General features: G+C 36.4%; 1 protein-coding gene across 1 annotated transcript; it reads right to left on the bottom strand.

The window, feature by feature from the left end:
* Window positions 1-345: 345 nt before the first annotated feature.
* Window positions 346-53,876, bottom strand: LOC121734476. The gene is made up of 2 exons (XM_042125088.1): window positions 53,629-53,876; window positions 346-487 (listed from the first exon to the last, which is right to left on the bottom strand). The coding sequence occupies exons 1-2, from the start codon at window positions 53,874-53,876 to the stop codon at window positions 346-348; spliced, it is 390 nt and encodes a 129-aa protein (XP_041981022.1).
* Between the last annotated feature and the right edge of the window lie 18,213 nt (window positions 53,877-72,089).

The following is a 72,089-nucleotide window of genomic DNA, read 5'->3' on the forward strand; positions in this document are numbered from 1 at the left end:
CGGTCCTGCGCCTGATCTCTCGCCGGTCGTGTCGGTATTCCGTCCCGCTGGGTTATGAGAGTAAAGGAGTACTGCGTACACACTTGGGCACTATAAAAATTACTCCTGCGTGGCTGGCCTGGTTTCAATGAAACCGGCCACCGTCACCGAAACTGGTGTGGGAGCGATTATTATTATAAATAAAGATCAGTTTTTAATGAGTAATTCAGAAATACATCAAGTTACTTTTCGATCCAACCAGCGAAAGAAGCCATATTTTTAATTTGATAGGAAACGGACTGGATTAAACAAAGAACGAAACTCCTCCGCTTTGTGCTGGGCCGCTGGACCCGTCTGAGACGAAAACTACAGCGGCCCAGTCAGCGGCGTCTGCTTCCAGCGTAGCTTCTCCGCGCGACATTCTGCTGTCACTCCGGGAGAGCTGCCCAAGGCACTGGGCGCTCTGTAACCGGATAGACTCGTGCAATGGGCGGCGAACGCGTGTGACCTGAAACGAGACGCACAACTCATACTGGCGCAGGTCGTAGCGTCGTGTCACGTTTTTCGCCAAGGCATACTCATCCCTATTTAATTTTCCTATATACTGGCGCAGGTCGTAGAGTCGCGTCGCGTCACGTTTTTCGCCAAGGCATATTCATCCCTATTTAATTTTCCTATTTTAAGCTATCGCATAGCTTTTATTGCGGGCTTGGAGCGCGCCGTGACGAAAAACACCTAACATTCATCTAACGGCGTTTCAGTTCGGCAGACTTCGGCTCGGCGTGGCTCGGGGTGCGGTGCTCGCCTGCTATACAACAGCTTCCACGCGGTAGTCCCCGAGTGCCACGCGTATTTTTTAAGTATCTACTAAGAAAATATACGTGGGAGAGCCATGCTTCGGCACGAATGGGCCGGCTCGACCGGAGAAACACCACGTTCTCACAGAAAACCGGCGTGAAACAGCCAGTTTCGCCGAGTGAGTGAGTTTACCGGAGGCCCAATCCCTTACCCTATTCCCTTCCCTTCCCATCCCTACCTTCCCCTATTACCCTATTCCCTCTTAAAAGGCCGGCAACACACCTGCAGCTGTTCCGATGCTGCGAGTGTCCATGAGTGACGGAAGTTGCTTTCCATCAGGTGACACGTTTGCTCGTTTGCTTATTTCATAAAAAAATATGGAAGCGTGCCCCATTGTGAGTTGAGTCTAAATAAATTTTCACTTGAAAATGTTTTTCCTAGGAGCATTTGAGTGGTATTATTCAATTATAGTTACACCATTCTTGAAAGAGAAACGCAAGTTCCGGGTACAAAGTTAAAGAGTGCGAAGAATTCTCACTGTAAATCTGACATTTCAATGTAAATTATTTAAAAACAATACAAGAATAAAGCAAGGCAGCTCAACATAATTGAAGTGGTCTCTCTGCAAAAACTTCAGAACAACTATAAAAACTTTAATGGTTTTAGTTTAATGAAATTAGTCTTGAAATAAAAGTTTTATAATTAATTCACGATAACATTGAAACTGATTTTCCCTAGAGTTTGCTTGACTCACAATAATATCCATACTTCCTTACTAATAAATGCAAAAGTCTGTCTGTCTTGTACCTCTTAACGCCTAACGGCATCACACAGCATTGTAATAATATTTATAGATCTTATATATACTGTTTGCGACTAGATCATAATAACTGTACCACTGAATACTGTTTAATTATTATGATGTTTCGTGTGATGCTGGAAATAAAAGTATTCTTATTCTTATTCTTAAACCGCTGAAGCGATTTTGCTGAAATTTATTATGGTGATACTTTGAGTCCCGGGAAAGGAGTAAACGATACTTTTTATTCCGTAGAAATGTACGGTTCCGCCGCGTTTGGCGCAACGGAGTTACGGGCATCATCTAGTTATTATGTATTTCAGTAACCACTGTACGAGTACCACAAGAGTTGGTTATAAATAAATAGATACGTTCTTATGTGGAATGCTAGACGCAATTATAGTAATATAGATTCTAGTTCTTCCCCGTGAAATATTAATAATATCTATGGACGCTTCACACCACGTCAGTCTGGCCCCGTGCTAAGTACCTGAAGGACTTGTGTTACAGGTACCAGACAACGGATATATATTTAATACTTTTTATACTATACATATATTTAAGATTTTTATTATATGATACACATATTTAATACACATCCATGACCCAGGAACTTTGAAAAACTTTTTGTTCCGTCGGCGGGATTCGAACCCGCGACCCCCGGCTTGAGCTACCAACGCGCTCACCACTGAGCCACAGAGGTCGTCGAGATATTATGTAGTAACTAATTAGTTAAAAGATTATTGTATAAGCAATAAGCATATTCTGTGTTACCAAGGACATAATTATAATGTTTTCGCGCGTGGTGAACTTTGTAAGATGTACCAAACAAACCTTGCAGGTTTAAGGTATATTCTCAAATAGATATAAGTTGGAATTGTATGTTACTTAAATAAAATCCATACTAATATTATAAATGTGAAAGTGTGTCTGTCTGTCTCTTACCTCTTCACGCCCAAACCGCTAAACTGATTTTGCTAAAATTTGGCATGGAGATTCTTCGAGTCGCGAGAAAGGACATAGGATACATTTTGTTTTGAAAAGATGTACGGTCCCCGCGCAATAAACGACTTTTGGCGCAACGGAGTTGCGGGCATCATCTAGTAAAAAATAAAATAAATATTTATCTATCTAATAAATGCAAATCGTAATGAGCATCTCTATAAATGTTTAAATAAAAAACAAAACTATTATGCTATAACTTATAAGATATTTTAGCAAAGGGATAAAACTTAGAAAAAATCGTTTTCTCTTAGCCTAGATCTAGAAGCTTTCACCCACGAAATGATATTGAAACTGTTGTCACGTTAAATTTTTCACAATAAAGTTTCGTGGAAACACGATTTCGCTATTAACTTTTTTGTCTACGCTTTATAAATATACCGAATACTAAAAAATACAGACTTGCTTAAGAATAAAATAAAAGTTGCTACAAATTGAATTATACAAATTGTTTTGGCAGAACTGCCAGAATTTTATGAGATTTTGGAATAAAAAATATTACAATTGTATTCAGATATTTCACGCAAAAACTACTTACGAAATTTGAAAAAGTTTTGCATGGTTGTAGTCCCTGCCTCATTAGAATACTTTATATCCCAAAAAATAGAGAGGTCTAATGGGATAATGCAAAAACATGACGATAAACGCTGGTTTATGGACTCCATATTAGTGGTGTTCCTAACGGCTATATTTTCATAACACGCTTGGAATATGCTACATTTTTCAAGCGCGCTAGTTTTGACGCTACGTTATAACGAATGAAATTTCAAGCGCGCTAGTTCATTCGTTATAACGCAGCGTCAGAACTCGCGCGCTCGAAATCTCGATTCTTTCGAGCTCGCTAGTTTTGACGCTGCGTTATAACGAATGAAATTTCAAGCGCGCTAGTTCATTCGTTATAACGCAGCGTCAGAACTCGCGCGCTCAGGCCGGGACAGGCCTGGCAACACTGAAAAAATATAATTCACCCGACTCACAACGAAACGACACGACGACGACTCGTGCGGAGGGTGTTTCATAGAAATACAAAGAAACCAGTAGTGTCGCGATGACACGTCGTCTGCAGTTGTCGCGTGTCGCTCGGTTTCAACTTGTACCTTTAAGATGCCACCATAATCTGGTCCACAGGTATCGAGGTATTGCCACCAGACCATGAAATGTACGTTTCAGCGGTTAACACACTTGCAATTACATATCGATTGTGTTGTTGATTACCGAATTGATTCGCTTTAATTAATTGCGGACAGACCGGTAATTTATATCGGTGAGTAATTATTGTGCTATAGCTGATGTTATGTAGTCTAGATTTGCAAGGAATCTGTGATAGAAGGCTTAATGTGTTATGGTACGGAGAAGTTTAAACAAAACATTTTATTACTTTTTTTTTAAGTTCCTTACTTTTTGGGATGGCACTGCGATAAAACATATTTTATGCTGTTAAAATAAGAAATTTAAGCAATTTTTGTTATTTCTTACCTAAGTATAGCTAGTGTTTTATTTCTTTCTTTTATGTTTTTTTTTTAATTTTTCTTTATTGTGGTTGTGTTATGTTTAAAAATTGGAATAAACATTTTCATTCATACTTTTTTAAATTCAAAAATGTGAACGTCTATGAGTAGGCATATATGTATATTATCAGTTAGCATGTCTATCTATTTCTAAAAGTACCACCTGTCGTTTCCTGGGAGTTGGGACTCAAATTTTGTTGCAGCATCAGCGCTTTGAACGCGAATACTTAACTGATATAGAAAGATCATAACTAGCTCAGCAGCTTTACAATTTATATTATTTAATATTTTATTCTATCGGCCCACAAAATTTCACGCTTTATAAGAACTAGATAACGCCCGCAAATCCGTTGCGCCCGTATTCGTTTATGGCGCGGGAACCATCCACTTTCCCGTAATAAAAGTATCCTATGTCCATACCCGAGACTCAAAGTATATTAATCATACCAAATTTGAGCATAATCAGTTCAGCGGCTTGGGAGTGAAGAGGTAACAGACAGACAGACTGATAGACAGACATACTTACTTTCGCCTTTATAATTTTATAAGTTTGGATTTGTCTGGATGGATGAAAGCACTTAAAGAATAGTGTCATAGAATTCGTGGCCTGATTTTTAATGTGGCCTTCCCGGCCATCTTGAAAACTCGCTTACTATTACAGGTGTAATGTGAGACGAAAACAAAGATCTCAAATGTGGGACGGCTTTTCATTTCTCGCCCATCCACTGTTCTAAAAACATTCTCCAAGAATACGTCGCTAACCATTGTGGTTTTGTTCTTAAAGTGATAGACATGTTTAATGTGTGGAAACTTTATATATTTCATTCGTGAGACCAAAAAAGGTTTATAAAAAAAGTATTTTTAGAACACCGATTACGTATAATTTTATTTTTAGGAAGACTCTAAAAATACAGTTTATTTCCATCTTCCTTAAAATAACGTTGACCTTTGCATCTAGATCAGATACTATTTAAGGTCAAAGTAACCTTTATGTCAATAAAATGTTAATGAGTCATAGCACTGAAACTTAGTCAATTGTGTGCTAACTTACACTTATTGCCAACTTACTGTAATAACTTCCTCTAATTGCCTCAGAATTCAATTAAGTACTCGAAATAACTTGATTCTATACCTGAATTTAGACAGCCGAATTGTGAGATAGCTTAACTCACACAATATTGAGATTATTTGAATAATTTTGCATAATAGTAAAGTTGCTCTGCTATGGATTAGTTTCCAATCATTACCAAAGTGCGCTCCGCAGAGGTCTAGTGTGGTCTCTGAATTGTTTATAAAAAAATATCATCAGACACGTCCAGCATGGAGGCAAATCATTCAAATACTACTTTTTATTTTTATTCCCTTCCCTACCCTTCCCGATTCCCTTCCTTACTCTCCCCTACCCTATTACCCTATTCCCTCTTAAAAGGTCGGCAACGCACCTGCAGCTCTTCTGATGTTGCGTGTGTCCATGGGAGACGGAAGTAGCTAGTGTGGTCTCTGAATTGTTTATAAAAAAATATCATCAGACACGTTCAGCATGGAGGCAAATCATTCAAATACTAAACCTTTGCAGTTTGGTGGCCTGCTAGATTAAAACGTGGGAGAGCCATCGGCATGAATGGGCCGGCTCGACCCGAGCACGGGCTCACTGAAAACCGGAATCAGCGCTTGCGCTGTGTTTGGCCGAGTGAGTTAGTTTACCGGAGGTCCAATCCCCTACCCTTTTTTTATTTTTATTCCCTTCCCTACCCTTCCCGCTTCCCTTCCTTACTCTCCCCTACCCTATTACCCTATTCCCTCTTAAAAGGCCGGCAACGCACCTGCAGCTCTTCTGATGTTACGTGCGTCCATGGGAGACGGAAGTTGCTTTCCATCAGGTGACCCTTTTGCTCGTTTGTCCCTTTATTTCATAATAAAAAATATGCAAGCTATTGTGTTCTGTTTTTTACATCACATTTTTAGGCTAAACTGATTTCGATAATAATTGGTAAGTATAGCGATATATACTTCTTGTATTTATCATGGAAAAACGTGACGTTCCTACGTGTATATATGAACAACAAGTTGAAGTTGCGGGCAACTTCTTCTAATATATAAAATTCTCGTGTCACAGTGTTTGTGCGCGAACTTCTCCAAAACGGCTCAATCGAATTTAATGAAATTTTATATGTACCATCGAGGAAATTGATTCCTAGGCAGTTGACAGACCAACCTCATTTGGTCGGATCATGCACAATAGACATGATCATGTCAATTCAATGTTAATTATTGTGATCTGTCGACTGGGTTTGACGTAACGCGACCAAACTACGTAGGCCCCCCATCTGCCTAGGAATCAACTTCTCTGGTAGTACATTCGTTAGGCCTGAGAATATGTTTTATCTACTTATAATATTGATACTAGAAATAATGTATAATGTATAAAGCCATTTTAATATTAAACCATAAACAACAACAATGCACACTTAATAGCTTTTCCAACAAATTAATACAAAATATTTCGGCTGATCGAAAATTAATCCCACTAAAAGGCTTTCCGGAATGTATTGTGATCCGAACTGTGCAGATGTGAGCGTTGCAACTATTCCGTAACTTTCCAAGTTGCTTAAAGTTCCGCCCCAGAAATGGACGCTCTAGCACTTAGATATTTACTCAAAATCGGACGAAACAAAACTTGTGTGTCGTTAAAACTTCAGTTTTGAGGTTATGCTGGAACCGTGATTATTGTTCATTATCATCAAGCTGCTGTTGGGTAAATCTATATCTAAGGCTCGTAACAAAACTAAGTGACAATACTTCAGGGTGTGTTTAGGAAGACCCTTATAGTATAGGGTTCACTGTGAAGGGCACAGTGTTTAGTAAGCTGATCCGGCAACGTCGTTTTACCATATATGGTAAGAGGATATGCTAAAAAAAAGTTATCATACTAACTTCGGATTATGCTCTTTTTGGTCTATTGTAACGTTTTTAGAGTATAAAATACTATCGAATATGATGTCCACAACCTAGTGTAAAATGATATAAAAAGGCAGCGAAAGTTTTTTGGCCGGAATCCCTAAAAGTTTGTAATGAACCCGTTTGATGTTATTACAACTTTTCAAAGGCCGCGGATTTCAAATTAATCTTTAGAAAAGCTGGCGCCTGACCTAAGGACCACAACGTTTTCTTGGAGAAAAATTAGAAAAGTTCCTAGTCATTATTCAAGCCAACATTTGACTTTCATACCCGGACTGATGTGACGGTATTTCTATCATATTATTTTGCCGTTTTATAGGTATACAGCTGTTGACCGCAAATGTTTTTTTGTCAGTTCAATAACAATGGTACGTAATCATTGTAATTAAATTAGTGGTTGCACAAGATGTTGATATTTGTAGACTTGGTAATGCAGACTTTTTTTTTATTATTATTGCTCTGACAAGAAACTTGTAAAAAATTACCGCAAGAGTTCAATGCACATAATTTTATTTGAGCACTATTAAATTAACTACATAGCATGGTTTCATTGAAACCAGTTTCTTTATCCGAAACCTGAAAGGGAGATATGATTATTATAGTAATAAGAAGGTACTTAATATTACATGTTTTGTCTCTCTCTTTCTCTTTTATGAACTTATTGTTTAGCCATCCAATTGTGTTTGAGATAAAAGCTATTGTTTGTAATGTTATTGCTTTATTTGCTCCGCGACACTCGCCCCTAATGGCTTCCACGTACAAATGAATCGAACAAATTACAAAAGCACGCCTTTGTTGGTAAAACAAAATGTATTTCAAGGACCTAAAAGGATTCTGGATCGTAACCTTCAAATGTAGTTGCCTGACTTACGCAGAAATTAGTTTATAACATGGGAACCGTAAGTCCATAAGTTGAGGATACTATGTCTTAATAGCTGTTCTCCGAGATTTCAAAATAAAATGAAGTGTGAGAGATCGCGTTCAACTTTTTGCTGCATTTTCAGGCAGTAAAGTGTATTCTTCCCTGTAGTCTATTCTACATCTGTGCCAAGTTATCAAGATGTTCAATACTTTTTCGGCACTTGAACTATTTAACCTTCAAGCGGGCGTGCGCTAATTTGTAACGGCAGTCGTCGCGCGTAACCTAAAAGACGTCGTAGGTGAATTTGGGAAACAGAACACTTTTCATTCAACATTATTTATTATTTCACAAATTTAATTATTATTCTTTTTAAAAGTAATCAGTTCATCCAGAAAATTAAATGTATTTTTAGTAAAAATTTAGTTATAAAATCCGGTGACCCAAAGTAGCTTGTCATGTGTTTGGAATTTTCTTATCCTAGTTCCAATTTCTTATTCATCTAGCAATAACACTCGGTGTTATCGGTCAACGATGACTTAGTTTTATAAATAAACATAGAATTTGCCTCAAATGAAAACTAAATATAGAATTATAAGAGAGGCGCGCGGAGTCTTTTCGACGCCGGCGCCGAGACCAAAATAATTGAGGTCCTTGCTGCAAAGGGGGCGCGGAGAGTAAGTGTAAGCTATTTATTTTGTAGATAGATAAATTATGAAAAGCTACTAAGACAATGATATAGATTCAACGAGAAATATCGATAATATCAACGAAAATGTATTGAGGGGAGTCGATTCGACGCCGCGCAACCGCTTGAAGGTTAATAGGTAGATTACGGACCTGCGTAAGGGCCAGGCTACAACACTGCGTTGCGGCGTCGTATCGCAAAAAACTAAATTGCTTTTCAAATGTTGTTTTTACGGTATGCAGTGTTGTGGCCTGGCCCTAAATATTTGGTTGTGTTATGTCAAACTTATCCGACAGATCGTGACTAATGTTGAATTGACATAAACCAACCAAATGACGTAGGTCCATCAACTGCCTACTTGTGTTTTACAAGAATCAATAGAATCGTTGCGCTGAATGTTGTCAGGCCCAATTCCCTACCCTTTTCCCTTCCCTACCCTCCTCTATTTCCTTCCCTACCCTCCCCTATTCCCTTCCCTACCCTCCCCTATAACCTATTCCCTCTTAAAAGGCCGGCAACGCACCTGCAGCTCTTCTGATGCTGCAAGTGTCCATGGGCGACGGAAGTTGCTTTCCATCAGGTGACCCGTTTGCTCGTTTGCTCCCTTATTTCATAAAAAAAAGGCAAATAAAGCGTTTCTATTGGTTCACAAAAACACATTTCTCGCAGCTTACCTCAACTACGGTGGAAACGCAGCCTAAATCTGTTCACCGTAAAGAAGCTACGGAGATTCTTTGTAGACCTGTGTCTACGAAAACGCTACGGCGTAGCACCTTTACACGCACTGTCTACGAAGGTGCTACATCATAACTTCTTCATAGACCTTGTCTACGGAATTGTTACGTCACAAAATATGTCAACGAGCATGTCTACGAAATCACTATGGCGTAGCACTATAACATACGTAGACTGTAAGAGCCAATCCACACGGCGCGTTTCGTCAGCGTTGCGTCGACGCAGCACTGGTGTTGCGTTGTTTTACATACAAATAAAAAAGGTCACACGCTGCGTCGTCGCAATGCACACATGACGGATAGCAGCCCCTGAGACGAAGCGGGAGGGGGGGTTGACGTTAGGACTACTACGTAATAATGCTGCGATGACGCAGCGTCCGTGTGGCCGGCTATGCGTCAAACGGCAGCGCTGCGTCAACGCAACGCGCCGTGTATACTGGCTCTAATATTTATGGTCTACCCTCCGCAACTAAGTCAGTACCCTCAAATCCTATTGGAACGAAAATTTTGACAAGAATGACAATTGATCTGACTTAGGATCGACTTTTTATAAATCATCTTCGTCAGCCAATCAGGTATTACGTCTCCATTGCTCAAACGTTGTTGTTGGAATACAGGTTACATTTACTTGATATTGTTCATGTTGTGATTTTTTGAGGTTAAAAGCACCTTTAAAAAGTTCAAGGATTAAAATTAGGGCTCAGGCACAAATGGCAGTACCCAAGAGATCTTTTAAAAAGGGCCCTGGGACCAACCAACATATACAACTCAAACAAAAAACACAAAAAATATTTTAACGAGACAATAAGGAGGCTCAGAACTTTTTCTAATAAGGAAGCGGCAAAAGATAATGATTTTGATATTATAAGGTAGAAACACTTACGGATTTTATCACGGAGCACTTTTTTTATTAATACTGACGTTTCAGCTGCTTTACAGACGCGGCCATGGTCACGGGTGGACTGAGGTGACAGGCGTCCAATTCATTGAAGTTCTTCAACTACCCGAAGATTCATCAAACGCAAAACGCAAACAAAAATGTATGAATCTTCGGGTAGTTGAAGAACTTCAATGAATTGGACGCCTGTCACCTCAGTCCACCCGTGACAACGGCAGCTGTAAATCAGCCGAAACGTCGGTATTAATAAAAGTGCTGCGCGACAAAAATCCGTAAGTGTTTCAACCTTATAAAATCATAAGTGATACTCGCTAAACTTAATAAATCAATAATGATTTTGAGAGTCTATCATAACACTAAAGTCGTTTTTTAAAGATTTACAATGACACAGCTGTTATGTAATTATTGTTTAGTCAGGTTTGATAGGTTTGATAGTAGGAACAGACACTTTGATTTGGTCGGTTCAATTTGGTTGGCACTACTCTGTCTGTCTGTCGGTTCTGTTCCTACTAATAGTAGGAAAAGACGCTCTGATGTGTGGACCAAATTGGACCGACCAAATCGGAGCGTCTGTTCCTACTATTAATTTTGATACAGTGCCGAATTAATATTTTTTACGAGAGTAGGCCACTTTATTTCCGCCTCCCCAAGTACGTAATCTGTAGGGTCTCTATGGACACTGCCGGCCCCATAGGACGTGGCCTATAACGGCCTATATATAAATACGGGCTGTTTTGATATAAATCAAAATAAAAGCACGAAAGTGTGTCCGTCTGTTTATTTGGTAACAAAGAGGTCTTGTTTTGATGCTTAAGAAACTTAACTTTTATAATTTAAGCCACAAAAACGCGGTGAACGAATTCCGATTATTATTTATGAAAATAAAGCTTAATATAGCACCCCGTTTTAATCAAGTAATAATATGTCCGTATTAGAGCTGATAATGATGATGGCGATGATGATATACTGAGTTTAATATTGAGGAAGTGGCGAAGTGCTCACACTTCCCCAATCACGAGTGAATGCATCGAGTGGCAAAGTTTGAACATCAGCGAATACGCGTATGTCGGTTATACAGTAACTTTGTTCCCATGTGCTATTAGTTGTTAAAGCGAAGGCCAGTATATTGTGTTGCGTTGCGTTGTCGCGTTGTATTCTTTATTCAGTTGTGTTGTGTTGTCACAACGAAATAAACGTAACTATCAAATGATTTTAATGTATGTTTTGGACTTTACTGTTATAATATTATGTTAAATTTAAGGCACGTTGCATGTTAATTAGAATAAGATTTAAATCTAAAATCTAAAAATCTAAAAAAAATTTAGACAATATTTCCACGACAATGAGGCAGACATTTTGATACCATACATAAATATTAAGAACCATTGTTAAACAAATTTCCTGGAAATAAATACTATTCTAATCTAAAGTTTGCTAAATCTGCGTTGTGGCAGCAATACGCTGACGGGATGGATAACAACGTTCGTGTTAAAATATTATTTCACCAATGGCAACATGGCTATATAATTGTATGTATAATTGTATAATTATAATTATAATTGTATGTATGTTAGTCTATAAGGTATTTATAATATGTGTCAAGATGCCCGAGTTAAATAAATAAATAAATAAAATATAGCTGTGTCGGAAAATCAGAGAGTATTGATTACCTTGCCACTTAATTCGTTTCCTTGTTCATTAATATATGCAACGTAATATTACTATCCATACTAATATTATAAATGCGAAAGTGTGTTCACGTCCAAAACCACTGAATGGATTTTGCTCAAATTTGGCATGCAGATACTTTGACTCCCGAGAAAGGACCAAGGATAATTTTTGTCCTGTGAAAATTTTAAGTTCCTGCGATAAATGACTTTTGGTGCAACTAAGTTGCGGCCGACATCTAGTCATAAAATATTTGTGTAAATATAATTTTTCAGTCATATTAATTGAAATTGAAAAAAAATGTAATAGAGCATTTTTAGCATCAGTGCGGTTTAACACGTAGTGTGTTCGTATTTTATAACAACGCAGCGTTCGCGTTTTCACAGCAGCGATACACTTCAAAGCAACAGAGAAATGTTGCTTAGCCCTGACTGGTTTCTGTAACACCTTGCAAGTGTAATACAGGGAATTGAAAATATAGTAAGTATAGTAACGTGAATTTTTAAAGATAAATATATCTAGTAAATAATAATTTACTTGATTTAAAACTACGGCAAAGTCAAAACGAAGGATAATTATTTTGAAAGGCATGCGTTCTACCGATATTAAGAATAATTAATAAACTGGTCCGTAAATGAAATATGCACACATAACTCATAAAAATTCCAAGTATTTCAAGGAGTTTGGAAACCAAATACACGTTACATAAAAATTCTATGTATAAACTTAAGGATACATACATAAATTTTTTATGTAACGTGTAGTTCGTTTCCAAACTCCTTATCGTATCTCATTATCGTCTTTGAGGAAAAAATGTAAGCCGTAGCACGTAATAAAACTGTTTTATTTTTTATTTTCTTTATGAAATAAGGGGGCAAACGAGCAGACGGGTCACCTGATGGAAAGCAACTTCCGTCGCCCATGGACACTCGCAGCATCAGAAGAGCTGCAGGTGCGTTGCCGGCAATTTAAGAGGGAATAGGGTAATAAGGGAGGGTAGGGATGGGAAAGGAAGGGAATAGGGGAGGGTAGGGATGGTAATAGGGTAGAGGATTGGGCCTCCGGTAAACTCACTCACTCGGCGAAACACAGCGCAAGCGCTGTTTCACTCCGGTTTTCTGTGAGAACGTGGTATTTCTGCCCCATTCGTGCCGAAGCATGGCACTCCCACTTTTAAATTCCATCTTATTTCACTTTTTCCATCTCTTCTCTTGCTTTTTAATATTTCTGCCCACATCGTTTTAAAGAACTCAAGCAAAATATAATATTATAATTATCGTGAAACACACTAGGTAGAAAAACAACATGTTTGTTTTATATTCTTCGGTTACTTTGTTTTGGAAAGTAACTTGTACGATTTCTTCTCATTACCCCGGGAAAGTTCGAGGAAATTTTTCAAGACAATTCTTGGTAAATTAATTATTATGTAAATGTTTTAATTATGAGTTTGGGCTTTGAGACTTGTTGTTAGTCTTACGGATCATTATTTGTTGTTTAATTGCGAACTAAATACTAATATTACGTGAGGAGTTTGATTGTTTAAAGTTCAAAATTTGAATTTGTAAACGATTAAATTGATTTTACTAAAGCTTTCGTATTTGAGTCAAAGCACTTTTGATCGTTTCGAACTAAATAATTATTTTTTACGTAAAGGTGCTATAAAATTATAAACCTGTTTCGTCGAGTGAGTGAGTTTACCGGAGGCCCTACCCTATTCCCCTCTCTTCCCTCCCCTATTCCCTTCCCTTCCTTACTATATTAACCTATTCCCTCTTAAAAGGCCGGCAACGCACTTGCATCTCTTCTGATGCTACGAGTGTCCATGGGCGACGGAAGTTGCTTTCCATCAGGTGACCCGTTTGCTCGTTTTATTTCATAAAAAAAAACCAAAACGCCAGCATATAAACTCACATTCAGGTCATGCCCCGAGCAAATGACCTCGACCATACATTAATTGACGTACAAAATATACTAGAGATCGCCCAATGGTTGAAATTCGACCTTAGTTTCAACGACATATTTAGGATTACTACCTATATATTATATTGTAATATTGTACAAAATATTAACTTTACCTTTTTTTTTCAACTCTTGTCTCTGGGACCCAGCTGATCTCAGACTGGCCGTGTAAGCATTGTCTAATAGTATCTTAGATTCAATAAAAAAAAACTATAATCCATTTTCATTTTGTCAACTTGTTGTCAACAGACTTCAACCATAAATAAAAGAGTATAATTCGTATGTATGGGCTCGTCACTCAAAAATCTGTCATTTCTCATGTAGGTGTGTTGTAGTGTGTGTAATGTTTTATTTGTAAAAAAAATGTCTGATAAAAGCATAATTTTAAAATAATATTAGCTCCATGTACTCCTTCCACATGTAAACTATAACTGTGCAAAATTTCATTCACCTACGTTTCCCCATTTTTCGTCAAAAGGTATAAAAAGTTTTTGGCTCACGTATTAATATATAGATTTTGATCTATGTCTATGATTTGACACATTGCCGAGATCGCACCAAATCCTATTTTTTTTACTTATCTTAGGTCAAAATTGACAAAAAATAATCAAACGGGGAATATTTTTTTATTTTATTTATTTATTTATTTAGATTAGGCATCTTAGTCCATATTATTTATACCTTATAGAATAATATACATAACATTTATACTAAAACTAACACTAAGCACTAAACACGAATTGTCTGCGACGTGGGGCGTGACATGTTCGGAAGTCGTCCTCGGAACCTCCTGTAGACGACTCCAATCGGCCAAACTCCTCCTTCTCGAAGGTCGGTAGATGATGCATCGGGACCCTCACCACAAAGGAGCTAAAATTGAATATGTAGCACAAGAAATTGTCTATCAATTGTCGTGTGTAATAAATTGGTATTACTTTGGAAACGCACTTTGGAAAGTTGATATGTTGATATAAGATTATTGCTTTTTTTTATTATATTTTGTAGTTTTCCAAGTATGAATTAATAAGGCAATCTAAATACGGCAAATTACGGCATCTCCGTAGGAGGAGCGCCTTAATACTAGACGTTGCCTGCAACTGCATTGTGCCGAAATATATTTATCGCATAGAATTCGTACGTTTTTCTTGATTTAAAACTGTCCTATGCGTTTTCGCGATGAAATCGGTTCAGTTGTTTTAACGTACAAAGTATGTAGAACTTTTCTCATTACTAGCCCTGACGTCACTTCACCTTTTGGGATCTATCGTGACTACTGACTACTTAGGGAATAGATTTCTAAATAATAATTATGGTAACAACCCAAGCATTGTAAAGCCAACCAATCTATGAATCGTAATTCGAGGCAGCTATTACAATCCTTAATGAATTCACCGATGAACGCCGAAACCGAGCTTCCGTCTGAGCTAATCAAATCTGGGTCTTGTACAACTCTAGGCTAGAATTGAGCTAGAATCTAGACTCACGGACATGGATTGATTTACTTTGGCTATGAATCAATCCCAAATTCTTTCGAATTCGATGAGCGATTCGTGGATGCTAGGTATCTAATTGGATGGTTGGTAATATTTTGGATGGTTAGGTAATTAGTTATTAAGATAGTAGTTATGTTTTAATCCGAATTAGAGGTTCCGATTCTATCTAGAACGACTTTGTTATTTTACTGAATATTAAAGGTATATTGTGGTTCGGATAAGCAATTTCTGTGGTGTGCTTCTATCTCACTCATTAGTATTCTGGTTCCACGGGCAATATATTTGCCGACGATTAACGCTAAGGAGTAAGGGTCAATCGCTTGGGATCTAAGGTGTCTTAATTTAAATCTATTTCAGAAAGGGTCGACCTTTGATGGGATGTTAACAGCTGCCAAGAAGGTATCTTTTACTATTTAGGTTTAAATTGTTGGGAAAATGCTTCACTTTCCCAATTAAGTAATATTATGACTTTTTTATTTTTCTATAACATATTTTGCTTCTAAGTATGCTGTGCTACTATGTGTATTATATTACCTATACTATTTTCTAAGTTTTCCCAATTTCTATTCTTTATCTTCTTCCGACTCATATTTAGCTAAATATACTATCGAAAAACGTGTTCGTTCAAAATGTTATTATAACCTAATGATGAACCGGCAACCGATAACTAACGGGTGCACTCAGAGACAATGATAATTAAACTGGCTTTAATTGACAAAATAGCTGCGTTTATTTACAGTTATTCACACAGACATAAATCAAGATAGGTACCACATGTGTATGTACTTCGCGTGCCATATCGCGTTCCCAAACGACGAGTCTGTTCTTTAGTCTGCTATCGGAATCGGACGTCAATCGGAAATTTAAAAATGCCTAAATGCCTAATTGTGCCGTATAGTATTGAGCTGCAGAAATAGAAACGTTGACCTAGATAATGGACACGTTTTTTATCATCGATACGTCACAGTAGGTAGGAAAAAACTCGGCACGCTCGTTTTCATACAAATTCATGCGGGTTCTATCTTGATCTATGTCTGTGGTTATTCGTCTCTAAGTGCGGTATAAGGTGTACTTGAAAATCTGTTTAAGCAATAAAACCAACCAATAATTACTATTTAGACGATCGTATTCCTATATACTTTGATTCATCGACATCGCATTTCTTGTTTACCGCACATTAAGGCCTTAAAACAAAATCTCCGCACCAACATAAGATGGTTACTGGTACGTAAATATATTTTATGCCCTGCCACAGTTTATTAAGGTATTACGTGTGAGTGACAGACCGACGAATTGATGTTGTTTGTATATACGGCGTTGAGGCGGTGCAGACGAGATGCAAGCATCGACAGCATTATCACGTTAGGAACATAGCCTGTTTAATTAATAATATTCAAGCATCATAACTCGTTTCTCGTTCAAATCTAATGTCTTTTTATTCGTGTTTTATCGATAATCGATAAACTGAAAAATAAGACTCTTCCCGACATCTGTTGGCGAATAATAATACTATTTTGTTAGCAACTAATTGTTCAACGACCAGCAGATGGCGTTATTAAGTAACACGAAGTCAATGAGTGTTTGCTATACCGAGCAAAGCTCGGTCATCCAGGTACTATATTTTATACATACAATTAATTGTGCGGTGCAAAAGTAAAGAGTGGCGCAAATAAATCGTTCCATACTCCATACGTACAATTGCTATTGTAATTTCGCCGTGTAGCGACCAAATCGTTCTTTCGCGCACATAAAATATCGACTCTTACTATTAGATAATCAGTCTGGATATTTTCTGGGTCTTTATCTATAATATAAAAATGAGTCGCTGAATGTGTTGCTAAGCACAAAACTCGAGAACAGCTGAACGGATTGGGCTAATTTTAGTCTTAAAATATTCGTAGAAGTCCAGGGAAGGTTTTTAAGTGACACGAAGTTCACCGGGATAGCTAGTAAGATATAAAAATAATATCTAATACTATTTTTCTCTACTTGTTCAGCGAAAGTAAGCTTTAAGTAGTTCGTCTGAACCGAGCCCAAATTATATTCTCAAATCCGATTTGAGACGTAAAAACTTTATTTATGACTGAAGAATCTCATTCTTGTAAACTTCAAAATGTATTTTACTATTGGCTGTAAAAGAGAACAGAATACCGAATGAGAAAGTTAACGCGACATAAGAGAAAGAGATTTATGAAGAAATTTGATTGGATGAAAGTAAATATTATACTATCATAATATAAAACAAATATAAACCTACGTAATTAAGGGTTAAGTCAAGCCCTGCCAATTGACACACGACCCATTTTGCCTTGACATAACACAACCAAATAGTATAGGTCCACTAAACTCTAAAGCTTATCTATTTTCTCTGATAGTACAAAAAAAGGTTCAAAAAATTATAATATGAACAGTAACTTTAATGTTCTTAAGGATAATAAAATAATAGATTGATGAAAAGGAAAATTGTTCTTGGTCACTCGTCCGTCCTTGAATTACAAAGAAACAAATAATTCTACACATAAAGAATACTCAAAAATTATCTAGAACAACGGGAATTATATTAATATTATCTGACCTAATGAGACTAGGGTTGCCACATCCCTAGTAATATTATAAAAGGGAAATCGTATCCGCATGTTTTTTTCTATCTCTTTATTTATTTATCAATTTTAAAGAAATATGGTGCGGCTAAACTTTACGGGTATTAACTATTATTCTATTTAAAAAACTTGAGTGGTGTCCAGGGACACCTGGATAAAACGAAGGTATAAGAATAAAAATAAAAAAAATGAAGAGTATCGCCACCCCACCCAGCTAAAAAATTAAATTTTCCGCCATAGAGGAATGGTAGAATTTTAAATTTCCCGCCATTTGACTTCATCGCCACATCGACGCCCTTTGCAGGTACTAAAAAAGGGTCGTTACAACTTTTTCCGTTTAGCTCCCTTTCGCAACGCGCGATAAGAAACTTCGTTCCAAAAAAAATTGTGACTAAAAACTTTACCTTAGAATTAATTAATCCTGCTTGTGTTGTCAAAACTGAAATCATCTTTAAGTGGTTCAAGATAGTTTTCGTTATGCCTTCTAACTTCTTGAAAATAAACCTTCGTCATGCCCTGACGCCTATGACTTTGAAAAAAATTCTTCGTCATGCCCTGACGCCTATGACTAAAAATCATAAACTACTTGACGAACTTATGCCTTACTAGATGGCGCTTGCAACTCCGTTGCGTAAAAATTCGTTTATCGCGCGTGAATATTTTGCCGCGATAAAATTAAGTATCCTATATCCTTTCCCGGGAACCAAAATATCTCTGTACAAAATTTCCAAATTTCAGGAAAATCGATTCAGCAGTTTAGGCGTGAAGAGGTTACAGACAGACAGACAGACACACTTTCGCATTTATAATATTAAATATGGATAACAATTCCACCTTTTTGTGATCTTTTGACTTTTCAGATTTTCCGTGGTTGCCAATAATCTAGATTTTATAATAATTTTTCGTACGAAAGTACGTAGTTCCTTATCGCGCGTTGCGCCTAGGGCTAGACTGAAGAAGTTGTTACGACACTTTTTATTAGTACCTGCATGGTGGCGTTTTTTGAGAATAAACAGCGACGCGTTGGCGGCCTGGGCGACAGTAGCTGGCGTTTTTTCATATTTTTTTGAGTGTATAATATGTAGGTTTTTTGAACATAACAAATAACTTCGTTCCATTCGGGTGTCCCTTGACACCTCTCAATTTATTTTTGATTTACAATAATTATTTTACCATTATTTATTTAACTTTTCCCAAATCGGATTTTCCGTTATTGGCAGCCCTAGCCCATAATCTAGACACTAAGCCGGGTATAGATGGGGAAACACGTGTCGTCATTGGCCCCGCTCCATGGCCCCCGGTATGCTCATACATAAATTACGCCGCAAATGCATCCACCAACAATGATATTATACCCGTAAAATATCACTTTTTAACCCTTGTTCCGATTCCAGGACCCCTATCCTGCTTTTAATCTAATATGCAATTTGTTGTAACGCATCCGTGGTCCAGTGGATTAGATCGCGGCTTTTAAGTCGGAGGTCATGGGTTCGATTCATGCGTTGGAAACCTGTCATTTACAAGTTTGGTTATAATAATGCAGGTTAATCACTTGATTGTCTGACAAGTAAGATGATCCGTGCGTTGGATGGGCATGTATAAAAAGTCGGTCTTGCGCCTGATCTCACGCCAGTCGTGTCGGTCTTCCGTCCCACTGCGTTGTGAGAGTAAAGGAATCGAATACCGCATTTATACATTCGCACGAATAGCGAGGCGAATCACGAGGCGAATGACGAACACGAATGTGTAAACAGTGCGCTCGCTATTCGCCTCGCACTTCGCCTCGCGATTCGTGGCATTCACGCTAGGAGCGGTTTTTCGGACGCGAATCAAAGGACACGAATAGCGAACACGAACTTACTGTTTACACATTCGCCTGCATTCAGTTGACAGCTAGCGTCCGACCCTACAGGACGTACAGTTATACAAAGCATAATATTTGACTGTACACTGTACTGAAATTAAGCCTATTTTTAGTAGTGTATATTAAAAATGTTATCATATATATATCTACGCGTCGCGTTGCGATCTGAATTGACCCTTAGTTTTGTCTACTCTGCTTTTGGTACAAATAAGGATACACGTGACACATCAGACAAGTCACGACACAAAACATTATAATTAACATCATAATAACTAATTCATAATTGATAATTATGAATTAGTATTGAAACAAATTTTGTATGCAATTTGTATCTCACCTCGCGGCTTACAGCATAAAATATTGATAAAATATAAAATATTGTTAGCCTTTTGATAAGTTTTATTATTACTACCTTCAAAATGAGTAGCGCTTGTTGTCTCGTCTCGTGACTCGTGCGTGAAATCGACGTAACTTTTACCCTGTTATTATAAAGTCAACTAATGAGTTTACACTTTACCCTAAAGGGTGAAATAATTATATACTCGGGAATGAAAATTAAAGGGCATTTAGGGATAATAATTTACCATAATAATTACGCGTTTAACCAATTACGTAGTAAATAAGAGGGATGACTTATAAGACGTATAATATGTCGGTATTCGGTAGGTGTCCATAGTTCACTGGTTTAAAGCTAGGCTACCTTCTTGGATATTGTAAGTTAGATTCGGCATTTCAACAAAAACAACACACGACTTAATTTATAAATGTGAAAATGTGTCTGTCAGCCATTCTGTTTGTGAGTTACCTCTTCAAGCTTAAAATGCTGAACTGATTGTAATAAGCATAGAAAAAGAATATAGAATAGATTCATTCTAGAAAATGTACATTTTGCGCGCTCTAAAGGAATGAAAAATATATAAAAATACCTACTCAAATCACTATAAAACTTTATGTTACGTTCCAATTTTATATATTTTTGATGATATTCTATTCGTGTAAAACAATTTATTTCATCCCACATCGATATAAAACCACTTTTCCCTTACAAAATCTGGCAATCAATCAATTTAAAGAAATAGCTTTAAAATAGTTCGGTCGGACATGTTCAATCACATTCAGATGGCATTATCGGAGCTGGAATTCCCAGATGGTGTTGCCAGCTAAGGTTTTACCACTTTTACGGAATTTTCTTACCTTGAATAGTGAATATGCAATAACCTATAGCACTAAAAGTAAGTTTTTTTTTTTTTTATTACAATACAAAAGACTTTCAAGCAAAACTTTAGCCATTGCGATTAATTTCTCGCTACAAATAATTTCACAAAAGAGGCAAAATAATATACTGTAAGTATATGACACACATTATTAAAAAAATATATAATTTGAAATCGTATTGTTATTGTCATGAACAAATTGTACTCCAAAACCATTTTTGCTTTCCAGAAACTTGAATTAAGTTTGGTCAATCACTATTTAATTGGTTTATTTGCAATCTAGATGACACTTGCAACTCCGTTGCGCCAAAATTCGTTTATCGTGCGGGAACCGTACATTTTTCCGGGATAAAAACTATCCTATGTCCTTTCCCGGGACTCAAAGTATCTCCATGCCAAATTTCAACAAAATCGGTTCAGCGGTTCGAGCGTGAAGAGGTAACAGACAGACAGACAGACACACTTTCGCATTTATAATATTAGTATGGATAAGTCTGCCATCTCGAAAATCTAAAATATAAATTCTAATCATCAAAGACTTAAAACAAAAGACATGTAACTGACAAATTTAGTTTTTTTTTTTTTTGCATTCTTGATTTTTTTACTTACAATCTTATTTTTGTAGTTTTTGCATTGGAGCTGACAACACTGCCGGTGAACTGTCCGGGATTCCCCGGGTTTCTCCGGAGTCCTGAGAATGTTTTAGCTCCGTGGGAATTTAATCAAGTCCCTATATGGATCTTGTTTAAGGATTTTACTAAGAAAATGTATTTATTGCTAGACTTTATTTTCACTTTATTACTACAGTCTATTACGTTTTGTTCTGTATTTTGTCGTTAGTCTTACAAGAGAAGTTTTGTATTTAAGATATTGTTTTGAACTGTGGAACTAGCATTGGCACTAAGTATAACCAACTACAAAAATATCTGTAAATTATATTTCTTGCTATCATCTGTCCTATAAATAATTTAGAATAATTGGAATCTCGGAATCGGCTCTAACGATTTTCATGTTTCGGGGGCGATAAATCGATCTAGCTAGGAATCATTTTTATCGAATACCAAGCTTCGCTCGGTCAAATAGCTAGTTTTTTTTATATAAAATAAGGGGGCAAACCAGCAAACGTAAAAAAAAGTAGGGTAATAGGGGAGGGTAGGGATGGGAAGGGAAGGGAATCGGGTAGGGGACGAAACACAGCGCAAGCGCTGTTTCACGCCGGTTTTCTGTGAGAACGTGGTATTTCTCCGGTCGACCCGGCCCATTCGTGCCGAAGCATGGCTCTCCCACGTATAAAATATTAAGTTATTATATTATGTTAACAAGATGACGCACGCAACTCTGTTGCGCCAAAATTCGTTTATCGTGCGGAAACCGTACATTTTCCAGGATAGAAAGTATGCTATGTCCTTCCCCGTGACTCAAAAATTTTTCCATATAATACGAAATTTCAGCATAATCGGTTCAGCGGTTTGGGCGTAAAGAGATAACAGATAGACAGACACTTTGCATTTATAATATCACAGTATGGATATAGATCGTAGTGTTATACTTAATATGTACAATGGTGCCATTTTTCTCTATCCTTCGGCCATCTTGTTTTTTATGGAAATAGCAATTTATTATAATATAAATTTAGCCTTCCTTTGTTCCTAAGGTTCCCTTTAATTAAAGTAAGTTCGAGATGATGACTATACAATTTCTGCGTAAACATTTAACGAGAAACGGGAATCGCCGACAACAAATTGTTAGCCCTTTTTTCGGAAGCCCTAATGATTTTAATAACGGCATCTAGCCCTTGGGCGAACATTTGAGATAAAGATTTTCGGGGCCTCTCAGTACCAAATAATTGTATAAATCCTTATTATTGAATTCCATTTCGACTTGAATCCATTATCATTATAGGAATTTAGGCAATATTAATTCAGAGATAGAAATTAATAAGTTCAACTCATAAGTTAGATTTAGAAATTCTATCTATTGAAACGAAGTTCCTTATCGCGCGTTGCGAAAGGGGGCTAGACGGAAAAAGTTGTAACGATACTTTTTGACCGACACTTATTTAGTACCTGCGAAGTAGGGGCAAAGGGCGTTGATGTGGTGATGACGTCAACTGGAAATTTAAAATTCTACCATTCCTCTATGGCGGGATTTTCTTATAAATTCGTTCCATCTGGATGTCCCTTGACACCTCTCAAGTTTTTTTTTATAATCAGACTCGACGATCGGGCGGATTGTCAGTTTTTGAAGTGAAAACTTTTCTTTTGAGATGGATAAAAAATGAGACACGTGACCAGATCGTAAATTCGTGAAACCGGAGTTGGATACCTGCCAGGTGTGCCAACACTGCTGAGCTTGGTCCAATTTGCAGCTATTTATTTATTTTTATTGTCATTATTTTATTGTAATATAATTATCATAATTTAAGTTTTTTTGTATCTTATAGTAGTAATAGCTGCAAATAAATTTATAATTATTCTATTTTATTCTAAAACGAAGGGAGAGAAGAACACGGGCGAGATGCGATTTAGAAGAGAAAGAATCTTACTACTACTGTTCCTGCTGTTTCGTTTTCACTTCTGTCGGAACTCCCCTGGCTAAGTGTCTGGAGAAAAAATGGAGAAAATTTTTTTTTGATGTTTGAAAAAAGTGAAGTGATAATTATTATCATTATGGTTTATGACCTTCTTTTTCATGACGTGACCTTGAAATTTCTCTCTCATCGTGTCTAAAGAAGTTTCACTTCAAAAAGTATCAAAATAAATTGTCTCATGCTGCGTTTCCATCCTTGCCAGTTGCCAATCATGCTTGCCAAGCCTTGGCACCGTGTGAACGCGTCGCAAGTGCTTGCCGCAAATGCCCTTTGATCTGTGTCCAAAAACCGGTCCACTACACCAGATCGGATACAAGCATCCACAAGCTCACGCAAGCCAAGCCAGATGGAAGCTACTATAATTTTTCTCAAGTGTAGCCCCGTTATAAAACAAATCGCGAACAACAAGGGCATATGGCGGTCCCGACGATCCCTGGGGCGCGACTCATGAATAACCCGGTTATTGGACGCCCGGCTATAATTCCAATCTTACGGAGAATTCAAATGTCGAATCCTGAAAACGGGAGTCATTGTTAGGGTGAAGTCATATTGCAATACTAGGCGATGACTTTTTACATAAAGAAGCATTCAAAACTGATCGTTATTTACTATACAGGAAGATACATAAGTACTACATTTTGGTATGGAAATTATTTCAAAAGAAATCATTACCCTTACTTTTGTAGGCGGATAAAACGCATGGTTGTCGTTAAATGAATTTTGATCGAAACAAGTTGCGGAAAATATTAGTTCTAACATTTTAAATCCGAAAGTATGGCTGTCTGTCTGTCCGTTAAAATTTAATGTAGAGATACTTTGACATAGTATACTTTTTGTCCCGGAAAAGTGTACGATACGAGTACAATTACTTGTACTATTATCTATTCTGTGGTACAATTGAGGTGCCGGTTGGCAGCGGACGACATAAAGCAACCGCAGACGACGTGTCCCAGCGACACTATAGAGTGCTTAGTCAAGTTGAATTCGCTAGTTTCGATAACGACTATGTCAAAAATGTATCCAAACTAGCGAATTCAACTTGACTGAGCACTCTGGTTTGTATGTATTTCTATGAAATACCCTCCGCAGCTAGCGACACGAAGCTAGCGACACATTCATAGAAATACATATAGTAGAGGAGGGTAGCCTGCTATTTTTGTAGTCACTCGAGCGTCATGGAGACCTAGTAGGTTTTTTACATTAGGTAAAGCTGATAAAAAAAAATAATAAGAGCGTTTTTTTATTTTAGCGGTGGGTTCAGAAACTGCAGTCATTTTAAAGTTTTGAAAAAGAAAATATATTCCGAAAATTGCTTATTTAGGTAAATAATTATAAATCGTCAGTGCTTTACATGGAACATTCTTTGGGGTATACTAAACATATCTTAATCTGACAGATCCGACGACATTTCAATATAATTATTTTTTTTACCCACCACGTGAGAAATGTGATTTCTATACCATGATATAGACACATGTCGGAAGCCTATGCAAGCTTAATCTGACACGCTCGAGCTACTCCCGAAATCCCCTCTTCCCCTCTTCAACTAATAGAAACCAGTCGTGTAGCGACGACACGTCGTCTGCTGCCGCTTCATGTAGCCGGCATTATACCTTTACTCGTTAATTATGACCACCTGAAGTTGATAACTGACGGTTTATTTCACTGACGTCACTTTCATTCCCATTACGATTAATAACCATTTAACTCATTTGCTGAGTGGAGATAATAGCTTTTAAATTTTATAATTTTCGTGATATACGACTGAAAATGAATCCCAAATATTTGAGTTGCTAATAAATGATTATTTGGAAATGTATTTCCTGCTGCTACGCACGAACAAAATTAACCCTATTTATAGGGTTAATTTTGTTCGTACTTTAGGAAAGTGTTAAGTACGTAAGTACAAGTATTAAGGGCACTTTAGTGCCCTTAATACTTTCAAACAAAAAAGAACTAAAAGAAAAAAGAATACTTTCAGAAAAAAAAGAACCGTTTTCAAATGTTATTGAAAACGGTTCAGCAGTTTAAAGGTTATCAATATTATCTTTATAATAATTGAAGTATAGACACAATATAAAGTTATTTTAAGTTAAAACTTTTTTGTCATTATAACTGTTTCTAAAGTATAATATATTTCGTTGTCTAACTTTGTCCTTCTTTCAAGATCACTCAAGATGTAAAGAAACTTATTTTTTCGGCTCAAAGCTTTTAGATAATGATATTATAAATTTATTAAGATAACATCTTCGGAGACAAATAAGATCCAGAAAATGGATGTTGTTAACAAGACTAAAGTTTTGGTTTCAGTTTAAACAGAAGCGTGATGATAGAAATTTTCAGTGAAAAGTGTATTCTTTTGTGTAGATAATAAAGATGAATTTTTAAACGGGTAATGTATAAAATTATAAATGTTTATATACGGGCTGATCGGACTGATCGCAGACCGACCTGACCGGTTAGAAAGCAGTTAAAATTAAAACAAACCAACTTCAAAATTCCCAATTTCAAAAACTTCTAAGCCGATATTAATGAAACTTACAGTATTCCATCAATTGAACAATACCTAGTTCAACAAAAAAAGAATTACTAAAATCCGACTTGTTGTTCCGGAGATAATATTTACACAAACATAAAAACATACATACACTTTTGAAAGGCACATATTTTGTTCAGATGCTGATATTGATTAACATATTATACGAATACAAAAATAAAAAAAATAAAAAATATCCACAGCCAGGCCTACAGGGTGTAACAAAAATAAGTGATAATACTTTAGGGTGTGTACGTGTTCCTTGTAGAGAGTTCACTGTGAAAGTAGCAGCGCTGAAAGACCAAAAATTTTTTTCACTTTTGTATGGGGAAACTCGTGACGCTCGGGCCGTTGCCCATACAAAAGTGAAAATTTTTTTTCGTCTTTCAGCACTGCTACTTTCACAGTGAACTCTCTACAAGGAACACGTACACACCCTAAAGTATTATCACTTATTTTTGTTACACCCTGTATAACCTCCTCGTTTTTTGGAAGTCAGCTAAAAAATAGGCAGTTCTGGAAATCTGGAAAGTCGAATTAATAACCTCATTTTTAGGTCAATTTGTATTTTTACGTTTCAATATTTTACAGTATGTTGAAACTGTTTGGAGTTGGACATGTTTTAGCCGTATTCCATATTCAATATTTAACAGCTGTTCTGTTTGTCGAATATTTAATTACACTTGTCAACATTCAAATTAATTGATTTTTCGATGCAAAAAGATTTGAGTGATTTGTAAAATTGATGTAAAATGGCAATTTTATTACGAAATTGACATTTTTGATGTAAAATTAATTTTACTTTGAATGTTAAATTTTTAAAATATGTTTGGCTTTTGAGGTTACAATGTTTGAAAGACCTATACTTTTTGAACAGAGTTTAGGCATAAAGTTAATTGTTATTAGTTCCATGTCCTTAAAATCATTCTCACTCAACACATTAACTAAGTGACATTGTCTGAAAACATAAGCGTGTGTTGCGTTTTAGGAATGATAAGACATAGGCACAATAGACATAACTACCAGTAGTTCGACTGCAAAGAGACGGACAGGTTTCAATATCAGTCAAATTCGTCGGGTTTCACTAGGATTATGAACGGAATGTGCCTCGCGCTGGCTGATATAATTTATTTTTTAATATTTAAAATAAAGATTTCAAAATTGGATTCTGACAATTTTAATCGCATGTGCCAAAACACAAACAACAGTACGGCCAAAGGGGAACACGTCCAGCGAATATGTCATAGTTTTAAATTCGTAGGTAACAAGTTAACAACCCTAGCGACGATTTTCGTCATAATACGTCAAATTTAAAAATTTCAACATCAGTTCTAAGTCGGCATACTCTATCATTCTGTCTACTCTGACATAGGTTTAAAGGAGTGAGCACACTGAGACGGGCCGTGCCGGGGCTCAGCGTGCCGGGGCTCATCGCAAAAATCCGCCTCCATACAATTTGTATGGAAGCGGAAAGTGATAGATTTAGGTTAAGCTCATATTATTATATATGTTACGCTCAAAGACCGAAATCGCTCAATGAGCGAAAAAATGGCTCACAACGCGTTGTAGTCACAGTGAAACAGCCACGTCGCGAAATTCACGTCGTGGCTCTAATAAAAACTTATCTTAGTTCAAAACCCTAAAAAATTCAAATGGGGATTAAATTATGTAGTTAATGAAATTGTCGATATTGTGGCGTGTGTTTCAAATAAAAGTAAGTAAATATAGGGAGCCGATACTAAAGGTATGCTTGAATTTTAATAAATCGGTATTACTTTGGAAGCTGATATCATGAGTATAATAAACAAAAATTGTAATTTAATAACGGGGAAAGAAATGTTCATATACTGAATATTATTGCTGTATTTTTATTCTAATTTTGTAGCTTTTAAATTATGAGTTTTAAGGCTCTAAAAACGGTAAACGGGAGCGCCTTAATATTTTTGTGCGAATTTACAATTACTATGTTACTTTTAGTAGGCTAGTAACTTTTAGGACTTAGTTTTACGTCGCAGTTAAGCACTTGTGTATGTCGCACAAAAAAAATGTTGATTTATGAATGCAGTCATGTTCTTTAGATCATTTAGAACATGATTACATACAATACGACGTATTTTTTTAAATCGTGGGATGATACACATTATATGCTTATCAGCGTCCAATCAAAGTAAGTTCGTAAAATATACTGGAAGTTGAAATTGATTGAAAAAGGATTACAGCTTTATATAGTCATCATATTATTATAAGACATAATGATAATATTGATAAAGTGATGATTCTAGTGATAACGATTCTCCCACCTCCTTACATTAATAAAAAATACACTCTGTTGGTGTGTCAATTTTGTTACTACTGTGTTAAATTGAGACATTACCGAAAATGTTTTGTTATTGTCTGAGATGCGACCATTTCCTTGTCAATCACAGGGACATTTTACTAATTATTTTCTTATTTAAATTAATACAGACCTGCTCACTGGCCAAGCTGATAATAATGAACAATACCCAATATAAAACCATTGTAAAACATTTAAAGTGAACATTTTAAATTCATTTATAAAGGACACGTTCCCGATACGAGCGGGAAGGATTTTTTTTCAGCAAATTCGTTCGTTACAGCAAACACGTATAATTGCTGTACCTGACAAAGAACCGACAGTCTATAAGTGGTTTTACAACGCACGACATCGATACGATATCGTCGCAGTAAGTTCTGCTTTGTACCAAAAGTTGCAACATTACAACATTTTTTTTTTTTTTTTAAGAGCCTATGCTGTCCCACTGCTGGGCAAAGGCCTCCCCCAAGTCCTTCCATTCATCCCGATCCATCGCCACCGTCGGCCAACCTGGCTTGTATGTGTCAAGTTCATCGCGCCATCTTTTGCGAGGTCGACCGCGGCGGCGTCGTCCATCATCAGGTACCCAGTCTGTGGCGATCTTTGCCCAGCGGTCAGGATGCATACGGCTAATATGACCCGCCCAATCCCATTTCAGTTTGGCAGCCTTTATGCCTATGTCTGTTATACCAGTTTTGGAACGCAGCGTGCTATTTCTTATTCTATCTGTTAGTCTTACTCCCAACTACTCCATTACAACATACTAAACTCTTACTACATTACAACATACTAAAAGTTAAAATAATATAATTATAACACAGTATGTGTTATAAGTGTTCATAATAATTATGTACACAACTACACTATCATGGTAAAAAGCATTTCCTGTATTCTTAATGTATGAGCCACGAAATGTAATCTATTATAGCTAGTATACTTACCTGTTTCGAGAAGATATTCGGTGTGGTATATTTTTTGTGAAATAAGGGGGCAAACGAGCAAACGGGTCCCCTGATGGAAAGCAACTTCTGTCGTCCATGGACACTCGCAACATTAGAAGAGCTGCAGGTCTGAGGGAATAGGGTAATAGAGTATGGGGGGTAAGGAAGGAAATAAGGGACGGTAGGGTAGGGTAGGGGATGGGGCCCCTCCGGTTAACTCACTCACTCGGCGAAACACAGCGCAAGCGCTGTTTCACGCCGCGGGTTTTCTGTGAGCCCGTGGCATTCCTCCGGTCAAGCCGGCCCATTCGTGTCGAAGCATGGCTCTCCTGCATAAAAATGATTTCTAAATTCTTCTTTTTAAAACTCGAAAACTGCTGAACTAACTTAGCTAATTTTAGTCTTCAAATAATCGTGGAAGGTAAACACAAGAAAATAAAGTCAAATAAGAGTACAAAAAATAAACATAATATCGTATCGCACTCTCTAAAGAGGAGTTAATAAAAAAGTCACTAGAGGAAAAACGTGCGCACTCATGACGAAGAAACATTTTAATTTTCCGAACATACATTTAGTTTGTTTTACAACTTGAAAATTTTGCATTTTTTTCCACTTATACCCAGGAATATGCTTTAAGTTGCGGCAACTGGAGATCAGAAAATTAGTTTTGCTGTAACTCATTTAGGGAAGTGGGATCGTTATAATTATGTCAACTGGTATGTTTTATACCTCGCGTTATAAATCTTTGGCGCATGATAACATTATTTACAGGAAAGTATAACACGGGTTAGACCCCCCTGGTCCCCAATCTTTTTCAGCCTGCGGCGCACTTACAAGTCAATATTTTGTCACGGTGCCCTACTTTACCTAGCTATTACAAAAAATTCATAAATAAACACCTTTAATGATTATAGCTAGGTTAAGCAGATAAATAATAATAAACAAATATTTAGTCATCTGCCTGCTTTGTATAATTATTATAATAATTTTATTTTATAACATTTGTGGTTATGGATAATGATAGAAGATCGACTCACGGCGCCCCTCTTGCCTTTCCACGGCGCACCAGGGCGCCGCGGCGCACAGCTTGGGAACCCCTGGGTTAGACTGAATTTAATGAAAATTAGGTTGTTTAGACTCTCCACAGTGTTTTAATTTATGTTGACAAAAATAACCTTGTCATATAGTGTCACGTGTTTAATTGCACGGTATACGTAAAATACAAATTGGTAGCATTACAACCGTCCATACTGAGCCTTGGTGTACTAGTACTGTTAGTTACGTTAAGGTGACGCCGCGTTAAAGTAAAAACCGCGTTGGATATGTTTCAGATTACTTGTTTTCTATGAGAGGCCGGCCCGGCGCCTAATTTTAAATTACGCGACAAAAACCATTTTGTCGCGTAATTTAAAAACCATAAATACATTTCATATCAGCTATGGGCAAATTAAAGTGTATGCTTGAACCAATTTATGTACAAATTTTGGAAGCTTAAATCCTCCTCTGTTGACAAAATAGGAATCCCTTTTTACAGAGGTCTTTTTGATTGGTTATTCTGTGTTATAAAAGTTGACAAATCGTGTTATGCTATGGCTATTTAAAAGACAAAGATATGATGAATACTGACAATGAACTTTAATTTCTTAGCTTCAGTCATTGTTGAGAAAAATCGATATCGCTACAGCCAAATTATCAAGGCGTCGCCTTAAATCATAATTTGAAACAGAGTATGAGTAATATTCACAGTTAAATGGTCTCGAAATAACTAACATTGTAATAAACAGACGAAATCAAAAATATTCTGAAACTATTTTAATAAATAAAATGGACTTGTCGAAAATTGGAATTCTCAAAATTTTCAATATTATGAATAAAATAGTTTGACTGATGTTTAAATATTTCAGACAAATATTTTAATATGAATTTTATAATAATGCACCCATGATATTATGTTATTGAAATTTTAGAAGAAATTGAAATTTACCGACGCGAAATAATATTGCACAATTTAAAAGTAGGTACATAATTAGTTTTGCCGCGCGATGCTACCCGCGGTTTATTAAGGAAAAACTAATTGTGATATTTTCCTACGGTAAAAAGTAGCCTATGTGTTAATCCAGGGTGTCAACTAACTCCATACCAAATTTTATTAATATACAAAGTCACAAACTTCATAGTATTAGTGTGATTAAAGACGAAATGTAATAGAAAAGTAATGCATCTAAACACTGTTTATAATAATACAATCGTTTATTGAAATGATTATAATAATATTATATTATAATAATATAACACTAGCTGTCCCGGAAAACGTTGTTTTGCCGTATAAAGTATTTCACCCGTATTATTATTTTATTGAAGTGACTAAATAAGTATGTCACCATGGTAACATCCATCGCTATCCCGTCGCGCAAAAAATGGTCGCCGTCAGTCTTGAGTTGTAAGAATTTACTATTATTTATTAAAAAAATGCACTTATCAATATAAAAAGTACCCAGTAGCCAATTCTCAGACTTACTAAATCTGCATATAAAATTTGATAAAAATTAGTAAAGCCGTTTCGGAGGAGTACGGTGACTAACATTGTGACACGAGAATTTTATATATAAGACTAGGTGTCCCGGTGAACGTCGTGTCACTTTAAAACCTTCCCTGGACTTCTACAAATATTTTAAGACTAAAATTAGCCCAATCCGTTCAGCCGTTTTCGAGTTTTAGCGTGACTAACACAATTGAAAATCCATTTTATATATATAGATAATATAAATTGCATAAACTTTAAAATTAAACTTTATTTCCTGGGGCGTATTTATTCAACGTATTTCAACATCCTCACTAGCCATCTTGTAAAATATTAAAAAGCCAGACGCAGAAGCTTGCTTCCTATATAAAAATTAATAAAGTTGTGAGGCCAGGGGCGGTACATCCCGTAGTCGGTTGAAGACTTAATTAAAAACCTTCGTAGACCCGTGATAAACGATACGGGGGGAAGAACTAGCCGGGAAAATGAATTGGCAGTGTATGTTTATTGGTTTTAGGTGTAATACATACTAACATAAATGTGGAAGTGTGTTTGTCTGATATCTATTCACGCTCAAACCGCTGAACCGATTTTTCTAGTTTTTGCCGTCAAAAAACTGACGACATATTTCTTCGATCCAAAAAATCGTCAAGAAACGCCATCAAACAGAATTCCGGAATAACCGAATTAATAATTATAAAACAACTGAACATTACAACAATATTTTCTGAAACCGCTACCTACAAAAAGAATTTAATCAAACCGCTAACGAACTCGAGAAAAAGGAAAACAATAATTTAAAGAATATAATTATACGGGACGATTTCCAACCCCGTTCGTACTGAATTAGGAATTCCAATTATTAACATTAAATAAATTATATTTTATTATTCTTTAACTGTCCCGAGTCTGTTTCGATCAAAATGTCCGATATCCCAGCTGATTTCGCCTGTGGGGAACAGTAAATTATTCGTCCCTTTTCTTTTCATCATTTTCTTTTTTAAAGGGTAAAAAAATGATTACCTACGTTTACTAACTACATCGCTGCTTGATTATTAATATACCAAGTCCTAATAATTATTGTTATTAACGAAGAGTATATAGAGAATTAGAGACTGACTAAGAAAGATTTAATCATAAGAACCTAATTTATAAAAGTAAGTAAAATTTTGAATATAATCTAGATGATAGTCATTAAAAACTTCATTTTCATAAAATGAGTGCAATATTTTAAACTTGAAACTGTCCCCTGTGCATTTTGTGAATACCCCTGAAACTTTTTGACGGAATAAATTGTAGTTTTTGCTACGATCCGAACGCTGGAATATGGTTTTCGTGCATCGAAACCTCGTCGGCGTTATTTGGAATATTGCAGAATTTGGAGGATTTTTCGAAAAAATCCTTTTACATTTATTCCTATAGATAAAAAAACGTTTATATGGGAAAACGAAATCCTCAACTATTACTTAAATCAATACACGCTGAATATTCTACCGGAAGTTAATACGTACCTCGATCGTGGGAATTGCAGACACAGTAGATTTTCAATTGTTATGTGACAGCCGGGTGCCGCTTAGAGATTGATGGGTTAAAAAAAACAAAAAAAATATTTTTAAACGTCCGTTATTTGAGAAATCTAAAAACCTGTGTTAAAATAGCATGCTTGTTTCTCATAAAGAAAAAAATGAGAAAGACACAATATAGACAAATATAATAAGATCATCATGGATCATCATCTAAGAATTATTTTAATCTCAGACTAAAGCAGGTTGGCCAAAACCTGCAAAACCTGGTTTATTTTTGTGCGTCTAAAAGTGACTCTGAATGGATGAACTATATTCAGAGAAATTGTTTCGTATGCAAATTGTCGCCCACTTTATTTCATCGACTTTTGTCTAATTAAAGACATTCTTAATCTATGAACTAGACATAACATGAACCGTCCATATACAGTGTGTAACAAAAACAAGTGATAATACTTTAGGGTGTGTACATGTTCCTTGTAGAGAGTTCACTGTGAAAGTAGCAGCTTTGAAAGATGAAAATTTTTTTTCACTTTTGTATGGGGAAACTCGTGTCGCCCGGGCCCTTGCCCATACAAAAGTGAAAAAAAATTTTCATCTTTCAGAGCTGCCACTTTCACAGTGAACTCCTCTACAAGGAACACGTACACACCCTAAAGTATTATCACTTGTTTTTGTTACATCCTGTATATGGACGGTTCATGTTATGATAACCTATATAGGTTCACCATCTGCTTCCATTCTACACATTTTCATTACACAGAACCGCATACAGAACCCCATACACAAATTAAATTATTATCAAAATGTATTCATTTATCAAGCGCGGAGTGATTTTAAAATTTAATAATGTCTCCGTTCGCGAGTATTCATTATGCGATCCACCCTCGTCGTTTTAAATAAGTCGACTGGAAACTGAACAATTAATTAAGAACTCGTTATATGTGAACATTTTCCTCAAGCTCTAATATTATCAGAAGAAAAATATAATTTGCGAATATTTTAGAAGTATTTTCGATAAATTAATAACAAGGAGGTAAGTTATTGAAATAAAATTTTGCTTTATTGTATTTTTATATGCAGCAAGATTAATCTTATATCTTTAAACGAGCAATTTTTGTATAATTATTAATATATTATATAATATATATAAATATAATTGGAATCTCGGAATCGGCTCCAACGATTTTCATGAAATTTTGTATATAAGGGGTTTCGGGGGCGATAAATCGATCTAGCTAGGAATCATTTTTAGAAAATGTCATTTTATTTGTGTTTTATAGAATACCGAGCGAATCTCGGCCAAATAGCTAGTGGATAATTTAAGCCTAATTCGTGTCGAGTTAACCAGCTGAGCCAAACAGATCGTCGATTTTAATTCAAATATTATAGAAACACTATATTTTGTTATAAATGAATAGCTTAGAAACCGAAAAAAATCTACCTTCTTAAAAAGTAGCCTAGATTACTCTGCGGATTGAGATCTTCTCTATCTTTTAATGTGTTATTTCTGTGGTATTTTTTATCAAAATCGATATAATAAAAGAACAGAACAATTTCCTTTTCATGATATTTAAAACCAACAAGTAATGTAACATTAAGTCAAGGTCTAAGGATACATTTTAAATCTGCTTCGCATAGACTGCAGACTAGGTAATAAAACCCTAGGTCAGGAGTTCTCAAACTTCTTTAATCTTAGCCCCACTTTAAAATGTACTATTTTCTTATCCATACTAATATTATAAATGCGAAAGTGTGTCTGTCTATCTGTCTGTTACCTCTTCACACCCAAACCGCTGAACCGATTTTGCTGAAATTTGGTACCGAGATACTGTGAGTCCTGGGAAAGGACATAGGATACTTTTTGTCCCGGAAAAATGTACGGTTCCAGCACGATAAACGAGTTTTGGCGCAGCGGAGTTGCGGGCGTCATCTAGTAACATATAAATGCGAAATTATATTATGTTCTACCTCTTTATTCTTAGACAATTTGAATGAAATCTAAAAAAAGATACTTTAGAGACACACTTCACGATAGTATATTTTATTCCCAAACAGAATATTATTGTTCCTATACGCTAAACGAATTACTAGTCAACGCAGTTGCAGGAAGCATTTAGTTAGACGTGAATAATTTCTAATAAAAATAAGTTAAGTTAACGAAGTCAAATATGAACACCCCCATATTAATAATATAAGTAATTTCTTTAATTAAAAACCTATTTGATGATAACTTACTTTATACTATTAAATATTATTAAATGTTATATATGCACAACTTATATCATTAAACAGAAAAGAAAAACCTATTTACCCTAACTTTTAACTTATTTTGTTTGCGATGCCCTTGCTGCCTTTGGCATCCGGGGGCGTCGCGGTGCACTTTGGGAACAGCTGTAGGTTTTGTGTGTCGGCTGTAAACAAGACGGCGAGGCCGAGAGCGGCGGAAGCCACAACATCGTGCGGAGTTACGAAAAGTGGATACGCTGGTAATTTTATAAAATCTTTTATTAGGTTACGTGGGCGAGAATGAGAGATGCATTTTAATTTTTAGCATTTTATTTCTTAGAAGAAATACTTCATAAAAGGATCATGGAATTTTTGATTATGAATTTAAAAACGAAAATTCGATTTGCTGGGCTTTAGAGCAGGGAAAAGAAATATAGAAACTTATGCCTCATTTTAGAGCAGTCCGGAAAAAACACTATTGATATAAAATCAATAATAATTCTATCATTAAACATTCGTACATAACAGTACCTACGCGTATAACAGTACCAAATAACGAATAATAAGAGTATAGAATACTGTGTGAAATAAACATGATACAGCCTGGAGACAGACAGACAAAGAAGTCTTATTAATAGGGTCTCGTTTTTATCCTTTGGGTATGGAACCCTAAAAATTACGGTAAGATTGTACAATTTTATATACCTTTCATATTTTGTCACATTTATATCCAACCTAAATTTAACCTACACAAATTTCAATTTAGAATAAACTGTATCTGTCTATTCAAACTCCTCCTCTCTATCTACATCCGGTGTGGGGTCCGGCGTAATTACGTCACATCCGGCCGCCGACTGCCGGCCACAATTTGCCGCTAATAAATCCCCCGGCTCGGCCGATACTCCGCCATTACGTACCGCCTTGTACGGTAGTCTATATCCATCCATTCATATAAATACTTCACTTATAATAGCACCGATTTTGATGTTGGTGGATGTTGGATTTTACTCAGGGCCGGATTCATATTTTTTATGAGGATAGGCCACTTTTACTTTGCAGCCCCTTTATACGAACTCTGCCGCCATCCTAAGACGCTCCCATAGGCCATGGCCTATATTGCCTATAAATAAATCTAGAGCTTATTCTACTAGTCAAGTTGAATTCGATAGCTTCGAATACAACTTGACTAGAGGCTCCAACATCCAGCGAAATATTAATAAATTAAAGACAGATAATATAGGGATAGTGGAAAAAATTTTTTTTTTCGGGGATAAAATTCTCGACCTCTGATTATAATATTATATGGAATCCAACTCGCTACGGGACCAGGGAGGCGTTTTCTGAACTTTAAAAACCACTCAATCTGCAATAATAATTAGTCTTGAATGCATTAATCATAATATACTATATTGGCTCTAACAAAGAATCCAAGTCAATATAATTTTGTAATATAATATTATGTAGAGCGTCTTTTCGTTGTGCAGAAATCAAGTACTTTTTTTTTTGCTATCCTTTGCCCTTTCCTAAAACTCCCGGGACGCTCAAGTTTCTCATACCCATCTAGCTCAGTTCGATGGTTTAACCGTGAAAAGGTAACAGATATATAATAGATATATTATACATCAGACAGAAATTATAGTTACTGATACATAATACATAATATCGTAATAGCATAATCGGTTAATGTGAACACTGCCTATCCACCATTACAGTCATTGATTAAGGACGCTATCACAAAAATTATGACAAAAATTAGCAGGTCAGTACGAATATCGACGTTAATGACATTAAAATAACATTCAATATCAGCGCGCCTTGTACAGTGGCGGTTACGACGCTCGCCGCTTTCTTGATAGGGCGAAAATGTATGAAGAAATTTGAGACCGTTTCTTATTTTACTTATAAATGGAAATGTTATTTATTTTTATATAATTATTTTATATTTATTTTCCTTAGTTTAGCTGTAATGGTACCTAATCAAACCCCATTTTTTAATCTTTTGCGATTATTTTGATGGTTAAAACGTATTTGTTGTGAAAATTTTGTATGCGGCTATAACATTTTTATGGTATAGACGTGGAGATGAATATATTATCTTTCATTTGAAACCAAAATATCCTCGCAGTGCGACTCCTATTTCTTTAAAATGGTACCTAAAAATCACCGATATTTGTGAAAAAATGTGATAACGCCCTTAAGAGGGCAGATAAAGCATAAAAATTAAATATTAAAATATCGACTCAGTTGAATGCACCGTTTTGAAAAGAAATGAAATGAAATTTAGATGCATCTTTATCATTTTTTCTATAGAGAAAAATTTAGATGCACCTTTATAATTTTGTCTATAAAGAAAAGTGAGATTTTTTTTAAATATATCGTGTTTTTGCTAGTACAGACCTTTGCAAAATATATAATGTAGTATCTATGTTAAAAAATGAAACAAATCGTAGCTTATTACTACGTATTATTGTCAAGTATAAAAATGAATTATAAGATCATCAATTTTGCTTTAGTCGCCCCCTTAAGGAACTAGGTAAAGCGAAATTAATAATGTTATTAAACTCTATATACTAAAGAGCAACAGAAATTCCAGGAATCACTTCTATTAATTATTGTTAACAAAGTGCTTTCAACAATTTGTATAATCAGTACTTTACAACTATTAGCGAAGCTTTAAAGTTGCTTAAAGCTTCCCCAGCTGTTCTCAAACTTTCCATTTCAGGTGAAGTTCTATTCACCTTAGCCACATGTTCGGAACGTAAGCGGTTTTCTATTTGCGGATTGAACACTTGTAGAGATCCAAACTGCTTGACAAACTTGTTGGTTTGAGTAAAAATAATGTGCCGATGCCGTAATGTTTAATACACAATACACATCCTTGTATTTTCTTAAACCTTTTGAAAAGGTATAAGGGAAGTTTAGAAAAATTTCAATTACAATAAACATAATATGACATAATAATAGTTTATTAAAATAATAATACATTTAAATAAATTTATGCAAATACTTTTAAAAAAGTTTGGGTTTTGGTGACGTGTGCATAACGTGTGTATATTTTTGAATATAAGTTTATATTATTTTTGTGTCGAAAGCGTGACATTATTCAATATAACAAAGCAAGTTTCCGTTCAGTGAGAGAAATTCACTGACTGTACATAAGTAGGTATACTAGGTCTTACATGATTTACAAGTCTAGAATTACTCCCCAGGCCCCAGGTTTTTCGTGTATGTAATCTTGTGACGGTGCCGGACATGAATAAGGTAGGTACACGCATTTGAGATATGAGGACGCAATGCGGTAAGTCTGAGGCAATTCTGATTAATATTATCTGGAATATCTATTCCATGAATTGATGAATAACTATCTAGTTATTCAAAAATTTATTTATGGAAAATGATGTCTAGGTATCCGTCTGTTACATCTTAACGCCCAAACCGCTGAACTGATTTTGCTGAAATTTGATATGAGGATACCTTGAGTCACGGGAAAGGACAAATAATACTTTTCATCCCGGCAAAACGTACGGTTCCCGCGCGATAACCAAATTTTGGCGTCATCTAGTTCTATCATAATATTTTTAGGGGTGGAATTCGTTGAATAAAATTGATTTACGACAATTCCTTGTCTACTCCTATATTACAATATCTGTGAGTATGTCGGTATGTAATTTTTTAGTAATAAAAATATAACAGCTACAGGCTTGGCAGAGTCACACACAATATACTTCTCCATTAAATGATTTTGCCCGCTAAGGGCCTGTTTCACCACTTTCTCATAAAGTGCCTAATAGGCTATTCACAACTTTTTTGACAGATTCTCCATACTTGATCTGTCAAGTTAATTGGTGGATAGCCTTATCAGGAAGTAGTGAAAGGCCCTAAATATTACAATATTGATTTTGGTAGAGAGATACTCTTATAGTTTTATAGTTTCAAAATTAAAAAGATGGATGGCTGAAATTCGGTATGACTTTGAGTTTTAGAGAAAAATACACGTTTGCGACGTAAATGAATTTCCGAGCAGCAAAGTTGTGGTAACATGTAGTAATCTATTTAAGATTAACGTGACAGAATGTATCCGTTGTGGAAGCTGTATGTTTCTGCCAATTACGCTTGATTACACCCCAATCTGTCTTGTGGGAGACATCTAAGATTACTATGACGCCCGAAAAACGTTTAGTTTTCTCTTTGAAGGCTTTGACGAGGCTGCGGTGAGAAAATATTTGTTACGTGCAGCGACCACATGGTTACGTGTAAAGTTTTGATAATTTGATCCAACATAGAATACTTGGTGACGGCCGCAACTCGGTAGTGCCAAAATTCGTTCATCGCGCGAGAAACGCACATTTTGTCGAGATAACAAAAATATCATGTCCTTTTCCGGAACTCAAAGTATATCCATACCAAATTTTAGTAGAATCAGTTCAGTGAAGATATAGTATCAATCTCACAAATTTTCGCCTTTAAAATAATAGTGCAACTAGCAGATCTTGCAAACCTTGTGTACACGGCTTTGCTGTTTAAGGTGACGCCGCGTTAAAGTAAAAATCGTTTTGGATATTATGTTTTAGATCGCTTGTTTTGTTGTTGTTGAAAAGAAGAAATGGAACAGCAAGAAATGGAAAGGGCGTAAGCGACAAAATGGTTTTTGTTGCGTAATTTAAAAACCATAAATATAATTCAAGCTATGGGCAAATTATAGTGTATGTTTGAACTAATCTATGTACAAATTTTAGAGGCTTAAATCACTCTCCTCTGTTGGCAAAATTAGAATCCCTCTTATTATAGAGGTCTTTTGATTAATTTTTCTGTGCTATAAAAGTTGACTAATCGTAATAAGCTATGGGTAATTCAAATATAAGGACATGATGAATACTGACAATGAACATTAATTTCTTAGCTTTAGCCATTGTTGAGAAAAATCGATATCGCTGCAGCCAAATTATCAAGGCGTCACCTTAAGGCGTGTCAAGTTCCTCGAGAGCATTGTTGTTTACAAGTTGTTACGCTGATCGCAGGAACCTCAATAGGCGCGATTCAGGATTGAGTGCTCTTTTCGCGTAATGGCGGCTCTCGACATAGGCGAACGCGTTGGCCAACGCGTCTGCAGATGCGTTGGCCCAATGTGTAGAACGGGTGTTCGCGCGTTGGCCGTAGGTATTTAGACGTTGGCCAACGCGCGAACGCCCGTTCTACACATTGGGCCAACGCGTCTGCAGACGCGTTAGCCAACGCGTTCGCCTATGTCGAGAGCCGCCATAACATAATATAATATTACTAGACTTTCCATGCGGCTTCGCCCGCGTAAATCAGGAATTTCACGGACAAATAACCCCACAAAAACAGCCTATGATTCTTCACGTCTCGTACTTTTTATCTACATGCCTGCCAATACATATTATAACATAATATATTACACGCCTCCGTGGTCTAGTGGTATAGAGCGCGGCTCTTGACTCGGAGGACGTGGGTTCGATTCCCGCGTTGGAAACATGTTACTTCCAAGTTTGGTTAGGACAATGCAGGCTGATCACCTGATTGTCTGACCAGTAAGATGATCCATGCGTCGGATGGGCATGTAAAAAGTCGGTCCTGCGCCTGATCTCTCGCCAGTCGTCTCGGTCTTCCGTCCCATTGGGTTATGAGAGTAAAGGAATAGAGAGTGTTCTTGTGTACTGCGCACACACTTGGGCAGTATAAAATTACTCCTGCGTAGCTGGCCTGGTTTCAATGAAACCGGCCACCGTCACCGAAACCGGTGTGGGAGCCATTATTATTATTATATATTATGTTAGATGAAACGCGTTTTGATTGGTCAAAACTCCAAAAAGTCGTTTGTCGTTTCATTCATGCTTAAGAGACTATTATTACGTTAATTTTATGTAAAATACGTAATATGATGGAGATGTACCTAATCCATTTGGTCCTATCTATGTTTTACAATTTAGATACGACCTACCTGGCATCAGTCCACCTGGCTTATGTGAACCATAGACTAAGCTATTATAGATATGCCAAATATTTAAAATCTCTAACGGCCGTTCCCAATATTTGATCTATCTCTGGATTTTCCCTACTACAGATAGGAATAGCTCACAATTGACATAAAATATAATATGTCTCTAATGTCTAATGTGAGCTTTTCCTATCTCTAGTAGGGCAAAACCAGAGATAGATCAAATATTGGGATCGGCCGTAAGACGGAGAACACTATGGGCTTAAAGTGCACAAAACAAAGATCCGTAAAGTTTACTTTTCAGATACCTTGACGTGGGAGAGCCATGCTTCGGCACGAATGGGCCGGCTCGACCGGAGAGATACCACGTCCTCACAGAAAACCGGCGTGAAACAGCGCTTCCGCTGTGTTTCGCCGAGTAAGTGAGTTTACCGGAGGCCCAATCCCCTACCCTTTTCCTATCCCTACCCTCCCCTATTTCCTTCCGTACCCTCTCCTATTCCCTTCCGTACCCACCCCTATTCCCTTCCGTATCCTCCCCTATTACCTTCCCTACCCTCCCCTATTACCCTTTAGAAGGCCGGCAACGCACCTGCAGCTTTTCTGATGCTGCGAGTGTCCATGGGCGACGGAAGTTGCTTTCCATCAGGTGACCCGTTTGCTCGTTTGCCCCCTTATTTCATAAAAAAAAACCTAAATATCGAATGATGTTCGGACATTACTCATTACAATTTGGCTGTCTCCCGCTTTCCTCGGGGAGGGAAATTGGATATCTCCTACTCCTCCTACCTTTCTTCTGATTAATTTCGTTGCGGGTCCCAAGACAGATTTAGCTTGTTCCTCGGGCTCCCTGAGATCATATCAAAGGTTTTCATGGTTGGTTACCACTGTTGATCCTGGCGACACAGGAGTTGCAGTGGTGGGAATGTGTGGTGGGCCTTTTGCCCGTTAAAAAAATAAAATCAAATGTATAACTAAAGATGACGTATTTTTTCATATATAACACAGATAGTAGTGTATTACAAAGTATTTTATGTTAGAGGCTATTATTTTTCAGAAAAGAATGAGTGGCTCCCATAATTGGGAACTTTTAAGTACTTACAGAGTTGTGGAAAATATCTAATAATAGAGATAATATGGTAGAAGTAACGAAAATTATAGTTTTTGGTATTATTTCGTTTTACTACCAAAAAATCCAATCAATATTTGAATTATTGGTATTACACAATATTGCACGTTATTGGTCATATCAAATACAATCCAAGCCGTTTGATTACCTGATGACAACAATGTCCCACGTCATTCGATCATGCATATCGATGTAAACTCGATCCAGTCGGCGAATTGGGTCAAACTTTAAAAGTAAAATACCATCCCTTATTTATACGTGGGAGAGCCATGCTTCGGCACGAATGGGCCGGCTCGACCGGATAAATACCACGTTCTCACAGAAAACCGGCGTGAAACAGCGCTTGCGCTGTGTTTCGCCGAGTCAGTGAGTTTACCGGAGGCCCAATCCCCTACCCTATTCCCTTTCCTACCCTCCCCTACTCCCTTCCCTTCCCTACCCTCCCCTATTACCCTATTCCCTCTTAAAAGGCCGGCAACGCACATGCAGCTCTTCTGATGCTGCGAGTGTCCATGGGCGACGGAAGTTGCTTTCCATCAGGTGACCCGTTTGCTCGTTTGCCCCCTTATTTCATAAAAAAAAAAACCCTGGACCAAAGTAAAAGCTTGTAAAGCAACATTTATTTGAAACTTTATTTGCGAGGAACTAAGATGAAGATGAAATAAGTTAGTTAGATATTATCCTTTTTAATTAGATGAATATATTAATAAAAGATAAATAAACACCAAAATTTACTATACATTATAATAAAGTATAAGAAAATTGTATAATTGTTGCCGTGAAAACCAAAATACTGACTGCAGCTGTTAATTAATTCGTTTTGCAAAATTTTGTGTTATAAAGTAGAACCTGTAACTTTAAAAAAATCAAAGTAAACTAAATAGTATATATAATAATTAGTGAGTAATGAATACATAATATTAATAGGCCGCATGTACATATTTTCTACTCTATGGCAGGCCCCTATAAATTTTGATAAGCACTTAACAATCCTGACATTGGCTTTGACGGTTTTGCTTACGATGTGTTGGCTAGTGTTCAGCAATGATTGCTGGAAATGCTAAAAGAAAGCATAAAACAGGTACGTAAGTCGTAACGATTTCAGTAGAATGTATGTTTCTCGGTAGAAAGAAACTACTGATGCTATAGGTTCAAAATACACCAAAATAGGCTGAGTATTTTTTGTACCTAAATTATAATTCGACGACTTCTGTGGCTCAGTTGGTGGGCTGTTGGTAGCTCAAGCCGGGGGTCGCGGGTTCGAATCCCGCCGACGGAACAAAAAGTTTTCAAATTTCCTGGGTCATGGATGTGTATTAAATATGTGTATGATATAAAAAATCTTAAATATATTATGTATAGTATAAAAATATTAAATATATTTCCGTTAACATTTTAAACTTTCGCGTTGCATTATAATTAAACTTTTTAATCGGGACTTAACGCGACTTATTTAAGTAGTAATGCTACTACGAGTACATACTTTTTCTCGACGTTTCGGCCGTGTTGCAACGGCCGTGGTCACGAGGGGACTGCAGGAGCGCGACGTCTTCGTTTGCACCGGGCGGTCGGTTCTACGACTACCCTCGAGTTGTCCAATATTTGTGTTCCAATACACTGAAAGTCAGTAGGTTCACTGCGACACGCAACACTAACTGTATCCGGGTTTACACTTATAGACAGAGGTGACACACGCGGTTTGCACTTATTGATCACTGGATTCCAGGCGGGCGACAATTTAAATCCGTCCTCACGATTGAAATTTTTGTACTTTTTAATTTCAATTGCTTCACGTATTACTCTCGTGTGGTAATGACGATCCGTAGAGAGGATTTTAGGGTCGTGTAGCTCCATCCAGTGATTAGTCCCCATATCGAGCAGATGTTCTGCTACCGCGGATTTATTTGTCTGGCGATTTTTCACTGCGGCTATGTGCTCTTTCACTCTTTCGCAAATAGTCCGTTTCGTTTGGCCAATGTACGAACTACCACAGCTACAATCTATTTTATAAACCCCAGGAGTTTGGAAAGGTAAGGAATCCTTTGGTGACCGAAGTACTTGTGATATTTTACGTAACGGAGTATACACAGTCTTAATGGAGTATTTCCTCAGCTCTGTTCCAATTTTGTCCGTTACGCCTTTGACGTATGGTAAAAATGCTGCTTGACGGTTCACCTCTGGATACCTCGTTTTCTCCTTCTGTCTTCTCAATCCCCTCGACACCTTATACCCGTTACGTCTAAGTACCTCCTGAACATGTGTTAGCTCCTTGGGCAAATGTTCAGGGTCACAAAGGTTATGAGCTCTGTTTGTTAATGATGATATAACAGATTGAAGATGCCGAGGATGATGATGAGAAGATGCGTGTAGATATCTGTCAGTGTGTGTAGGTTTTCTGTACACAGTGTGGGATAATGTACCATCCTCCTTCACTTTGATCTCCACATCCAAAAATGCGAGGCATCTGTTTTTCTCCATCTCGTAGGTGAACTTTATTTTTGGATGGATTGAGTTAAGGTAATTAACATACTGTTCTATTTCCTGTAAAAAAAAAGTATGTACTCGTAGTAGCATTGCTACTTAAATAAGTCGCGTTAAGTCCCGATTAAAAAGTTTAATTATATTTCCGTTGTCTGGTACCCGTAACACAAGTCCTTAAGTACTTACCATAGGGCCAGACTGACGAAGCGACTATAGATATTATTTAAAGAAAAAAAGAAAATGTCCTATACCATGAATGATTTTCTGCTACATAGTAATTATGTAGGCTACCCTACGTATTGGAATCATCTGGTAAGCATTATAAATCAATATAGCTAACCAAAAATCACGATGTTTATAATACCTATTTGATAATTAATAATGTAATATACAGTATGCACGTTTGACAAACTCGTCAAATTCTTCTAAGATAATTAATAGCTATGTCCACATTATGCGCTTTCGTCTTCAATTTTCGTCATTTTCTTTCATTCAACTTGAATGCGTCAACGAACGCAACGCCAACATTGTCATTATTGAAGTTTTGGATACGGTCAGAGGGCATGCGTCTCGGGCATGCCTCACCTTCGCTGTTGAACAGAAAAAGGCACAGTGTGAACAAAGCTTTTAGGACTTTATTAAAAAGATAAAACCGACTTCAAAATTGTACATAATTAAGAATTAAAATTCCCTATCTCAAGAACTACTGAACCGATTTTGATGAAATTTGCAGCATTCCCTAAGTTAAAAAATACCTAGTATAACAAAAAAATACTTTAATCGGACTTGTAGTTTCGAAGATATACTAACATGCCAACAATGCGTATGCAAACAATGCCTATTTGTTCAGACGCTAATATAGAGTAACAACGAAAACTGGGCAATTAATTCTGGAAATATTACACGCATACACGTCGAATTAATAACCTCCTTTTTTTTAATTCGGTTGAAAAAGTAGCTGAAAATTTGTGACCTAGATATACCCTTTATTAGATAGTAGCTTCATCCTACGTCTTCGCCTCCGTTAATTTGCTACTCCGAGGAAGCAAACGTTGATTCCCTATTTTACTAGTTATGCTAAGTACTCACATGCGGTTTTGCTCGATAGTTTTACTCCAAATCGAGTAATAATTACTGTGTGGACCGCAAAACTCACAGCTCGAAGGCTCGCATCGAGCCGGCTTGATGGAATTAAATGTATCGATTTAGAATAAAACTATCGAGCAATGATGAATGTGTGGACGAAATCCCGAGCCGCGAGTTTTGCTTGACGTTATTGCTCGATCGAGCAAAACCGTATGTGAGTACATAGCATAACATGTGCAATATTGAAGAAACTTTGGTTGCTTTCATATTATTTTAAAAGTTTTTCTTTAACTTTTATTTGAAAGTTAGAGTCATTTTGAAAAAAATTATCCTATCTTACTTCCAATACCTCCAAATATACGCGTACAAAGTTTCATAATGAGCCAAAATTCGTTTATTGCGCGGGAAAAATACATTTTTCCGGGATAAAAACTATCCTAAGTCCTTTCCTGGGACTCAAAGTATCTACATAAATAATAACCAAATGTCATTAGAATCGGTTCAGTGGTTTAAGCGGGAACCTATACGACCTGCAAACCTTCAAGAAGAGAGCGTATTCCTTCTTAAAAGGCCGGCAACGCGCCTGCAGCTCTTCTGATGTTGCGAGTGTCCATGGGCGATTGACGAACCGACGACGACGCGACGTATACGGTAGTTGCTTACCATCAGGTGACCCGTTTACTCGTTTAGTTCCTTATTTATTAAAAAAAAGTAACAGACAGACAGACACACTTCCGTGTTTATAATATTAGTATGGATTATTATATGCTTAGTTTCCAGAAGTCGTTATGACTGTAGCATACATTCCTCCACTCGCAGTCACTCAGAGACAAAATATAAAAATGCCTCTCAAACTGTAACCGCGTACATACGTTACAGTCTGACGTAGATTTACGTTGTCTCTTCACGGTCAATAGCGCCGCGGAGTTACGGGGTCCGCGGGGTATTCACTTATTTATTGCTGTCCAATGCTTAAGGTGACGCCGCGTTAGGCATCCATTATACGATCATGCAAGCGTCAGTCAATTGCGTCAATCGTGAATTATGTTTGACTGATGGTGACTGATCGACTGACGAATGTATCCAGATTTTCGTCAATCAGCTTCATGCAACCGTCAGTCACGCTCTTACACGGTAGGTTACCCATCAGTCACAGTCATGACTGTGGTAAAACTGACAGCAAAACCTACCGTCTAATGCATGCCTTAAAGTAAAAAACCGTGTTGGATATGTTTTAGAAAACAAGCAATGGAACAGCAAAAAAACGGAAAAGGCGTAAGCGACAAAATGGTTTTTGTCGCGTAATTTAAAAACCATAAATACATTTCATAAAGCTATGGGCAAATTGAAGTGTTTGCTTGAACCAATTTATGTACAAATTTTGGAAGCTTAAATCTCTCTCCTCTGTTGGCAAAATAGGAATCCCTTTTTTTATAGAGGACTTTTTGATTGATGTGTTATAAAAGTTGACCAATCGTGTTATGCTATGGGTAATTCAAAGACAAAGACATGATGAATACTGGCAATGAACTTTAATTTCTTAGTTTTAATCATTGCTGAGAAAAATCTATATTGCTACAGCCAAATTATCAAGGCGTCGCCTTAAGCACATAAAGCAGAGGAATATAACGTTAGGGTCAAATCACATTGAAGCAAACTACTTGGTTAATCTATAATTATCCATACTATTTCCATACTAATATTAAAAATGCGAAAGTGTGTCTGTATCTCTTTACGCCCAAACCGCTAAATCGATTTCATAGTAAAAGTAGGGGAAGTAAGTTATCTTCATACAAAGGCACCGCGCGCGGCTAGTATGTGTGCGCCATAGTATCAATGCGTCGTCACATGGCACACAACAAAATCTCGGACAATATTTCGGCATTACCAGTCGGGGCTAGCACTTTACGCTGCACGCTCGCACCACGGCTAAACGAATCAAAAATGTCCGATCATAATCGCAGGAGTAATAGATATTGCTGTGTGTTTGGGTGTTTTAATAGTAATGCAACAATTCCAGAATTGTCTTTGTTTAAATTACCTGTTGAACAGGAAAGGTCAGTACTACGCACTTATTCTAGCATAATATAATAATTTTTACTTGATGATCAGATACCTACTTACTTCTTTTTTATTGTATTAGTTTTCTATCACACAAAGGAAGTAGGTAGGTAGGTAGATCTACTTTCCCACTAGAACATAGTATAAATAAGATAATGTTTTATGTACTTTTGATCCGTCAACTAATTTGCCGCTATTGCTTTGTTTACGTAATAGTAATTTGCCGATTTCTCTGTGTTGTAGACTGTATATTTACCAATAAGTACCTAATTGACTAATGTAAATCACAATACACATAAAGCAAAGTTCGAATCATAACAACAGATTTGTTTATAGTAAGTATAAGAGACAGGCGTTAGTTTTTAATGTTGTTTTACAGGGTATTTTTATAATTTTATTTAGACATCGGATTATATGCACGATCAAAGTGCCGAAATATGCATGCAAATATGCACGAAAAATGGCCGAAATATACACAAAATATATGCACAATAAGGATTTACTTTTTATTAAAAGTCCGCGACGTTGCCGCTGTTCATGCGGTTGCGCGAACGAAGCGCGGACGGCCGCTCCCACACCAACCCGCCGCGCCTCCGCGCCGCCTAAAATTGACAACCCTAAGACTTTTACTATGTCGATTTTATTGAAATTTGGTATGTAAATACTTAAGAGTCCCGGGATAAAAAGTACATATCATAATAATTAATATGTCCTTATATGATACGTTTTATCATACTATTATGTCCTAACATATTATTATGATTACGTTAAATTCATTTAAAAATCTGGTCAAGCTACACTATTTAAATATTTGTAAATAATTTATGTTTATGTTTCAAGTTCATGGTATGTCCGTGTTGTACTATGTCATAAGTCATTATTCCTATTAATATAATTCTATAAATTATGTATATTGTATAGTATTATTTTGTGATATATATATTTCGTATTTATGTATAGTATTGTTGTATATATATGTATATTTATTTATATATTTATAATAATATAATATTTGTATTCTTTTGTCTGCGCATGCACACTTATCTCTTCCACAATTTTCACCTTCGCTCGTGGTTGCCTGGAAGAGATTGCTACCTAGTAATAAGGCCGCCATTGTGACACCTATGTAAAATCTTGTTTAAATTGTTTGTATTCTCTATGTATTGTGTGCACAATAAAGAATATTTGAATTGAATTGAATATGATACTTTGTACTACGAAAAAATGTACGGTTCCCGCGAGATAAAATAATTTTGACCCAACGAAGTTGCAGGCAGCGTCTCGTGTTAAATACATTTTTGCTTGTCTGCACGAAAATATTGTCTATTTCGTGTACAATTGTCTTTACTTAGTTACATTTACATCTTTCCTATAGCAGTTAGAATGTCTCATCTCTATTCAATCGTCTTCTCAATCGCCCAAAAGAGTTCTCGACTCCATTCCTTGTGATTAAAGCCTCAATAAAAACTTTCTCCGGGAAAATTTGGCACAAAAATAATACTTGGCAAATGAATTCTATGTTTATGACTACGAGTATATTTGGGTGGGTGCCTAATATTGCTTTTGGTTAGCCTGTGTGTCAGGGTTAATTGGGGCTTAAAAATTCCATAAAGCCCGGAAAGATGGGTAGGTCGAGTAACGAACAGGGGCACGCTTTGTGCATTTTTCTAGATTGCGCTAAAATTCTTTTATCGCGCGGGAACCGTACATTTTACCAAGATAAAAAGTATTCAATGTCCTTTTCCGGGACTGAAAGTATCTCCATATAGAATTTCAGCAAAATCGATTCAACAGTTTTGGTGTCAAGATGTAACATACAGACAGACACAATTTCACATTTATAATATTAGTATAGGTAAACAGAAATCATAAAGTTAATATACCTAGCGGAATAGAGAAACAAAGGCCTGAGCAAGAGAGATGTCACTATCAGTAACACTGCGTGGTAAAAAGAGACGTGTGATACATGACAGCAGCTCTCTTTTTTGACGTCCAGTCGGCACGTGCCGCACGTTGACATCATGCTTGTGTAAGTGTATACGTACACATATTTTTCACACAGATGTAAGCCAATTTCAGTTTCGTTTGACAGCTCGAGATTGTTGCTCTATTCCGCTAGGTATATTAATAACTTTATGACAGAAATAAATCAAGATAGAACGGTGACGCGATTGCGTTGCTTAGGAATCACTCGTGTCAATTTTTGCATAAGCCACGACCCCCATGTTACGTCATTGCTAAGGAAACAGTGATGTGACACGCACTGGAAAAATCGGAGACATATCGGTATTATCGACAAACAGTAACCGAACATTTCCGTGTTTACTAAGATCTAATTGATGATTAATTTCATAACGTTATATTATAATATTTTTTTTAATTTACTTAAAATAAATATTATTAAAACTAGATGACCCGGTCAGCTTTGTATCACTTCCCTTCTAATACCCGTATTTTCTTACCGCACAGATTTGTGCGGTAAGAAAATACGGGTACAAATGGCAAAAGGGCGATCCCACAAATATTTGAAGACTAAAATTACCCAGATCGATTCAGCCATCTCGAGTTTTTATTTAGCGAAACTTACAAAATTGTAAATACATTTTTATAATATTTACTTTTTTAACATAATATTTTTCAAAGAGGATAATATAAACTACGTTACAAGATTTTTTGTAATATTAATAACAGTGTAAACAAAAAAAACCGACCTTTCACAGAATATAAACACAGCGTACCTAAACAAATTCTGGCACAGGAAATTAAACACTCAAAATGGCAAAAGGGCGATCCTATGTCTAGATAAAAAATAATATATCATGAGCTTTTCTATTTTTTCAGAGGATTTATATCTTTGTACTTATGTAATACATACAAGTATTTTTTACTTATCACTACCACTCCATTAAATAATTGGCCAAGTGTGAGTCAGACTCGCGTACGAAGGGTTCCGTATCGTTATGGAGGAAAAAAATGCCAAAAATTGCCTTAATTATTTATTTTATTTAAATTTAATAATTAATTATTAAAATATAAATACAATTGAGTATTTTGTGAATGTTTCAGGTGCCTATCTATTAATATAATTTATATCGAGCAAAAAATTGCAAGAACACGTTTGTTGTATGGGAGCCCCCTTAAGTATTTAATTTATTTTGTTTTTAGTATTTGTTGTTATAGCAGCAACAGATATACATAATCTGTGAAAATTTCAACTCTCTAGCTATTACCGTTCTTGAGTTACAGCCTGGAGACAGACAGACGGACAGACAGACAGACTGACAGACAGACGGACAGATAGACGGACAGATAGACATCGAAGTCTCATGAATAGGCATCTGTGTAGCCCCGACGTTCAGAGAATATTTGAAAAAATTTATTCTGAATAAAAAATTTTGAGTTTGAGTTTGAGTTTAGGGTCCCGTTTTCACCCTTTGGATACGGAACCTTAAAAATACACTGCGCATAACAAGGTCTGTTCGTGATTGCCTGGCAAATTGGAAACGTTACATGACAGACAAAAAACGGACCTTGAATAGTTATACGCCACGTAAATATATCTATACGTCTGATGGTAATTGTATACATATTTATATGAAAAATAAAATTTTAAACTTATTGGGTTGTTTAGGTCGTCTTAATGTTTTTCACAAATTGTATTAAAACAAATTTTATCGAGTTGAAATTAAATTTATATACCGATCGCGTAAACCAGCGGATCCCAGCGAAGCGGAGGCCTTTGGAAAAACAAAAATGTCTTTATTTAAAAATATATAACATATAAATCTTAACATTAAGTGTAGATTATTCAGTATCCACTTACGTTCATTTTAAGACTGACCTTTGATGGATAATGTAGGTTAGTATATAAAGATAATGGTATTTGATAATGATGATGCTCAGAAAGTGGTAGATTACCGAAACCTTTTAAAACAATGGTCATAATAATATAAGAGCTACGATGAAGGCTTTATGTAGGTCATTGACCCCCTGCTGCTAAATTAAAGCGAACATTTTTCGCAAAAAAACTTGTTCAATATTATGTTTTACTATTTAATAAAAAATAAAATCGGCCAAGTGGGAGTTGGACTCGCACACGAATGGTTCCCTACCATTATAGAGTAAAAATAGTAAAAAAATGTGTTTTTTGTATGGGAGCCCCCTTTAAATATTTTTATTTCCTTTTTAGTATATATTGTTACAGCGGTAACAGAAATACATAATCTATGAAAATTTCAACTCTCTAGCTAATACCGTTCTTGAGTAACAGCCTGGAGACAGACGGACAAACATCTGAATCTTAGTAATAGGTCCCGTTTTTACCTTTGGGTACGGAACTCTAAAAAATAAAAATCGTGGTCGAGATATTAAGTACCCCCGACAAAAAGAGGGGTGTTATAAGTTTGACGTGTCTGTCTGTCGGTCTGTCTGTATGTCTGTCTGTCTGTCTGTGGCATCGTAGCATCCAAACGGGTGGACCGATTTTGATCTAGTTTTGTTTGAAAGCTGACTTAATTGATTAGTTTATTAATTAGTAGATGTTTAAACTTCTTCGCAAGTTGAACAGAATTTTGAAGCAACGTCAAAAAGAACGAAAAAGATTAAAGAAGACGTAGGACAAAAAGAAGTGTGTTTTTCCACATTAATATGTGCTCTTTTTCTATCCCGGAACCCCTGGAAATATCTCCATACCAAATTCCAAATCAGTGCGATTCAAGCGTTTGGAAAAATGTCGTTGCAAGTTTAGTCATGACATGCAAGCTTATCGATAGATTGGCTGACAATAAAAAGGTCATTCATCCTACTGCGCACACATATGGGCACTATAAAATGACTGCTCCGTAGCTGACCTAGTCGTAATAAAACCGGTTATCAAAAAAACCAATGGGCATTATTAATTTATGGAGTTGCTTCACTAAGGTTCCTCCAAAACTCCAGATATTCGGAAGACTTAACTTGGATATTAGTTTGTTATTAATTTGTTTATAATTTCTTAATATAGTGGAAAAAGTGCACGCAAATATTGTTTTATTAGTGTTCAACATGCATTTCCACCAATAACCAACGGTACAATCAATTACATATATTGGATATTAGTGTCTAAACACACTAGGCTGAATTACGCCGGCGTAATTTCCGCCGCAAATGTCAATCATTATTATTATTAACAGCCGTTAGTGTCCCACTGCTGGGCAAAGGCCTCCCCTGCCTCTTTCCACGTGTCTCTATTCTTCGCTGTATTTGGCCACTCTTTGTCTGCAGCGTCTAGCTGGTCGCGCCACCTTTTCTTGGGTCTGCCCCTGTTTCGCCGACCGTTCGGTTGCCACTCCGTAACTAGACGCGCCCATCTGTCCGGGTGCATGCGGGTGACGTGTCCTGCCCAGTTCCGTTTTAAGCCAGCCGCTTTCCTGCCCACGTCCATAAGCCTCGTTTTGGAGCGCAGAGTAGTGTTTCGGATACGATCCATCCTTTTGACACCTAAGATGCTGCGCTCCATAGCTCGTTGACAAACTCCGAGCCGGGACTTTTGTAAGTTGGTCAAGGACCAAGACTGAGCACCGTAGGTTGGTAGGTAGGATGGGCAAGATGCACATATCGACGAGTTTACGTTTGAGACACAGTGGAAGATCCCCTTTCATGAGTTCTTTCATGGACCAAAAGCTTTTCCACGCCTTCTCAATTCTTTGGTTTATTTCCTTGTCCTGTCTATTATTAAAATATGTTATTTGACCCAAATATACGTACTCGTCGACATATCATACCCATCTACCTCGACCCTACGTTTCGTGCTATTAGTCATGATCTTGATCTTTGACCGATTCATCTGAAGTCCCTAGGTCTTGTAGCATAGACTGTAGGTTCTGAGCTGACGTAGCAAACAGAACGATGTCGTCAGCTAAGCGGAGGTTTGTGAGCCTTTTCGAGTCTATAACGATCCCCTTGTCTCCCCAACCCATCGAGACTTTCTTGAAAACCTCTTCTAAGGCGCTCATAAAAAGACGTGGAGATATAGGGTCACCTTGCTTAACACCCCGCTCAACTTTAAATTTCGGGCCTGTGATTTCTATGTAGTTTCACGGCCGCTAAAATATGTTGATAAATTATTTTGAGTAATTCTATGTAAGTCGGTTCGATATTCTGATTATTGAGGGCCGAAAAAATATTATCATGGAATATACTGTCGAATGCTTTATTAAAATCGATAAACGCTACATATAAGGGCAAATTGAATTCATTACATTTTTCTCTTGTTTGGTTTACGGTGTGGATATGATCGGTTGTTGAGAAGCCTGGCCGAAAGCCAGCTTGTTCAGGTGGTTGGTGGAGATCTAAATGATAATCAATGCGATTTTGAATAATTTTGATAAAAATTTTGTATACGTGTGGTTTTGCCCTACTAGAGATAGGAATAGCTCACAATTGACATAATATGTCTAATGTGAGTTATTCCTATCTCTGCGCCAGGCTTGCCATCTACCCTCCATAATGTAAATAAACAATTTGTCAATTGCCCAATTAACGCATCGGAAAAAATTTGTTCATATTTAAGCCAATCAAAATTAAATCAGAAGGGCGCTGATTGGTCCGCTGCAATGTCTGACTAAAGGTCAAACGTTGTGCTTCGTTCGAGTTCCATCTAAGTTTGAGTTACGGTTGGAATATTAGCACGATACTGAAATTTGTTCAGACGCAGCGGAACCAAACCGTAAGTGAACCACAACCAAAGCAAATGTGAACCTGAATTGAAGTGTTTAAAAATAACGCGATTGCCCTGAAGTAACAAACATACAAACTCACACACTCACAAACATACAAACTCACACACTCACAAACTCACAAACTCACAAACTCATAAACTCACATACTTTTGGCTATGGCTATAATATTAGTAGGATTACTTGGTTTATCCAGAAATTCAGCTAACGGCTTGTAAATTTTTGTCGAAATCGGCTCACAAACAGCAGAGTAATCGTCGAACAAAAAAATCAAATGAAAACGAACATAACATCTCCTCCATTTTGAAAGTCGGTTAAAAATGTAATCTATGTGTTAATCCAGGATGTCATAACCTCCTTGTAAAATTTTGTCGAAATCGGTTCAGCCGTTTAAGCGTGAAGAAGTAACAAACATATAAACTCACAAACTCACACACTCACAAACTCACAAACTCACATACTTTCGGCTTTATAATATTAGTAGGATATTTTATTTCATTTTTTTATGAAATAAGGGGGCAAACGAGCAAACGGGTCACCTGGTGGAAAGCAACTTCCGTCGCCCATGGATATTCACAACATCAGAAGAGCTGCAGGTGCGTTGCCGGCCTTTTATTATAGTTAAATCACAAAAGTTTCTTAAAACCAATTTTTTAACCAGACCAGACTTTATAATATCATATGCTGATGATTATAGTTAATCAGGGTAAGTTCGGACACAGGGTAAGTCCAGATAATTCAAGTTAATGCTAAATTAAACTATACTTACGGTACGGCACACTGCAACCGCAAACTGTAGAGTTTGCGGTTGCAGTGCAGTATGGCGTATATGCCTAGTAGCGCCAGGCAAAAAACACTGACTAATTTAGAGATAAGTTGAATTATCCGGAATTACTCTGTGTCCGAACTTACCCTAATCAGCATTTAAATATAATAATGGGGATAAAAATTAATATTTCATTTTTCTATTTTGTATTAAAAAACTAACTGTCCTTTTCAAAAGATATATTTTTGAATTCACCTCACTGAAGAGTTAACTGCAACAACCCAGCAACTTATAACTGGCCTGTGGAAATTACATAATAACTAGATTACAAATCACATCTTCTGCCATTCCGTCCCCAAACTTGTGGGATAAATCAGCCAACTTACTGACTTACTTACTGAGATAATTGTAATGGCGCAGATTGTATCTTTATTGACTTACATTATTTATGACTGGTACGATATTATCACCGTTATTAACTTTGGGCTACACTTTACTGAGACACCACGGCATAACCTATCGCGCGGCCATCTATAAAAGGGGTGACAGACGTGTACGCGGAAGAGCCGCGGCCCGCGAGCCGCGAGCCGCGAGCCTGGGGGCATGGTAATCCAGTGTGAGCGATTCTCGTGTGTCACTGACGCGAGCCGAGTATGTTCGCGAACTTAAAACCCGCGTGCTTAAGCCCGGCCGCACACTATCCGAATTTCTGATCTGGAAAATTCGGGCTCCCCGCCCGCTCATACATTTTGACACGTCAGAAATCTGATAGTATGTGGGGTCTACAACAAAATGTATGAACAGAGTGCGTTCCGGCGGGTGTACGAATTTTTTTGATCTGCAGCTCTAGACAAGTGGCAAGTGATTATCGTAAACGCTAACGCTAATGCTACAAAATGTATGGGATTTGACATTAGTGTTCGTTAGCGAAGCGATGACTTACGTCAAATCGCATACATTTTGTAGCGTTAGCGTTAGCGTTTACGATACTCACTTGCCACTTGTCTAGAGCCGCAGGCCTTTCAGTTTCAGAATCGGACAATATTCCACAGTCGCTACAGCATTCTGAGAAAGTATCACAGACTTTAACGCTAAAACGAGCCTAGATTAGAAGTCGCGCGGCTGCCGCACCACTCGCGACCTAATGTGAAGGCAGCCTAAATAAAGCACTACTTACAACAGATTTACGTTTAAAAGTTAGCTAATTACAAGTAAAAAGTTACTAATTATTAGCAAAAATGACTTGTAGATGTCTTTTAAATATAAATTTAAAGCATTCAAGTTGTGACTATATTATATGGGGACCTTTTAAAAAGATAAACAAAGCCTGCATTACACTATCAAAGATTATTGTTATACTATATATTTTGCTTAATATAGTAGATACCCAGTCTATAAATAATATTTTCAGACCTTTTATATTTCGTTACTTACAATTCTTTAAGATTTTAGTTTTGTTATTATTTTTAGCAATATTCCGCGAAAACAACTTCCACCTTTAAGTAAATGAGTGAGTGTACGCATATGCACGCGTACAGCACCTCCCTCCTCCCACATTTACTTAAAGGTGGAAGTTGTTTTCGGGGAATATTGCTAAAAATAATAACAAACTAAATTTAAACTATGGATTTCCGCAAAATAACGCCTGATTCCATTAACTAATTCTTTAAGATTCATGAATGGGCTAGAGCCTAGGCGTTCAATTGACTTATGAATTCAACTTATTTATTGCGAATTGCTGTAATAAAATGTGATATAACCACATAACACTTAATATTCATTTTTTTGTAAAGGTACCGCCTACGCGTTTCACGTCAACCCTTTAAATATAATATGAAAGCCTGATGATCGAATGTCGTGGCACCTTCCACAATCGACGGTACTAATGAAGATATATTGTGTCCCGATAAAAAGCCAACAAAATCATCTCACCATAAAATGATCACAAAAATATTCCCTCACAAACCCTCGAGAAATTGATCGCGATCCTTTTTAACCCTCAACGTAGAATTTCCAGGATATTGTGTGGTATAATAGACCCAATCTGTGGCAGCCGCGGGTGAAATGTGATATGTATCAAGTCAGGAAATTGTTAGGTTTGGAAAACGTACGGTTTTAAATAGGTTTTGCAGATATTTGTCACGACTAGGGTGAAGCTAAAAAGGGATGAACTATAAAGGTCTATTTAAGGGTAAAGCCAAACGAATGTAATTTTGTGAGTCGTGACTCGTAAGTCGTAGAATTTCTGCCGCGTAAATATCTTTTCATACAAATCACGACTCACAAAATTACGCTCGTGTGACTCAATCAGGACTTTTGTAACTTAACTGAATGCAGCAGAATATGTTCCAGCCGAAATTCTGCAACTCACAAATTACGCTCGTTTGGCTACACCCTATAAAAGAAACTTGTAATTATATTTTTTTTTGTTATAGGTAGTTGTTAATCTGATATCAAGACAATATTTTATTTTTAATCTTAAATTATCTTAGGACCTGTTTCATCACTTCCTGATAAGGTGCCGGATAGGCTATCCACAACTTATTTGACAGATGATCCATTCTCTACATTCTGTCAAGTAATGTGGATAGCCTATCGGGCACTTACCAGGAAGTGGTGAAACAGGCCCTAAGTTTATTAAACTACTTGTTCAATAAAATAACAATTCATACAATAACAGATGATATTTTTCGTCGGACGGATCGGCTTTCGAATTTTTTGGATGGCATACATCCTTGTAATCGTAGACATACCATCGAGGAAATTGATTCCTATGCAGTTGACGGACCTACGTCATGTGGTCGGCTTAAGGCGGGGATTAATCTCAATCCAAAACTATAACTTTGCTCACAACCAAAGACCAAGCGTATACGCATCGCAATAAGATTCATTTTAGCTTAGCATAAAACTGATGTCACTTGAGCGGATTTTCTCTATTTTTCATGTTTTTTTTAAATATCTTTGGAAATAAACATTATGAAACAAAATTGTTCGGTTAAAGAATTTTTAATATAGATTTACTAACAATTTATTCAAACAAAATGTATAATTATCCTAGTTAATACTTATATTTCGATGAAATAGATTTTTATCAGAGGTGAGTTTGTAAATAAATTACAGCTAAAGTATTAAGTTTTATTAAAATGTTCATGGTTTAAGGTATTTTAAATATTGTGCTTTATACCTCATATTTTTTAAAACTTCGTTATTATATTGGAACTAGGTAAACCGGAAGTCGCGGAATAACAAATTGGGGTTTATCCTCGCCTTAAATGTCAATTCGATGCTAGCTGTGATCGGTCGGATGGGTTTGATGTAATGCGACCAAATTACTTAGGTCCGCCATCTGCCTAGGAATCAACTTCTCTGATAGTACATAATATAAAAATGCATTTAATTTCAGTTCAATAATATCATTTAACGTATAAATTAATAAAAGCACTATTAATATAATACTAATGTATGCGTGTCTCTCCAGCTGAGATCAGTAGCTATGATAAACGTATGTATGTTGATCAAAGGTACACAGGATATATGCGATAGTGAAGTCAGCTGTGGATGATATTATATCGATAAACTTTTGTAGTTTATCGATATTCTTTCTCTATTTTATCCATTATTTTGTTTATAGCTGTATGTTACTCGTATGACATTCTGATTGAATTTATAAGCTTTCGAAAAATAAGTAGGTATTAATAAATTAAATAACTAAAATAAATTATGTGACTTAGTGAATATATTATGTAAATTAAGTCTTTAAATAATACAATATGGTGTACCTACTTTGTTGTTTATGGTATTTAATATTTTTAATGAAAAAAACTCGACAATCACATTTCCAATTGCTATAATATTATTAAACATTATCTTATTATTTCACTTTGTTAATTGCCCTCTTAATCCCCAAGCGGCCGGATCCAGCCGCCACAGATTATACTGCAGCTATTCCATGCTATTCCGTCTACACCCAAGCGGCCGGATGTGGCCGCGCTCTTTCATTCGATCAAGTTACGTATTTCGTCGACTTAGAGACTACTTTTGTATGAAGAAGTTTTATTAATTACGATCCATGATAAATTTTCCACATTCTGAATGCAAAATATTATACAATCTGTGGTCGACGAATATTTGTCAGTCATTTGAAAATCGTGAATTTTTTCGTGTGTGTTCTGCCATGTTGTGTAATTTGTTTGATATTATTGATGGATTTAACGAATGTAAGTAGTAAAATAGTTTAATTTACTAATTATAATTTATAAATACTTTTAGATAATCATTTGAAAGAAATACTTACATCGTAATAGCTTCTAGTTTACACTAGAAAAGTTGGCTTTTATTTATGTGATTTGAACGCGATTTGTTTAACATTTTTGTAAATAATTGACGTTGCTTATATTATTGTGTACAAAACGATTTAGGTCCTATTAATAGCATAAAATAGTATCGTTTTAGTAAAACAATCAAGATAAAAATTACCTATTTGTAACGGCTTTTTGCCGGCCGCAGCCATTTTGAACTTTATTTGTATAGCACCAAGGACGAAGTTTGCTTGTGTATAATACGAAACCGGTTTTTGTTATTCTTACCTCTTAACTGTTTAATGATAACATCTGAAGTTATTTCAAAGAATTGTTTACATAAACAGTTTGTATAACTCTCTGTTATTGAGATTATAATAATGTATTAATGTATTTGTTGCGAAATAGTTAGAAACATAGATTTCAAAGTTTACAGTGGTGAGACGAATATCACATCTGACTAAATACTATATTATGATGGCTTGATAGATAGAAAATTTAACATATATTATAACAATATTTCACACAAACATAAAATATGGATTAGATGTAAAGTTATTACATTATTTGTACAAGGAGGGTAGGCCGGGTGCTATTTTTTTTTGCACACCACATTTGTTGCAAATATTTTTGCACTTACTGAAGAGCTACATACAGAAATACTAATTTATCGGCTCAATATTTCTGCAAGAATGTGGAAGGTATCGGAATATAAAAATAGGGTTTTATCGTTTTTTGTTTTTATATACAGAAGGCAACTGGATATGGTATAGGTATGACAAATGGCAGTTCACATAACATTCAACTACGTCACAAATCTATTGGCGTCAGTCGATAAATAGTTTCGTTATATCGATATTGAAGTCGCACGTCACTACGGTCCTTACACTGGAACATGTTGCTGGGCTATTAATCACAATTTATCAGCAGAATACATTACACGGCCGGCCCATTTTTCCTCATCATTTTGACACCTACAACCTAGTGAGCGCATTATAGTGTCGATATTATTATATGTCTTGTACTTAGTTAGCTTAGGCGTGAAGTACTACTAGAGGTTGTGTAAACATTCATCGTGCAGTACCGTACATTTTTAATTCAAGAATTAAAGAAATGCGAAATCTAACTTGTATTGTGTGGTGTTTTTAAATTTAAATGTACAGAACTTGTGTAATATCCAGATTACTGAATAAACGTTAATTTATTTATTTTACATATTTAATTTCATTTATATTTAATTTGTTTTAGTGGTTTGAATTTGAAAAGAAAACGAACATATAATTTATGTTTAATGTTATTAAGAATTATAACCGGCATTACAATACCAAAACCATTTCTGAACTTATTTGCTTTTATTTAAAATAGTGAGTATTAGAACAGTAAACTTTAAGACCTCGTGGGAACTATGGCAAGGTGGGCTGTTTGAAACTATTAATATATTAATAACTTAAGATATAACTGTATTTTACAAAGATAAAACCGACTCCAAAATTGTACGTAATTGAGAATTAAAACCCCCTATCTCCAAAAGTGCTGAACCGATTTTGATGAAACTTACATTATTCCCTTAGTTAAATAATACCTAGTATAACAAAAAAGAATTACTGAAATCGGAATGGTAGTTCCAGAGATACACAAATATAAAAACATACATACATACATATACTTTTAAAATTTGGCACGTTTGTTCAGACGCTGATATAGACTAACATATACGAAAATTTGGCAGTTTGGAAATGTTACAGACATACGCGTCGAATTGATAACTTCTTTTTTTTGGAGTTGGTTAAAAATAGTTATGGTGTAGTGTAGTAGCTGGTAGTAGTTGTACTTTGGTTAAACACAAGAATTAAAAGCCGTAAAGAACTATAAACAATTATCGTTCAGCCTATAATTACCTCGTATTATTTTAATTTATATTATTGACCCAGACATAAAACAAATGAGAAGTTGTTAAAAATACCCCTGGTGTTTACAATGGGAGGGAAAACGGTACAAACTTCACAACATTTCGCATAAAAGGGACAAAAACATTTTCCAAATGTTTTTGATTAATTTTTGGGAGTTTTTAATCCAAGCAATATTGCACTCGGCTTCAAAGCTGTAAAATAAAATACTCCTAATTATGACGAGAAAGCTCGCCTCAAAGCCTTTTCGGTAGATTAGATTAATTACTAAGAAGTTGATCAAATGAAAATTTTGAGCCATTGGCATCTTAAGCGATCAGTTTCTAATTATTTAAGAAAATTATAAGGAAATTTAAATTGAAATTCATAATGGAGCGATAAAATTTTACGCCTAATGGCCTTTGTAAGTTCCTGTGATGGAAATGTCAAACTTGATCCGTTCTCACACCTAAATTGTTAATCGCGATATCTATATATATATATATATATATATATATATATATATATATATATATACAACATCAGTTGTGTCAACTGCTTGCCTGATTACATATAATAATAATAAAAAAATGGATTTCTAATTGTGTTAGTAACGCTATAACTCGATAACGGCTGGACCGATTCTTTGATTGATTGATTGAATCCTTGAAGTCCAGGCAAGGTAGGTAGAGGTAGACAGCTAGTTAAAATATAGATCAGCCAAACAGATATTTGCCAAATATGGTAAAGAATTAAACATCATTTAATCGTATTTCCATGACCAATTGACAACCAAAATGGGACTAGTGTCTTGCTATTTACACTTTGCTTTCGCGCTTACTAATCTCAAGTTTTTAACAATTTTATACCAGGAGCAATAATTTTAATATATTGTCAGAATGCATACGTCATAATAATCATATACAGGGTGTACCAAAACTAAGTGATAATACTTTAGGGTGTGTAAGTGTTCATTGTAGAGAGTGTTACAGTAAAAGTAGCAGCGGCGAAAGACCAACATTTTTCTTCACTTTTGTATGGGGAAACTCGTAAAAAAAGAGAAAAAATGTGTTCTTTGAGCGCCTCTACTTTCACAGTGAACTCTCTACAAGGAACACATACACACCCAAAAGTATTATCACGTAGTTTTGTTACACCTTGTATATCGCACACCTTCTCAGTTTTTTTTATTACCTATTTCACCCAAAAGGTCTTTTTGAATGAAACAACTAATGTTTTACATACTCCACCGTATTAAGCTATGTTATGCAATAAGTAATGCACTCAAAGCCCCTTTGAGCGCAGCGACCGAATCTAAAAATTCCGTAGCGGGTAGAGTATAGGCATACAATAAGTAGCTATCTGGCATCTGCGTATGAGCTACACTCTGAAATGTACTCTATTTATTTTTGAAATAGTTTTATGTTACAGTTTTGCTTTATAGACTTAGTCAAATGCTTAGGCATAATGTTAAATATTGTTAATTAATATTATCTTTGGTGCTTACTGAAAACCAGCGTTGCGAACTGTGTTTCGCCACATATGCTGAGTAGGCGCCGATTTGGTAAGACTTGTATTTGAAATGTTATTGATTATTTGTATTGTACATATTTTACTGTTTTACCAAATAAAGTTTCTTTCTTTCTTTCTTTCTTTCTAACGAAAAAACCTAACACCCCCTACTCCGACCGCACCGCTCTGCCTTTTGATGCGACGTTGCCGTGCATTGTCTATTACTTAGACTATGTTCTATTACGTATGCGAATTATAATTGCTTAAGTTGATAAAAATGATATGCAATATCTTTACCACAGCAGTCCCTGAGTCAATCAATCAATCAAATCAGCCTATATTCGTCCACTGCTGGACATAGGCCTCTCTCAATGAACACCAAGATGGCCGATCTCCTGCTACTCGCATCCAACATGTCGTCCCACCTAGTTGAAGGTCGACCTACACCCTGATTTCCCAGCCTTGGTCTCCATTCCAGGGTAAGTTTACTCCAGCGATCCTCTGTTCTTAGAGCTACGTGGTTCCACTTCAGCGTACTAATTCACTGCACTATGTGACTTTAGGGTGAAGCCAAACGTAATTTGTGAGTTGTGAGTCGCAGAATTTCGGTCGCGTAATCTTTTCATACAAATCACGACTCACAAAATTACGCTCGTGTGAATCAAACAGGACTTTTGTATGAAACTGAATGTAGCAGAATTTCTACCAGCCGAAATTCTGCGACTGACAACTCACAAATTACGCTCGTTTGGCTTCACCTTAGTTCTTTGACGAATTGTTTCATTTCGAAGCTTATCCGCCAAAGAAACTCCGAGCAAAGCGCATCCATAACACGCTGAGCAACGAAACAGTTACAAGCTAGCCCAGCTGTAAAAGGCTTTCCCCAAATGCCACACGTATTTTATTTTTTTAACGCACAATCGCATCCAGTATATTTAGCCAAGTCGCCCGTGACAGATTCATATGAAGCTATCGCGTTGCTCGCTCACGTTTAAAAATTCCCAAATTAAATGTCTTGTTTCTCGTGCCGGAATTGGATATTAAAAGTGAAACTTGTCATGCGTTTTTTCGCGTTTCACGATTGGGGAGTTTGAAATTTAATTTGACGAATTTTAGATTACTTTTTACAAGCTGGCGACAGAAAAAATCTGTAATTAATATTTTACTAACTTTATTTTTATAACCTGAGCGCCATTCTCAAACGCATTTAATTTGGCACTAGTTTAGACAGCAATATGTCTTTATTTTTTATTTCGTGGATTTTTTCAGGTTTTCAGCTTTGTGGTTCAGTTTTTTTTTTTGCTTTATCGTTGTCGGGTTATACAGACATGAAACAACAATCTATTTACAGCTGATAATAAGGTTTAACGTAGTATAAAGGATCGAGGATATTCTAAAGTTCTAGACGGATCTAGACGGTCCAGAATGGACGTTGGAAACAAAAGATCTTATTGTGAGAACAGCCCCGGGCTAGACAACGATACTAGATAGCGCTTTTATTTTTTAAAGACGAGTACACACTAAACTTACCATAGAACACTTATAGTTGATAGCAGTATTTTTTTTTATATGTAATAAGGGGGCAAACGAGCAAACGGGTCATCTGATGGAAAGCAACTTCCGTCCTTTTAAGAAGGAATAGGGTAATAGGAGAGGGTAGGGAGGAAGGGAAGGGAATAGGGGAGGGGATTAGGCCTCCGGTAAACTCACTCACTCGGCGAAACACAGCGCAAGCGCTGTTTCACGCCGGTTTTCTGTGAGAACGTGGTATTACTCCGGTCGAGCCAGCCCATTCGTGCCGAAGCATGGCTCTCCCACGTCTGACATTGTGCAATAGCATTCACAATTTGTTGGCTCAAAGGTTCAGTAGCCTCAGTAGAACCAGTATTGAATATTATCGCTAATTTCATTGAAGTTTACTCTTTAATCAAGGTAACGTATTTGAAGCCAGCTACATCAAACTAAAGCCACGTTTTGATATTATTAGGTATTCAAAACTATAAGGGAAAAGTAGGCCCTATATAATATTTATTTGAAATCAAATGCCTCAATGCATTATAGCAAAATGTATTGAAGATAGTATGGACGACATAACAGAACTGCATCAAAAGGAGGTACAAACATTTCGAGAGCAAAGCTACAAATGTTGCATACAGAATGAAGCTTGCTTTGCTCTTATAAAACTAACTCTAAAATAAACTTTACGCTAACGACATAAGAATCATTATAAGTAGCTATAAGGTAAAATTGTTGAAACCAAAACACATTGTTAAAGAGCAGTGTAAAAGCAGCTTTATTTGTGATCAAAGGCAGCATGACATAGTATCTTACGTACAATTTTATTTCTCTGTACATATTTTAAACTTTGTTACTTACAAAGTAACTCATAAATATTTTATTCACATAAAACTAGCACTAAAAGTAATTCAAGTTAAAAAAGTAATCCTAGTTTATTAAACTAGGATAACTAGGCTAGTTAGCTCCTACGACGGAGTCGAACTTGAACGCTCGAGTTGACCCCTACGCGCTAGTGCGCTAGTACCTGTACACACACTGTCACGTTCGCGTCACGTTGACTGGCAAGAATCCGCGCCACGAGTGTCCAATGAACAGACGGTGGATCGCGTGCAGCGAAAGTCAGTGTGCTAGTGCGGGGGGTGTAAGCTCGTCGCGCGTCCGTCGGTTGGCGTAAATACAACATTATAACAGAGAGCGGTAAACGAATGTCCACGTTTGACCTTAACACGTCCGTGGTCTGTTTGTAGGCTAGTTAGCTCTTTTTTCTTCCATGTCGTGTAATTATTAATAAATAATTATTATTATCGCAGTTATTTACTCGTATTTGTTATTTTGGTTTAGGTACAATGTATTTACTCGTACATTGTGCCTAAACCAATGATCAGATTTTAATGGAGTGGGTGTCAATAGAATCATACAGGTATAATTTATATATTTATTAATTCAACAGGGTTGTTTATTGGTTAAATGTCTTTAGCTAATCGAAGTCATTAGTGAATATATAAACTCCAGTCACAAAACCTTATAAATTGGGCACAAAAATCATTAAGTATAACAAGGCATATTATTTCATACAAATTTTGTCAATTTATATGAAACTAGATGACGCCCGCAACTCTGTTGCGCTAAAATTCGTTTATCTCGCGGGAACCGTACATTTTCCGGGATTAAAAGTATCCTATGTCCTTTCCCAGGACTCAAAGTATCTTCATACCAAATTTCACCAAAATCGCTTCAGCGGTTTGGGCGTGAAGAGGTAACAGACAGACACTTTCGCATATATAATATAAGTAAGAAATTTAATGCTTGATTCGCCGTTCGGTCTTTATCCTAAGCACTATATTCATCATAATCTGTCATGAGAAGCTTGCGCCAGTATATCTGTCCGAAATATCGCGTAACATACAACATTTGTAGTACTAGTGCATAACTAGCGGACTAACTTGAGTTATAACTCGAGTCATACTCAAGACGGAACTAATATAAATGCGAATGTTAAGATATCAGTTGTAACTAGTAACTACTGTACCGAGAATACAACTGCAAAAGCGTTTAAACTTTTGACAACAATGCAGTTTGTTAAGCGTCTACGCAACCGAGCGGTTTGGCCTCTACCACAGATGCCTCTACGCTGCGACATCACGAGCAAAAGTACGTTAAGAATTTAAGATTAAGGGGGCGACTAACCCAAAATTGACGATTTTATAATTCATTTTTATACTTGTTAAACAGCCCCGAATTGTTTCATTTTCTTAACATAGATACTACTAGTCCACCGACACTTTCGCTTGCGATAGCGAAAACTGACAGTAAACTGTCAGTAGTATGGCAAAATTTCGCATACGCTTTGTCTCGCTCTAACATTAGCTTAAATGAATTGGTTGCGTCCTTGTCGGTATTGGTTCACAAGGAACTGCGAAACGCTAGCGAAACACCTGCGGTGATGGCAGCCTAACGACGTTTTCGCTTTACTGTCAGTTTTCGCTGTCGTAAGCGAAAGCGTCGCTGGACTAGAGGCGTAAATGTCTACAAGAAATATTATTTCCCACATATAAAGGATTTGCCGGAATCCACGTGAGCACTGGACCGCAGATAGGTAATAGTTATGTATCCGATTGCCGGACAGAGCTGCCCGACCAATTAGTTACGGGACACTTTCTAGGTAGAGCCACTAAACACGCGATTAGATTTTAATTACGGGACAAAAAATGGTGAAGAAATTGTGTCTTGCATTACCACTCTACCTACATAACTGTATTGTCTTATTTTACTCTCGTCACCCAGAGGGGCGAACCGATAGAACTGATTACAGATCAGACGCAGGACCGACTTTTTTATGCCTAGCCGACGCATAGATCGTCTTTTTTGTAAGATGATAAGGTGCCCAGTCTCTTTTGTCCTAGCCAAAGGAAGTAACATTTTTATAGCATGAATTGAGCCTAAGTCAAAAGCGACTCTAGCTTAGCAAGCGTCCAAATTATTGTACAGTGATATTTCAAAAGTTTTTGGAATACACGCATTGTTGATTCATTTATTGATATTAATATCGTAACCTATATGTGATTAAAGAGTATATTTTTTGCCATCGTTATGCAAAAAATAACACAATAAAACTCTGGAATGAACTGTCGCCATCAGTATTTCAAGAACATACTGCTGCGATCTGCATACCTTAAAGAAGAGACTTACTTAAAAGGCTGGCGATGCACTTTCAACTCTTCGGCTGCTCCGAGTGTGCATGGACGACGGAAGTTGCTTACAATCAGATGACCCGTGTTCATTAAAAGCACATCTAATCGGTTTATCTGGCGGATCCACCGCTGGTTTCCTGGCCACTACCAGCTATCCAGTATAAGTGGCCACGTCCACTCCACATCTCATCAGGTGTACTTACCACTTTATGTCGCAACTTCGTGCTAATGACTGAATTATGTACTTTTAATGGACCATTCAAGTAGTTTTTAATAGTGCCAAAATTTGAGGTTGGATGGCTGTTCGCCAGTTTTTAATAGTAGGAATTGTAGGTCATAGCTATCATCAGGAGCTGTTATCAATTATTGTGAGAATTATATCAGCGATTATGTTTCTGAGCCTACTAAAATTTACCCTAAACAAAGACTATAATATCAATTAAAAGTAGGTCAAATATTATGATTTTTTTTTATTTATGTTACAAATGAGTAAGGGTAAATATTATGTTCTTTTGAAATTAGCCGTCCTCAAATATTAATTTTATTTTGTTTTTAGTATTTGTTATTATAGCGCGAGCGGCAACAGACATACATAATTTGTGAAAATTTCAACTATCTAGTTATTACCGTTCTTGGGTTACAGCCTGGAGACAGACAGACAGACAGACAGACGGACAGACAGACGGACAGACATCGAAGTCTCAGTAATAGGGTCCCGTTTTTACCCTTTGGGTACGGAACCCTAAAAAACCAATACCAAAAGACTTCAAACCCTTGGAAAGAACATATTAAGATAGTTTATTAAGGTACAAGTTGAAAGCCGGCTACATGAAGTTGCAGCAGACGACGTGTCGTCGCGACACTACTGGTTTCTATGTATTTCTATGAAGGTGTCGCTAGCTTCGTGTCGCCAGCTGCGGAGGGTGTTTCATCACATACAAACCAGCAGTGTCGCGACGACACGTCGTCTGCGGTTGCTTCATGTCGTCCGCTGCCAACAGGCACCTTATGGCAGCAAAATATACGGTTCCCGCATAATAAACAAACTATTGCGTAAAGAGTTTACGGGTAACATCTGGTACAATACAGTAACGAAATATTTCACCCATCAAGGATCATGTTAAAATCGCCGTCGATATACAGGCTGTACCAAAACTAAGCGATTAAACTTTAGGGTGTGTATAAGTGCCTTAAGTGTACAGTGGGGCTAAAATGGTCACATTTAGCAATTCTTCTTAATCGATTCAGCAAATGAATTGTCAAAACTGTCAAACTGGCAAATGTCCAATTAGTACGAATTACTAAAGTGCGACAAGGCTTTTTAAGAACGTGGGCGGGGGCGCTGCTGGTGAAGGAGAACTGTCAAAAATTACGTTTTTGTATGATGGCAGCGTTAGTTCCTTTTTTCGCCACGTTCATTTAAAGGCTTGTCGAGTTGTAGACATGAATTGCAAGCAGACTTGCATTTTGCGATATTAAAAAAAATAATCATATTATGATTTATAATATGATTCTCCAAATCAACCATTTTAGCCCCGCAGCTCACTATAAAAGTAGCAACGCTGAAAGAGTTACTTTTGTATGGGAAAATTCATGACACTGGGGCGCTTACCTATACAAATCACAAAAAAATGCTCTTTCAGCGCTGCTACTTTCACAGTGAACTCTATAATATAAGGGACACACACATACACACGCTAAATATGATCACTTTGTTTTTTTACACTCTGTATAAGTACTTACACAAACCCACAGGGTGTAACAAAAATAAGTGATAATACTTTAGGATGTGTATGGGCTTCCTATACAGGGTGTAACAAAAATAAGTGATAATACTTTAGGATGTGTATGGGCTTCCTATACAGGGTGTAACAAAAATAAGTGATAATACTTTAGGGTGTGTACGAGTTCCTTGTAGATAGTTCACTGTGAAAGTAGCAGCGCTGAAAGATGAAATTTTTTTTTCACTTTTATATGGGCAAGGGCCCGAGCGTCACGAGATTCCCTATACAAAAGTGAAAAAAAATTTTGGTCTTTCAGCGCTGCTATTTTCACAGTGAACTCTGTACAAGAAACACGTACACACCCTAAAGTATTATCACTTATTTTTGTTACACCCTGTATATATATAGTTCGCTGTGAAAGTAGCAGCGCTGAAAGAGTAACTTTTTTTCACCTTTGTATGGAAAATATTATAACACTGGGGAGCTCACCTATACAAATCACAAAAAAATTGCTCTTTTAGCACTGCTACTTTCACAGTGAACTCTATAGTTTTCTAATATATAAAAATAAGTCGGGTTTTCCTTCCTGACGCTATAAGTCCAGAACGCACGAACCGATTTCCACAGTTTTGCATTCGTTAGAAAAGTCTCGGGCTCCGTGAGGTCTATAGAAAAAAAAATCAGAAAAAACTTTAAGAGAAAAGCAAGAAAACAGGGAAAATCATTTTATGGCAAAACAACCTTTGCCGTGACAGCTAGTTAGTTATAATTATAAGAGGCATATAAACACCCTAAAGTACTATCACTTTGTTTTGTTACACCCTGTATACAGAAACGATACGAGTATGTCTGTCAGCTGGGTAAAATAGCAGCTATCAATCAAAGGAATGAAACTGTTCAGCATAGTCGTATCGACCCCACAATGTACAAAGGGAAAGGGTTAGGTTTATCGCCCACTTTCACGCACAATCCGGTCGAAGGACCCTTATAGAAATTTTCTCGAGTGTAGGGTTTATTCGCGTTAGACGGTAGATCGTTTCGATCCGTCGGATAGAACTGGTATGGTCTAGTTTCTTAGAAAGCAAAGTTTAATGGTAATCAGCGGTTGATACTGGTCTTCAAGATTTAACTTATAAAACAAAAAAAAGTTCAAATGTCAAAACGAATGCCATGAACCATTGTAATCATAATAATCAACAAAACTTGGTTGACTACGGTACCCTAAAACGGAACCCTAACCAGCAGATTTTTTGTTTATTGGTAGGTTAATAGTTATAACTTATATGTAATTTAATAGTAACATTGTCCTACATATAGAAAAATCCATATTTTAGGACCATCAAAATATCAAAGTATGAAATCCTTTCTGTCTCTGTTAGCTACCACTTTCAAGATTTTTTGCAAATAAAAATTTGTTTGTCGTATCAAAATGAAGCAAATAAAAAAGTTGTTTAAAATGAAGCTACTCACAAACATTTGCTTGTTAGTAATAAAAAAATGTTCTAGGGCTCCCTGACCATAAACCATGCTCTTCATTTTCGAATCCTTTGCGAATTAAAATGGCATTTTTTTATTTATTTGATTATGAATTATTTTCCACTAATAAAAATTACCCCATCTCCCTTGCCTGCATATTATCTATATATATAAATGGATTTTCAATTGTGTTAGTAACGCTAAAACGGCTGAACGAGTTGGGCTAATTTTAGGCTTAAAATATTCGTAGAAGTCCAGGGAAGGTTTTAAAGTGACACGAAGTTCACCGGGACAGCCAGTACTCAATATGTTTATTTGGTCCATTTCCAGAACTACTCTAAATTTAATACAAAATTAAGTGATTGCACAGACAGACAGCATTTCTCGTTTATTATAATATAACTAAACTATATACATTCTCACGTACTACCATAATATTGGATATTATTTAAACATAATGACGAGTATCTCTCTTATTAATTTTGAAATACGTCTACTACAAATATTTGTGTAATATCAACGTCACGTCTGCGGCATATATAATAACATAGCTATAATAATAAAGCTTGTTTTAATACAGCTATCATAATAAA

Source organism: Aricia agestis, chromosome 15 (genome assembly GCF_905147365.1).
Source record: "Aricia agestis chromosome 15, ilAriAges1.1, whole genome shotgun sequence".
Lineage (NCBI taxonomy): Eukaryota > Metazoa > Arthropoda > Insecta > Lepidoptera > Lycaenidae > Aricia > Aricia agestis.

Bases quoted from the DNA above. Each gene is read 5' to 3' on its own strand.
- LOC121734476 (XM_042125088.1), bottom strand. From the start codon at position 53,876: ATGGATCGTATCCGAAACACTACTCTGCGCTCCAAAACGAGGCTTATG. The intron at 488-53,628 runs GTGGAAAGAGGC...GTCTCGTTTCAG, and splicing joins ACAGCGAAGAATAGAGACAC to GTCACACGCGTTCGCCGCCC.